Here is a 72,089-nt window from a genome sequence, read left to right as displayed (position 1 = left end):
CCTCAACCGAATATTTACCATATTTAGCATGACAAATTGACAATTGAGTTTAACCCTTTGTAATAGTGATTAATATATTTTTTTATGGTAAATTGACAGGTTGATAATTTGCAAGAAGAAGACGAAGAAGGAATATTAGGTAGAGGAGGGGGACGGTTCCTGAACAATTTTGGAGCTACTCATCACTTTCAGTACTGTGGTTATTGATATTGCTGCTGAAGCACAGAAAATTTTAAGCTAGCTAGCAAAAATCCATTTTTTTTTTATACATAAAAAAGGTTTTGTTTTTTTTTTTTTTTATAAATTAAAACAAAAAAGACCCAAAAAATTTGGGTAGTTTTAGGTTGGGACAACTGATGAATTGACCAAATATTAAAGTCCCCAAAATGAAAGGTGTAACAAAAACAGAGAAAGGGGCTTTAAATAATGTTACAGAAAAGTGGGTAGACTAGCTTAATTTTTTCTGAACAAGTTTGTTGGGGATCATATAATAATATAAAAATGTTATTATTGAGAAAAAAAAAAAAAATAGAAGTGGGAAGAAAAACTGAAACAGCAGTAAATTTTATCAGGGATACTTAATTTGTTGTTTGACTGCTGATTTTTTTGTGCTCCTTTTAACTAGGGGAGGGTGCCCCACTTAGCTTAGGTCACTTACAACTACCAGCTGCAGAAGCATTTGATCCTTTTTTACCAAAAATTTGTTACCCTTTTGTTGTAATTCTGACCAATTTGTACATAAATAGTGATTTCATTAATAAATATAATTGCTAGTCTAAAGTATTTACTCTTGCATATGTTTGTGACTGTTGGGAGTTGGGACTCTATATATGTGTTCTCTTGTACGCGTAAGCTGTACTCCATTCGCTCCGTGATAATCGATACTGTTTTTATTTTGTTATCACTACTTGATAATTGACATACTTAAAAAATTTCCACATTTTCTCTATTCTTTCACATTCATACTTAAGTTTATGTGAATAAAAAAAGTATCTCATCCACTTATCATTACAATAAACAATTTAATTGAATCAATTCATTCAACTTTTTGACTTTTTCTTAAACTTTGTGTTAGTTGGAGTATGTCAGTTATTACAAAATGGAGAGAGTACTGTATTAAATGATTCGGTAAAAAGAGAGAAGACATTGCCAAGTGTAGATAGTTCATTTACTCATAGTTGTTACAGAGTAATTGGTTTTGGAATTAAATCGATCTCAATTTGAACTATGGTGTGTGGAGTGTTTAGCAAAAGAGGTGTGCAATATAATTATGACTTTTCCTTTCCTCGTCTTTCCTAGATTTTTGATACCCTTATATATTTTTTTAGAGGATAATAGTATGTAGTTAGCATTTCGGCACCTAATACTTATTAAGTTATTAAATTATCAAAGATATCCTTTACACATACAAATACACACATAAAAATGTGTATATCGGGGGTCATAATTGTATTGTTCGGTTTTACATAGCAAACAACTACTTATCATTGCAACTGAAAAACCATTGCTCTCAAGCATCTTAGCCTAAAATACTTTACTTTTAACTAATAAACGAATAAAGATTAGACAAGAGTTTTGAAAGAGCTCATAAAAGGGGCGGTGATGGATTAATATATGTATATTAGTAGTACTATATTGACAATCATTAGCAAGATGAATGTTTTTATTTTAATTTTCTTTTTAAGAAAGTATTCACACAACGTATGTATATGATTGACTTTGCTATATGCTAAAATAATTCCAAAAGAGGGAAAAAAAAATTGGTCCGACACTAAGGAAAGAATGTTACGTATTCAAAGAGTAAACAATAATCTCCAACACAATGGCTGCGATATTGATGCATTACCTATACCTTCACCTTCCAAGACATCATTACTTTAGGACGTATCTAACTTGCTACTTATGCTAATGATTATATAAGATTTTCCACATTGAATTTTTTGGTAATTTATGGTACTAAATTACTTTAATTTTGCATTAAGCTATACTAATTAAATAAAATGTACCAGCCGCCTTGTTGTCACACGACAGAATGATCGAAGTAATATTGTGATTGTTTGTTTGCTGGACTTTTTTTGGGGCACGTTTGACAATTGTAATGAGTCATAATCTTTGTAATTTTTGTGTAGTACAAATGAAGTATTTTCCTAAAGGATCTTTGAACTATTTATCATACTCCGTAGTAATTATTGTTATAAAACTATAGTCAAAATTACAACATAATTAGTGTAAAAAGTCAATCGAAGAGACTATAATCTGTCAAGTATTATGAAATGAAGGTAGTTTTTTTTTTCTTTTCTTCTTCTTTTTTTTTATACATGATTACTTTGACTTTTTATTGTTTATATTTTAAGTTGACCATTAGTATTAAAATGTAAAAATTAGATAATTTAATTCTCTTAGTATACATTGAGATTAAACCAATAAAAATTAAATAAATAAGAATATTATCATTATATATTAGTAAATAAATATGATCAAAATTAGAATATGAAAAGTGTAATCTAAATATTAGATAATAAATATGATTAAAATTAGAATATAAATAGTGTAATGTAAAATTGATGGAATAAGGAAAGTAATATATATGTACGCCGTATTCAAGAACTACATACATCTTAATTATTTTCAGCTTAAATTAAATATCAATGAAAAATTAGTTACTCCGTACCAAATATTGGAATTCAATTAAAAAGTAAAATCCATTTGCCAAATGACCACTTTTATGTTTTCAGAGCAACTTCCTTAAGATTTCAACTAAGCCATGAAAAGGTCTAATTGACTAGTACTGCTGTCGGATTACCCCAAGGCCAATGATAATTGGGTAGAAAACTTTAGACATCTTCATTAATCAAAAAAGATCAAAAGAATATCAAAAGTAAAGTACTCGCATTTTGTTCCTTCAACAACCTTTTACGGAGTATATATTTTGCATAGCTTCATTGTGATTTTTGATTGAAATAATAAAACTATTAAACAAGTGACGTAATAGGCGGTATATACTTGATAATATGAGTATATTACTGTCAACCATGCGCCACTTTATAGTCATAATATACAGGACAATGATATATATTAGAGATTTGATTTCAAAACTTGAGTATCACCTCAAAATTTAATCAAAACCTAAAATTACATAATATATACAAAAAAATTTCAATTTAGTACTTGATTCAAAACAAATGAGTGAAATTACGTACTGTATAATTTTCAGTTTACAATTACACAAAACACTTGGTGTAGTTGGTTACGGCATTTTTATTCTTACTTATGACCTAAAGCTAAGGTCACAAATTCAAATTCTATATTCAACCTCATTCATTCCTTATAGTTTGTACTGTGATCACTCGGGTTTTTACTTTTTGTATGAAGGTTGTTAAAGCTAATGGAGTATAACCAGTACCTCATCCATATAAGGTGAAGCATTAGAATCAGAATATATCCTTTATCTATAGTGCTTAACAAGATTCAAAGCTGAGGGCTCTTTAAACAACCATAGTCCTTTTATGTACAAGCCAAGAGAAAGCATATTAAAATTGCCCTTCTTTCCAAAAAAATAAAGTAAAATAACAATAAATAAAAAATCTTGAGAAGCTACCTCTGTTCCTAAAAATCTTTCTATTTTAAATTTGCTTATAGTTCCTATTTATATAGTGACTATTTAATTTGTTAAATATTGGTCGGATCACATATAGGTAATAATAAAACCGTCATCATATTAAGAGAGAGTCTACTTCATAAGATCAAATGAGGTTTTATCCCAAAATCATTAACGAAGTAATTATTAGCCTTAATTTTGTAAAGATTTTTTCTTAATCACATGGGACACTCACATATGTTCGTTATTTGAAAGTTATGCTTTAACACTATTGATATACTTCGTATGTTATTATAAAAAAAGCTAACCTTAAAGTTTGACCGTACCACATATATAAGAAGATATGGAAAGAATTTGTACAATATGTATCTAGTCTCTAGAGTATATATAACAATTCAAATATATAGTTGAGAAAAAACTTAATTCTATTAGCTTAATTTCCTTAGATTCCACTCACTCGTTTACTAATACTTGTATGGAAAATTTGTCAAGAATAAACCAACATTTGCGTGGTTAGCTCAAAATAAGTCAACCTTTCGATTAACTCAAATTAAGTCGACTTTTAAGGGATTTTTTCTCAAAATGAGTCAAAACCTGTTAGATTAGAGGGTAACCGGTTGTTAAGGTAAAATATAACACGTGTCATTAAGTGGTTGATCCTTTTTAACAAAAATAATTAAGATTTATTTTTTGAGTGATTATTTAAAAAAAAATCAATTCACAATTAAATAATTATATTAAAATAAATAAAATAAAATAAAACTAAAAAAAAAAAAGAAAAATCCCAGCCACCACCCACTGCCAGCCCCATCCCCCTTCCAACGGTCGGCGATCACCTCCTCTTTCGTCGCCGGCGACCCCATCCCATCCCCTCCCTTTCCCCATTCCCGTCCCTAAACCCTAAACCCAATTCCCAAAATCATTCCCGTCCCTTTGTGAAGCGCAACATGGATGTTGTGAATGGCAGGGAGAAGAACGTCGACGAGGTAAAAAGGGACGACGTGGGTGTAAAGCCAGACGACGGCGTATAGCAATGTGCGGTGGTAGACGAGGGTGTTGGGGATGCAGAGGAGGAGGGAAACAAAGGAGTATGAGAAGGCTCGGATGAGGTTTGAATTAGGTCTGGGTCAATGAATCGTACAGCGGCGCTTTTATGGCGGTTGACGGCAGCGGAGATGTGTTAGGGGTGGCGGAAAGTGGATGGTGGTGGATTGTTACACCGAGAGTTGGGGTTGATGTGGGAGAGTGAAAGAAGTGATGGTGGTTAGGTGGAAGAGGAGGAGAGAGAATTCGTAGTTGGGGGAAAAGGAGGTGAGTGTGGTCGCCGGCGTCGGGATAAGGAGGTGGTCTTCGGCGCCGGGATAAGGAGGTGGTCGCCGGTGCCAGGCAGTGGGTGGGGGGAAGGGGTTGGTTGGGTTTTTTTTTTTTTTTTAATTTTTATAATTTGTTTATTTAATATAATTATAGTTAATTAAATTTAATATTATTAAAAAAAAATTAATAAATTATTTTATAAAAAAATTGACCTATTTGGTAAGTTGTAGGTCATGTCACTTATTAAACAATACCTTTTAAAAGTCGACTTATTTTAAATTAATCGAAATGTTGACTTATTTTGAGCTAATCATGCAAAGGTTGACTTATTCTTGACAAATTTTCTTACTTGTATTATTAATTTATTATTATTGAATTACGTACTGTAGACTAGTGAATGTAAACTCATCAGTCACCATGCATGGCAATTTTTAACCATCATATGCACGATCATGCTCAATGGTGGATTCAAATAACTAAATAATTAATTATGTGATGAGGGTTTATTAGAGTTATGGTAAGTACTCAAGTAGTTAAATTAATAAGAAATTTGTTAATATTCTTATAAGTTAATTAAGAGTAAATTTTCCCAAATTTCACAATTAATTGGGTTCAGTTGACCTACTATTGTCAATGTGCCTCCACCAAGGGGGCAAGGGCCATGCTCTAACTATTAAAATAACAATGTTTAGAAATAATCAATTTGGATTAAAAAAAAAATTTAATACAATTTAATGTAATCATATGCGTAATATATTTGTAATCTGACCATATATGTAATTATAGTTGTAATCATATATGTAATGATCAATTGGTCATATATATCTGAGTAATCTGACCACAATCTTATTGTTTCGAGCAAATTTTTATTTAATATTTTGCTAGTTGAATAAAGTTGAGATTATATTTTGACAATTTTTTCTTAATAAGACCTTCGGAAATCGGAACTTATTATCAATTGACAAGCAAGTATTGTGATACCAAAATTGTTTTCAATAACTTCTCGCTTAGTTTAATTTTCTTTTACAACATAATTTATGTTTGTGTACATAGACATAAGAAGTACATATACAGTATATAAAAAATAAAGAGAGAGAGGATGAATATTACGTAGAAGAATATATAGTCAGCAAAAATGATGTTTTATTCCTTTTCTCTATTATTTGTTGTGGGGTGAGAAAATTATACTCATTTTGATTTAGGTTGAAATAGGAGAGGAATTTTAAGCTTTCCAAATTTGGATATTCCACCTCCAAATTGGGTTGCAAATCGCTTAAAATAACGACCAAAAGCACTGTATTGTTTTCTTTTCTAGTAAAAGCTTCTGTCATCTTTTGATAAAAAAAGAAACCCTCTGTCATCTTACTCCTCTTTTGCAGATTGCTTTTTAAGATACCCCTACCCAATTTTATTAACCTGTTTAATACTTTAAGTAATCCAGTATTAATCATTATATTAATCAATCCGAAGTTTTTTCTTATATACGGAGTCCATACAGGTATGTGGTCTGTATATATAACACGAATTTACAATAATTTATTGTTAGACATGGTCATATTAAAAGTTATTCTTTTGTGAAGGTCTAAAGAATCACCCTTTAAAATAAAAAAGTCTATCCAATTTTTATTACTTCGACTTAATGCAAGATCAAGTTTTAATCATAGTAATATCTACATATTTCAAACGGTTTGATTGGGTTGGAGTAATTTGGAGTTAGCATTATTGTTCGGTCAAACAATATATCTGTTCTCTTTCTTATATATTGAGCGTAACATATATAAATTATGCCTCAAAAAACTAGTAAAATAAATTAATGTTATTTATAGTCAGCTCAACCATACAAATGAAGTTTAAGTCCAACCCATATCATGTAAAATTAAAAGTCATAACAGTAGTACTTTGTATTATACTCCCTCCGTTTTTAAATACTTGCTTCATTTCTATTTTTTACACTATTTGTCTTACTTTGACTAATGTTTGTGATTTATACATAAGAAAAATATAGTCTTGTGGATACTTGTTGGAATCATCTCAATGAATAGATTATTAATTTTCTATTGTCAGAATTTATACTTATTGATAATTAAAGATATTATTAATCAAAGATTAGCATCGGCATACATGCCCAAGAGAAATGGAACAAGTATTTAAAAATAGAGGGAGTATAATTCAATCGTGATTTTAATATTGCACGTTTTCATGTATGCTTCGTATTCTTTCTATCTCTCGATTTCATCATCATATTCATATGGGTCATTTTTTTTATCTCTCACTCTATTACATGGATTCTTTAAAATATGTATGGGGTACATAAATTTTATATGTTACAGTAATAAAAATAACGGATATAAGGTAATGCCCTGTTCTTTTGAGCTGTTGTGGAGGTATAAATAAGCTGCTCTGCTGACACCTATTCTGCTCTGCTGTGCTCTGCTCTGTTATATCGAAATATGCTATGCTCTGCTCAGAAACTCATAAAAACAAGGCCTAATTGCATCTAGATTGAGTCAAATTTGACCAAAAAAATACCGAATTACTGAGTCGTGTGTTAATTTCATAAATGTGGCATGCCATTGAATATTTGATCTTCCCCGAGCAAATGTAGTAGCCTAGCTAGCTATTACTGCCACTTAAGTAGCAAGTAGACTATACTTGACCAATCCCTTTCTTGCCACTTTTAAACCTTCAAGTGGTACTAGTTCGAAAAAAGTAATGGTGGTTTATTTTAAAACCTTTAATGAATTACGCAATTAAATTTTGCCATTTAAACACATGAAATAGCTAGTGGGAATGTAGGTTACAAATGTGTAAAGTTTAGGCTATATAAGGATTAGGGAGTAATAATGGACGTAAGAACTAGCTAGGTAGTAGGGACGTAGGGTACTTCCTCTGTCAAGTAGTTTAACAGCAAAATGTTCTTTATAATTAAGGTGGGATCCTTAATTATTACTGTTAAAATTAAATGAAAAAATTATGGAGTACGTTTTTACCTCCATTCTTCCTCTCCCTTGAAACTATAGAACTAGTTAGGTACTTTCTTTGCTTCTTATTACTTGCGTTACTTTTTATTTTATGTTTGTCAATAACATATTATTTCAATTGCACAATTTTTTCATAGGTAAAAATTATTATAAAACTTTGACAATATGAAAGTATAAATCGAGAAAAGTCTTACAAGATCTCACATGCTATATTATTTCATAACTTGCAAGTTGCAATTTGAATTATAAAGACAGTTTTCTTCAACACTATGACCTAGCCTAAAGAAAATTTTCTATCGACAAAAAAGGTTTATTTATTAGGGAGTAATTAGTAACTTTTCATCATATGACCTAGAGAAGACATTTAGTGTGCTATTTATATTTGCTTCCTTATAAACATGTTGATCAAGATTGAACCTTATTGAAAAGCTTGAAATAGTTGCTTTACATCACCTGTTAGTAGTTGTTGAAGCTTAAGAGTTTTGATGATGATGAATAAAAGCAAACTTCAACTAATGCGATTTTTCTAAGTGTTGTGATTAGAACAGGTTAAGTTGACTTTGGAAGTGGAAGTGGAAGCGTAACCTGCCTATAAACATTTAAGGAGATCTTAAGGAAAGTTAAAGAAAGTAGAAGAAGAGTTCTTTAATGGAACTAACTGAGTTCCCTAACAAGAACACTAAGAGAAGTTCCCTAACAGGAGCTTGACAACAAGTTCTATAAGAACTTGGCCTGCGAAGTTCCAGCAAGGAGCTGGAGAAAGAAGGACAACAGAACTTAGTCCTAGACTGTGTGAAGCCCAAGTATCCTAACAATACAGCGTATGATGAAATAACCCAGCTAGAGAATATAAGTCTTTTTGTTAAGTTTATTTATCTAAGGATTATTGTAAATATGTTAGGAAAGTTTATGCATGGAATTTATTAGAAGCATGACAAAGCTTGGCAAGCTTTATAAATGGAAAGTTTATACAAGATAAGTATTAATTTTATGAAAATATTTTATTTTATAAATTTCGATTTTACAAAATATTATTCTTTTCATAAATTATATCAATGATAAGTTTTCTAAAAAGATTTTCTTCCAAAAAGATTTACATGAATGTGTGATTATGAAAACGGCAGTTTTGTAATTTCTATCTTTTGAAAACCCTACTTTACATACGAGTATAACTTGTATATAAGGGAGAATTCAAAATTAGCACAAGGTGTGAGTTTATGCGTGAAGAATCTGAAGAGTGCTTGAAAGTGTAAGTTTGCCAAGTCTAAACTTTGTCATATTAATTTTGAAGTTCATGTGTAGCTTTCCAATCATATTAGAGTCAAAAGTTTGTATTGTTTTGGTATTGGGGGGAAGAGTTAAGCGTATTGCATACAAATTGTAGGCTTCAAGATTGAAGCTGAGTGGGAGAGCATAAAAAAGGGAGTGATGAGTGAATCTAAGTCACAGACTTAGGTTGTGTAGAATAGGGTTCTACTATGTACAAAGTTTAGACTGGAACTTGTGAGTAAAGGTCTTATTATAATAGGTTGTAACTAGGAGAGTTTGCCCTATTATATTGGATTGATTTGGTGTTTGAAATCCCTTGGAGGGTCGAGGTTTTACTTCCATTTGGGCCCTGGAAGGTTTCCTCGTAAAATCATGTGTGCTTTGCTAAGTTCCTTTTATATTCTATTTTAATTCCGCAAAAGTAGTCAATAGGAACTCACATACAATTCACCTCCCTCTTGTAGTGTTTGTCTCAACTAACAATTGGTATCAGAGCACTAGTTCTCGTGTATAAGCAAATAATATTGCTGATGAAGTTCATGAGGAGAGATGAACTATCGAGAGAAGCTTGAAGAAGGGTACTCTACCCAACGTCCACCTATGTTCAATGGTAAGTTCTATACCTACTGGAAGAACAGAATGGAGATTTTCATCAAAGCTGAAAATTACCAAGTTTGGCGCGTTATTGAGTCTGGTGATTTCGAGGTAACCAAAACTATTGAGAAAAACAAGATAGTTCCTAAACCTTTATCTGATTTTGAAAAAGAGGATTTTCAAAAATATGAATTGAATGCTTTAGCTATTAAATTGTTGCATTATGGACTTGGACCCCATGAGCATAACAAAATCATGGGATGCAAGTCTGCTAAACAAATATAGGATCTACTTGAAGTTACACATGAAGGTACAAATGAGGTAAAATGTTACAAAATTGATTTATTGATGTCTTAATATGAAAGATTTGAAATGTTACCTAAGGAAACCATAGAAGAAATGTTTACTAGATACAATGATATAATTCATGAACTGGGTTCCCTTAGCAGACATATTCCTATAGATGAACAGGCTAGAAAGGTGTTAAGGAGTCTTCCTCAAGATGAACGCGGGAGATCCAAGGTGACTACATTACAAGAAACCAATGACTTTACGAAGTTCAACATGGAGCAGCTGGCTGGATCATTGATGACTCATGAACTTCACTAAGGTTCCAATGCTGAAAGTTCCAAGAATAAGAGTCTTGCTCTAAAAGCTCAAAATTTGAAGTTGATGAGGATGAGATGGCCATGAAAGATTCAAGAAGATGATTGGTAATAGGAAGTTTGATAAGAACAAAAAATTTTCAAGTTCCAAAGAGACTACTTGTTTCAAGTGTGGCTCAAAAGATCACTTTATTAGAGACTGTCCTCTAAAGGAAAATGATAGGTCAAAGTTCAAAGGCAAGGATCAAGCTAAGGAGTCCAAAGCATACAAGCCATCCTTTTCAAAGGAGAATGTAAGGAAGGATATGATAGTTGCCTGGGGAGACTCGGAGTCAGAAGAAGAAGAAGAAGAAGAACCCTCAAAAGAATCAGCACACTTGTGTTTGACGGCCAAAACAGAAGAAAAAGCCAAATTAAAGGAGCTAGAGGCTGAGGTATGGTATACTTTTAATGAATTAAGACATACATTTCTCGAAAGAAAAATTGATTGATGCTGTTTTGGAAGTTCAAGGTGATTTAATGGACTTTATATGTAGAGAAGGCACAAAGTGATAAGGCACTTAAAACTTACAAAGAACCCAGTGAATGGATAGATAATATGAGACTTGATTTTCAACAGAGATTCTTTGATTTGTTTGATGATGATGTTAAGTTAAAAGAAACTGTTGAACGTTTAAAACAGGATAACATACTTACAAATGTGGAAATTTCCTAGTTGAAACTTAGTGATGCTACTCCTAACTCTGAAGTTCCTCTTCTTGATTAATATCAAATTGAAATCTGATTTAGAAAAATTGAAAGTGGATAAAGCAAGACTTGAGAGGGAACTTGAAAGAGTCAGGAAGGGCAAGCAACCTATAGAGTACATCGTACCAGAATGGATTGCCAATGCTCAAGCCAAAAGAACTGAAGGTCTAGGATACAAGAAGAAGTTCCAGAAAGAAAAGAAGTATGTTGATTTGCCTAGTAGTATTATTTGTTATTTATGTGGTAAGACAGGACATAAACAAAACAAATGTCCTAAGAAAGAAAAGAGCACTCTTAAGAATGAAAATCATGTTAGACAGATATGGGTTAGGAAATCTGATTTTACATCTGTTACACAGGATCCCAAGGAGACCTGGGTTCCTAACACTAACGTTTGATTTTTCATGCAGGTTCCAGTGAGGGGAATAACACGTGGTACCTCGAAAACGGTTGTTCTAAGCACATGACTGGAGATAAATCAAGATTTCTCTCACTAGACGCTTAATATGGTGGGGCTATGGCCTTTGGAGATAACATGAAAGGTGAAATAATTGCCATTGGAAAAGTAGGAAGGTCAAGTTCCCATGCTATTGATAATGTATTTTTGGTCGAGGATGTGAAACACAACTTGTTAAGTATTTCTCAATTCTGCGACAAATTTAACTCTGTTAGCTTCACTTCCAATTCGTGCAAAATCATCAATAATAACATTGGGAACACTATACTAGAAGGAACTCGCAAAGGGAACACTTATATAGTGGATCTCAACTAGGCTCCAAATAGCAGTTTGCATGTCTTAGTGTCATTTAGGATGATCCTTTATTATGGCATAAGAGATTTGGTCATGCCAGTTTCTCTTTACTTGATAAAGCTAAGATCTAAGGAACTTGTGGAAGGTCTTCCTTTTATAAAGTTCCTAAATGATAAAGTTTGTCATGCTCGTGTTAGAGGAAAACAAACTCGTGTTTCGTTTAAATTTAAAAATATGGTCAGCACCAAAAGGCCTTTGGAACTCATTCATATGGATCTCTGTGGTCCAATGAGAATCCAAAGCAGAAGTGGTAAGAGGTATGTTATGGTTATAGTTGATGATTTTTCAAGGTTTACATGGGTTTTCTTTTTTGTGAGCAAAGATGAAACTTTTGATGTGTTTGTTGCATTTGTAACGAAAGAACATAGAAGAACCGGTAATCAATTAGTGCATCTTAGATCAGATCATGGAACATAAGTTGAAAACTACAAGTTTGATGAATTCTGCAAGGAACATGGAATGGATCACAACTTCTCTAGCCTTGAGGATATGTCTAGAACAATGCTAATTTCCAGTGGTTTGCCTAGGAACTTCTGGGCAAGATCAGTGAATACAACATGCTACATACTAAATAGAGTTACTGTTAGATCCATCACCAACAAGACACCATATGAACTTATCAAATGAAGAAAGCCTAATATATCTTACTTTAGATCCTTTGGTTGTAGATTTTTTATTCATAATAATGGTAAAATAAACTTGGGAAAGTTTGATGAGCGAAGTGATGAGGCTGTATTCTTAGGATATGCCTCAAACAGTAAAGCTTATAGAGTCTATAATAAAAGAACAATGTGTTTTGAAGAGTATGTACATGTGATATTTGATGAAACTGAACAATTGATTGATGTACAGGAAGGTGATGATGATTTTGAAATTGGACTTGTACGAAAGTATGATCTAGATGAAGAATCTACATCATTGCGGAAGCAACATTTTGAAAAGGAAGGTGAAACGAATCATGAAGCAAATGAGGGACAAGTAACAGAGGAAGCACAAGGAACTCCTCTCCAGATTTAAGAGCAAGTGGAAGTTCCTGAAGAAGTTCAGAATGAAGCTCAAAGAGTAGTTCCAACAGAAGTGCCAGTCAACAATGCTACATAAGAGAGGTTGTATCCTATCAGGGACTTTCAACCCAAGTCTTAGAAACATCAAAAGTCTCACCTAGTGGATGCAATCATAAGCGACATTTCCAAAGGAAGTCAGACTAGAGCACAACTTAGGAACTTCTGTAATACCCCGTATTTTTGAAAGGTATTTTCTAATAAAGAGTATTTTAGTCTCGTATTTTTGACGTTTTTTCTAAATTAATCATTTTCCTAAAAAGTATTTTAGTTTTGGAGCCAAAAAGATATTTGAATTTTGGCGCCTAAATCATTTGTCTTATTATTTTACAAAACTAATTAAATAAAACCGAATTAACTTAATTAATTAAGATAAAATATTAAAGGAATTAAAATGGATAATCTAATAAATAAAACCATTTTATAGCAATGTTATAAATAGTATTTTTGATTTCTCGAAAATTAAATAAATAAACCGAAATTATATTAATTCGGTTAAAATAAATTAATTAAACTAATTTCCTAAACTAATTAAATAATATTTTCGGATTTTATGTAATAAAAACCTGATTTGTTTTAATATTTTTTTAAATTAATTACTTTCATGAAATATATATTTAATTATAAAATATTTTACCTAATCTATGAAATTAGAATAGTGATCCGAAAATATTAAGTTAATTAATTGCTCAATATTTTCGGCCACCCCTAAATTTATTTAATAAATTAGACTAATTTCCTAAACTAATAAAACTAAAATTCCTCATAATATTTTCGGATATAAATAAAGAAAAATCTGATTTTTATCTTTCCAATTATTAATTTTCACAAAATAAATTTAATTAAATTATTAATTTTAGGCATAAAAATATTTTACAAAAGTCTATGAATTAACATAGAGGGACCTAAATTATCGAGCTATATTGAGCTCAATATTTTCGGCCACTCATAGTTTTTTAAAAAAAGTAATTTTAATTTATTAAAAATAAAATCCTATAATATTCCTTATTTCTACTCCTAAATCTAAAATTTATTTGATCTTATTCTATATTTGCACTCCAAGCTCAAAACTTACTAAACAAAATTTCATGACCAAACTAAAATTTAATATTCTTCCATACATTTAATTATTTCCTAAACCCTTAAAATCCTACATTCCATTATTTGAAATTGCCATAAATTATACCCACCCTAAACTTCTATAAACTCATCACCTAAACACCTATAAATACCCCTCTTCCAAACATCCCAAGACACACAATAAAACCTCAAAAAAATCTCTCTCTCCCTCACGGTTTTCCTCTTCTTTTTCCTCCCTCAAATTCCGGCGACCACCTGCTGCCACCGGCAACCGCCAGTCACCACCACCAGCAGCCGCCACCTCTCACTGCCGACCACCCTTGCTTCCTCCTTTGCCTTTGGTTTCCATCTCCATCATTCAATTTCTCCTTTCTCCTAACCTTGTTTTACATTACTAAAAATTTATAATTGAATTTTATATATATATTATTTCTTGAATAAATTATAGTATAAAAAACATAAAATTATTATAAAAACAGAAAATTATTTTATTAAAATATAATTCATACACATATAGGATAGATTGGTTAAGTTGTTGTGCTTATTTGATAGCCTTATATTAACTAAGGTTATAATAATGTGTAGGGTGTTCGTGATTAAGTGAAGTAATTGTGTGAATCGCTCGTGTTACGATCAAGTACGTTATGTGGTTTGATACCTTCGAAAGTTGTCTATGAAATTATGTTTTATTATGATTATTATGAAATTATGTTTTATGATGGTTTAAATTAATGATTTTGGTTAACCAAAAGAGATTTTGAATTGTGATTAAAATTATTAGAAAGGATTGGATTAAAAATGATTTACAGGTTTCTTGACATTCAAGAATAATGGATTTTAAAAGGTGCTTCTAAGCAAATCAATCGATATAGTTATGAATTCCACTTAGGGAATGGATTAGAGAAGACTATGGACTATGCATGACCTAGTCTTTCCTCAAGATTGACCTTTTTTTATAAAGTAAACCACTTGGGGGGTGTGCACACTTAGTGAGGAAATGGTTTTGAAACGTAATCGATTGAGTTTTAAACTTATCTTAAAAGAATCTAATTGGAAAAGCTCTTACATGAGTATGATTTTGAGAAGATTGTTTTGGAATTATTAGAATTAAACTTAAATGGTTTAACTTATGTTTTACTTATCTTACACATAATCCACTTAGCATAATTTGCTAATGCGTGCTTTTGTTTTGGCTTTGCCCTGTTTACCATTTATGGTAAGCAGGTGAACTTTTCAGGTGGAAGTTGATTGATGCATATGGGAGTCCACGGGAATTTCACCTAGTTTAAGAAAAAAGTTTGACTTTGTTTTGTGTCAAAAATAATGAACAGTTTTATTTGAAATATTATTAATAAAGAATAAAGAATTTCCGCTGCAAAAGTATTTTGAAGTATAAGCCTTGCGTTATCACGTGGCGGTAATACGCCCAAGTCTATCTCTACGGTATCTACACGTATTTTTCTACAACTTCCGTAGAGGGAGATTTAGGGGTGTTACAACTTCTGTGCATTTTGTGCATTCCTATCCTCCATGGAACCTAAGAACCATGTTGAAGCTTTGACTGATGCAGACTGGATTAATGTTATGTAGGCAGAATTGAATGAGTTTGAAAGAAACAAAGTTTGGCATCTGGAACCTAGACCCAATCATTAAAAGACTATAGGTCTCAAATGGGTATGAACAAACTAGATGAGCATGGTATTATTGTCAAAAACAAAGCAAGACTGGTAGTTTAAGGGTTCAATCAATAGGAAAGAATTGACTATGATGAGACATTTGCTCCAGTGGCAAGGTTAGAAGCCATTCATTTACTTATAGCTTTTTTTGCTTATATGGGATTTAGGTTGTACCAGATGGTCGTTAAATGTGCATTTTTAAATGGGTTCCTTGAGGAAGACGTCTATGTGGAACAACCTCCTGAATTTGAAAATCCAGAGTTCCCAAACCATGTTTACAGGTTTGACAAAGCCCTTTATGGACTGAAACAAGCTCCTAGAGCATGGTACGAAAGGTTGTCCAAGTTCCTTTTGTATAACGATTTTAAACGTGGTAAAATTGATAAAACTTTGTTTTTAAAATCAAATGGAATTGACATCTTAGTTGTACAGATTTATGTTGATGATATATTATTTGGTGCAACTAACGAATCTTTGTGTAAGTACTTTGCTGACCTCATGGGTGGAGAATTTGAAATGAGCATGATGGGTGAGTTAAACTCCTTTCTTGGTTTGCAAATCAAGCAAACTAAAGAAGGGATTATGATTCGTCAACAGAAGTATATCAAAGAACTGATCAAGAAATATAAGCTTGAAAATGCTAAGACCAATAGAACTCCTATGGGTGTTGCAACTAAACTTGAAGAAGACATATCTGGAACTTGCATAGATCAGACTTTGTACCAAGGTATGATTGGCTTTCTACTTTACTTAAAAGCTAGTAGACCTGACATATCTTTTAGTGTAGGATTGTGTGCCAGGTTCTAAGCAAACCCAAAGGAGTCTCACCTGATAGCAGTGAAAAGAATCCTTCGTTACTTGAACGGAACTGATGATTTAGGTCTCTTCTATCCTAGAAGTGACTCATTTAAGTTAAATGGTTTTATTGACGCTGACTATGCAGGTGACTTAGTTAATAGAAAGAGCACTTTAGGTATAGTATAGTTTTTAGGACCGTGTTTAGTATCTTGGGGTTCCAAGAAACAACACACAGTTGCATTATCTACAGTTGAAACTGAATATGTAGCTGCAGCAGCATGTTGTTCTCAAATGTTATGGATAAAGCAACAGGTCAGAGATATTGGTATTTTATTTTATTGTGTTCCTATTTACTGTGATAATACTAGTGCAATATGTATTTATGAATATCCAGTTCAACACTCAAAGGTCAAGCACATCCACATTAGGCATCACTTCCTAAAGGATAATGTGGAACAAGGGAATATTAAGTTAGAATTTTGTCAGACTGAAAATTAAATTGCAGATATTCTAACCAAGCCCTTGAATAGAGAAAGATTTGAGAAATTGAGATTGGATCTTGGGATGATCAAGCTGACTTGATTGCTTCTGAAGTTCGAAGATATGGCAAAGTTAGAAATAATGTGAAAAGAGCAAAAAGGACATCTAGCCCAACATTGGTGTGCTAAACATAGCTGAAGTGTCATTGTTGGTGAATTCTTGGAGGTTAGTTCACTAACACTTGAAAACGTGTGTAATTAGAATCAAAATTTTTTGCATGCCCCCGGTTTACAATAAAATATTGTAAATCCGGCGGCGCGGCAAGTGCGAGCATTTTTTTGTTTTTTTTTTAATTTCGAAAACAAAACACGCGAAATCATACCTCAAATTTAGAAAACGCAGAATAAAATGGAGGAGAGAGAAGGTGAGAACATATAGAGATAAAGCGCGAAAATTCATACCTTAGGACTTTGATCAACAATGGAAAATTCATCAACGAACTTCAATACCTCAAATTGCAGTAATCTGATCCACGAATTTCTACAAAAACAGAGGCAAATTAAAACTCCATTGTTAGGTGATTTTAAGAACTCAAATTCTTTTGTTGAAATCGATTTAAATCGATCGGTTATAGAAGAAGAAACAAAGAGTTTTGGAGATGAATTTGTTCCAATTTTTTACGATAATAATGACACTGAATTTGGAGGTAATCAAATTTTTGGAGATAATATCAATCCTAACACTGAGTTTGGAGGTAATCAAATTTTTGGCAAAAATAAAAATCCAGAAGAAGCAGACAATGCAAAAGAGATAGAAAATCAGGTTGTACCTCATAAATCAATTGACTCAAATCAGCACAAACATCCAAATCAAATGCAACTGAAGGTAATTTCTATTCAATCAACCATCTAATTAATCAAAATTCATATTGTTTTATTTTAATTTTTGATTAACCAAATTAATTGAATAAGTGATCCATAATTGTTATTTTTGATATGTGTTACCTATATGAATGTAACATTAATAAAAGTTACCCTTTGTATGCACAAATGTTACCCTTTTTATGCATAAAAGTGACCCTTTGTATGCACAAATATTACCCTTTTATATGCAAAAACGTTACCCTTTGTATGCACAAATGTCCCTTTTTATGCATAAAAGTGACCCATATAAAACATAGTATTACTCCACTTCACTTTGATTTCTAAACAGAATGACATGCTGCCTCTTGGTTGTTTGATATGTCTGTGTTAAATCACAGATGCAAATCCAATTGATGCTTCTGGTTTAGATCTTAAAGGATCATTTGTTGGTTTGGTAAGAGAAACTTTTGCAGAAATTTTGAAATTGTATGAAAAACATGCTGCTATACTGGGGTTTTCAATAAGAAAGCATACAATAAGATGCTTCACACACACAAAGATAGTCCAAGAGAAAAATTATGTGTGTTCTGCAGAAGGAAAGAGAAATTCAGGTAACAAGAAACAAAATTAGTTGAAATGGTTGATGAAGAGAATGTAAATGTGAAAACAAGAAATACAAGACAAGTAGCCATTACACGATCTGATTGCAAGGCATGCATAAGAGCGAAAGTAAATAAAGGACAGTTTGAGGTGGTGGCACATGTATTACAACATAACCACGAGCTAACAAGGTCACAGTGACATTATTTGCATCGTTCTAAAAGAAAAATGATAGAAGAAAAAGTTGAAGCAATCAAAACAATGAAATCTTCAAGTCTAATTACAATGGACACTTATAATTACATGGCTACAAAAGCTAGAGGAGAACATAACGTAGGGCATATTGTTGTAGGTCACCTGAATTTCTGCTCAAGGTTAAGAATGGAGCAAATTAAGGCTGGAGATGCTCAAACTTTAGTGAACATTTTAGATCAGGAACCACCAGAGGATCCAAACTTCTATTTTAGAGTGAAATTTGACAATGAAGGAAGAATTTCCAATATCTTTTGGAGAGATTCAATGATGCTAGAAGATTATAGGATATATGGAGATATTCTTGTCTTTGATACAACATACAAAACCAACCGATATAATCTTATATGTGCTACTTTTGTTGGAATAAACAATCACTAGCATAATTGTATGTTTGCATGTGCTTTTATTTGGGATGAAAAACAGAATCGTTTGTGTGGTTACTAGAAACCTTCAAGAAAGTTGTAGAGGATAAAACACCAACATCAATATTCACTGACGAGGAACAAGCAATGGCAAGTGCAATTGAGCAGGTAAAAAGTTTATATTTAGATATTATCCTTACTAATAAGTTCTGACAACACACAATATTTTACCATCAAAGCACAAGTTACCCTTTTTAGTGCATAAAGTAACTTTTTTAACTGTATAAAGTGACCCTTTTTAGTGCATGAAGTGACCCTTTTATTTTGAATGTAGGTTCTTCCTAATACAAGGCATAGACTTTGTATCTAGCATTTAGAACAAAATGCAATAACCAGATTTGGGGCTCTTAAAAAGATAAAGAGTTCAAGCACGCATTCAACCAGTGTTTAAAGTGGTGTGTGACAAAACAAGAATTTGAAGAAAAGTGGCAGGCAATGATGCAGAATTATGACTTGACAGCACACTCTTGGTAAAAAAGAGTTTATGAATTGAAAGAGAAATAGTACCTTGCCCTTAGTAGAGATTTTTTTCAGCAGGATTTTTGTCATCACAAAGGAGTGAAAGCACTAATCATGCTATAGGGTTCAAAGCAAGTAAAGCAACTACCTTGACAAAATTTTATACCATATTTAAGAAGACATCTAAATGTTAGAGAAGCACAAATAAATATGATGAGTTCACCTGTAGCAATTCCATATCATTCACTTCATTGCCATTGTCGGGAATGCTAAAGCATGCTACACAGGTAAAAAGTTATACTCAAAAGTACATAAATTACACAAAATATATAGCAACTTAACTGTAGCTACATGATTTTGGTGCACAGGTTTTCACGTTGTCACTCTTCAGAGATTTTGAAGAAGAGTTTGGATACTCTATGGAAACAATTGTTGAAATGATAGGGAGAATTGAACAATGTGTACTTTATCAAGTATCCCTAGAAGACAAGCCATGGTCTGCACATTAAGTAAACTATATACATGAGAGCCAAAGTGTATAGTGTACTTGCAAAAATTTTGAAGCATCTGGATGGCTATGTTATCATTGCATCATAATTTTACATCTACATTCAGTACCAAGAACACTAGACAAGTATGTTACAAAAAGATGGACAAAGTTTGCAAAAACAGAGGCATGGAATAGGTTGAAGAATCAAGATCCTACATAGCCTTATATACCGTGGAGGCAAACAATAATGAGGAAATACTACAATTTAATCTTAAAAAGTCAAGAAAATAAAGAGACAAGAGCATTTATGGAAGAAAGCTTCAAAAACAGGCTAAAAATGGTGGAAGACTTACTTGCTACTGCTGCTCAGAGAGAAGAAGCTGAAGCTGCTTTTGACATTCCTGATGTGGCAGACAACACTCAGAGCAATAATGATGTTTCTTCAGCATCCAGTACAAGCACAAGTGTACCAACTATACTTGATCCTAAAAGAGCTGTAACAAAAGGAAGAAGCAAGAGAGCAAAAGGAGGGATTGAAAAAAGGAAGAGAAAAAAAAAAGAAACAAGCACTTCCACCTCCAAATTCAGAATTTGGATCAAAGACACCTAACATACGATTGTTTTAAGAATTTTTTACTACCAAAGTTAGAACATTTTTTTTATCATTATTATTGTACTTTATATTGTTATACTATTTTTTCTTTTTTTAACTCTATGAATAGTTTGGTTAAAATTTAAGTACTCATTTCAAGCTTTAAATGAATATAGATTGCATTGTTGTTATAGTGGAAACATGAACAGAGTAAACGCATACCCTTTTGTGCACAAAGGTTACACTTTTGTGAACATAGTCACCCTTTTTATCCAGAAAAGTTACCCTTTCTATGCACAAAAGTTACCCTTCATGTTCACATAAAGTTACCCTTTATGCGCACAAAAGTTACCCTAATGCACAAAAGTGACCCCATGAAAAAACTGAAGTTACCCTATTTATTGCATAAAATGACCCTTTTATATGCATGAAGTGACCCTTTTAAATGCATCAAGTGACCCTTTTAACCGCATGAAGTAACCCTTTTTAGTGCATGAAGTAACCCTATTTTGTGCACAATTAAATTAAAAAGATATATACCTATAACATTTTGAAATTACTTAATGTATGCACATACATTCAAAAACCCCACCAAAAACTACATTCAGTTTTTTTTTTTAAAAAACCACCAAAAACTATACTATAGAAAATTTAATTACATCATTATACTTGGATGTATGCACATACATACAAAATAAACTACTCCACCAAATCACTGACAAGTCAGTTCACTCTTTAGAAGGAGTGTACTTCTGTGTTCGCTTTTTGTCCTTTTTTCTTTGGGATTTTCTTCTGCCTTTTCATGTGCTTCTTTCCTTTCCTCAGCTTCTTGCTTTTTCTTCTCAGTTATTTCAGCCTTTCTTCTTTCTTCAATTCCCTTGACATAATCAGCATTTTTCTTCCTCTCATTGAACTTGGGTACTTCTGCCAATACGTCTGCCCTTGATTCATTCATATCACACAAAAAAAGTGTGGTACAGATCTGTCCACGCAGATATTTTCTTCCAGCAACCTCACAACAGAGAAAAAAAAACTTATCAATATGAAAGAACTTAAACATCAAAAGGGGGAAAAAAATAAGACAAATAGATGAATACTTACTGTTTTGGGTTCATTTAATATGAACGATTCACCAACAAAATGGAGCATGTGATACATAACAAACACTCCACAGTCAGTGTTGTCAATCTTAGTCTTTCTTCATTCCAAATCAACAATTGTAAACTTGTAGAAAGTTAGTTGAGTACTCGTTGGATGATCTCTTTTGCCAAGAAAATCACCCAATTGATCCAACTGGTAAAAAATATAAAAGTTAAGAATCCATTGAATACAAAAAAAAATAAAAATAAAATAAAATAAAATAAATAAAAATGAAATTGAAACAATAAACTTGTATGTACAAAAAGCATATCACTTTTCAATAACAGGAACATACCATATAAAAAGACAACTTTCTAAAGTAGTCGACAGTAGAATCACACCAAATACTATTTTCAAGATAGTAAATCAACTCTTTTGCATGATCGACAATAAACAGAACGTAGTGGTCCTCAACAAGAATAGGAACATAGATCTGAAATAGTAAAATTAAAATTGCATTAATGAGCATTTCATAGACATAACTCTTTTAAGGGTATGATATTAGTTTAGCATGAAATATACCAGTTCAGAATCCATTATATCACATTCAGGATTCTCCTAGCAGACCCACCCTTCCCATATACCGTGCAAATCGTTAACAACATTAGAATTGTCACCTATGTCATTCTCACAAACATACAACAATGCAAACTATTAAAGTATAAGGTCAATGTGTTTAAATATAAAAATATAAGTTACTTACACTTTGCCTCACACCAAAAAAGAATCTTCGAGGACCAGAAGACTCAAAACATGCTACCTCATTCAAATACATAGCATAGCAATCAACAATGCACCATCGAATCTCAAATGGAGTGGCAATGGACACCATATCTTCTCTTGGAACTAGAAAATTCAACCCAAAAGTCACAAGGTTCTCACTGCAACGATAAAAAATAAGATAAGCATTAAAAAAATCAAGGAAAAAAACGGATAAAAGAATATTTAATGACTGAAAATAACACTTAACTTCCTATGCATTGATTCATCCTTCAGCAAACAATAATCAAGAACTTCCAAATGTAACTGAGGCAAACACTCGAAAATCCGAGTGTTACCCCTCATAAAAAGAGTCACAAAAGGCACCTTCTGACCTACTAGCCCACAGTCCAGGGAACATAAAGATTTATTGGATCTGATAGGAGGTCCAGGAACATCTTCATTAGGTCCAGGAACATCTTCATTATAACCAGAGTAAGGAACATCTTCATTATTACGACGTTCAGGACCATCTTCTTCACGAAAGTGAAAAAACTCATGTGAAAACTTCATCTTCATACACTCCTCAATTATACCATCTAAAATTTTATGATAATAAGGATCAGAGAGTAATTGTTGAGTTTGAGAAACTGCTATAGGATCCTCAGAAGACAATGAAGTAGTTCTTTCAAAAAGAACATTGGTAACCAAATCACTCAAAGTTGTAAAACCCTTTGAGTGAACGCTTGAAAAAACATCCATATTTCTTCTAAGAAAAAGAAATTATTCATGAACAACCTACAAACAGAGAAACAAAGACAAAACTAACCAAATGTAACAAAGAAAAATAATGAAAAAGGTACTTAAACTGAAAATTTAGGGTAACTTTAGTGCACATAAAGAGTAACTTTTGTGCACATAAAGGGAAACTTTTATTAGAATAAAGGGTAACTACTAAACACAAAATAAAAAAAAAATAAAAAAATAAAACTTATATCAGTTGAAATTTGTTTGATTTCATCATCAGTCATGACACCATCTGGAGGCTCAAATTGAACAAAGTGGCCAATTGTACCATTTGAACAAGCACCACCAACATTTAAACTACCCTGATCAGATCCCAAAGTAGGAGGTTTCTTAACAATAGTTTGGCTAATTGCGGAATGTGACAAAGGATATGTAGATGTATTAAATGGTCCCTGCCCAAAACCACTAGCTTTAACCTCTAAATTAATCCGACTCTTAACCTTAGCATCTGTCCAATGTTGAATCAAAGGAAGGCTACAACTTTCCTTTTCTCCTTGAAAGCTTAAATGGTGAAAATACAGAATTTGCAAAACCAGCAAACATCCCTTCGCACTTTGAACAGTTAGATCCTTTTTATACTTATCAACAGACTTTTTTAACTTCCTCAAAACATAAGAACACCAATCAAAACTTTTCATTTCATCAACTTATTCAACAACCTTTAGCAACTTCAACGAAACTGTCCTATTAGGAGTAGGAGCTAAAAAGCTAGACATAGCATGAACCACAAAAAACCTCTTAAATGCTTCCCCTCCATCAACCAACTCTTGCATCCGAGACTCTAATTTTGACAAAGGAATAGATTGCTTATCAGAAACATCAAAATCAGATCTCCATGCCTGAAGAATACAATTGTCTACACTTGCAACTTCAGGATTTTTCTTGAGTTAAGGAACAGGAATATCACCCATAGGCAAGCAAAACACATCACATACATCATTCCTAGTAACTATAAATTCTTTACCACTAGCAACGGTAAACATGCAGCTACCAGCATTAAAGTTTTCAACAAGCCAAGGTAGCATTTTACGACAGAGAGTTTTTAATTTTAAATGTAACAAACCGCCAAAACCAACTTCAACAACAGCTTGTTTTTTGTTTATCACTAAAGTTCTTCACCAAATTTCCCAAGGTATGTGGTCTACACCTTGTCATCAAAGATCTATGGTCCCTAAATAATTAAAAAAAAAATAAAAATAAAGTAACTAAGACAATATAGACTACAAACAAAATATAATAAAAAAAAATGCAAATCAAGAATAATTGAAAACATGTTCTCTTACGCTGAAGTATCAGAATCAGAATTAGAAACCAATTCCAATTGAGAACTCCTCTTTCTCTTCTTTACATCAAGTACTGGTTTGACATTCTTAGGTACTGGTTTGACCTTAGCAGACTCTTCAGGCACTATTTTGGCCTTCTTAGGTACATTTTACCTTTAGCAGACTCTTCAAGCACTGTTTTGGCCTTTTTAGGTACTACATTAACCTTAGCAGACTCTTTAGGCATTGCTTTTCCCTTTGAAGGCACTTTATAACGATATCCACCTATAGAACCACCTATATCAGTTATGCATAATGATTAATACAGAAAGAAAAAATTACCACAAATTACCAATTCACAAATTACTCTTGGGAAAATTTAGGTTGTATGCAAAAAAGTTACCCTTTGTATGCACAAATGTTACCCTTTTATGCATATAAGTGACCCATATACCTCATAGTATTACTCCCCTTTACTTTGATTTCTACACAATGACAGGCTGCCTATAAATTCTCATACTCTACATAAAAAACACATTAACTTCAAAATTGAAATCCAATTATCATAATCTCCCTAAAAAAAAGCAAAAAATCAAAGAGCAAATTCTGAAAATAACATGCAAAAGTTGTTTGACATACAACAACACATGTATAAGCAATTAAATACAATAAACAAAAAATTAAAGCAAAATTAAACACATTAACTTCAAAATTCAATTCCAATTATCATAATATGCATAAACAATAAGCAAAATATTCAAGTGCAAACTCTAAAAATAACATGCACTAGTATTTCGACATATAACAACACATTTATAAGTGAAAATTGAGTTGAAAATTCTAAAAAAAATCATGAAAAAATTAAGAAAACGAACCTTCATCATCTAACGACTTCTTTTTACTCTTCTTCTTCACCATTGCAGAATCAAACACTACGAAAAAACGAAACAAAAGAAAAAATCAAAAAACCTAAAAATCGAAGAATCAAAACAACTAAAACTAACAAAAATGCTTAAAAAATTAAGTAAACAAACCTAAAGAGAGAGAAAATAGCCGGTTGAAGAGAGAAAATTGCCGGTCGAGGAGAGAGAAAATCGCCGGTTGAAGAGAAAGAAACCGCAAGAGAAAATGAGGAAGAGAGAGAAAGTGGTTGTCTGAATAAATGTGGAAGAGAGAGAAAATTGTTTCTTTTGGCAATTAAGAAATGGCACATGTGAGGGAAGTAAATGTTTTCCCAAAAATTCCGCAAACACAAAGTTATTGTAAATCCGCCTTTATTAAACATTTGTGAATTAGTATCGTACATTGCATATGTGTATAAAGCTTGTTCCAAATACATCTGAAATTTGGAAAATCTTATTTTTGGAAATTACTTGAATTTAGAAAGAATTTTTTTTTTTAAAAAAAATTCATCCTGGTTAATTTTGGTAAAATAAATTGAAGTTGTTCAATTAACGAATGAATGGTAACCCGTTCATATCCCTTGAACCGCCTCATTAAATATAAAAGCATCTTTCACCTACCTTATCACCTCATTGTCAAATAACTAAAACTACTCTCAGTAAAAACCATCAAACTCGCCAAAACCCAAAACCTTCATCTATGGCAATTGAAACTAGCAAAAATTCCACTGAGAAAATTCCCACACCACAACATTCAAAAGAAGAAATCTCACCTTTTTCTATGGTGGTTTACGAATCACCTAAAAAGGAAGAAGAAAACCCAGACGATGTTCCTATAGTAAACACCCTCACAACCTCTACCACAAAGAAAAACCTAATGGAAAAGGAGAAGGCGTCAGTAGTTGGAGAAGTTTTGTCTTCTGATGTACTCAACAAATTGAAGGAGTTGAAAGAAAAGAAAGCAAAGGAAAAATCGCTTGAAGAGCACATCAAAGAAGTGGAGGACTTTCCTTAGAGGGAATTGGAATCGGGTGAGGAAAAGGATCCAATTGAAGAGGATGATGAACAATCCGAACTGGAATCTAGTGCTGGAAGGTATGTTATTGGTCATAGACTAGATTTAACTTGGTGTAGAAAAGCTAGGTTTTTGGAATTTCTTGATTTGTTGCGTTTTCAAGGATGGGAGCATATGTTGTCTAAGTCTTCTAATAATTGCATGTATCCTCTTGCTATGAATGAATTCTGCATAAAATTTAAGGTGAAACAGGGGGTAATTTCTAGTGAAATTAATAAAATTGATATTGAGTTTGATGTTAAACGGTTGGGAACGATTCTGAAGGTTCCAACTGAGGTTTATGAAATGTATGTGAAGAGAAAATCTGGTGTGAAAGTGGGTAGTTTCTTAGGTGGTGATATTGTTGAATATTAGGGAAAAAAAAGGGGAGTTAATATTTTGAATCATAATAATTTGAGCCATATGAACAAGCTGCTGTTTAATTTGGTGAAGAAAACAATCCTACCCCTACTCAAAAGAAAAATGAGGCATGTTTGTTGGATATGGCTATAATTTTCTGTCTGGCTAAAATGATCAAAATTAATTTCCCTTCATTGATCAATCAACATCTAGCCCACTGTGTTCCTAATAAGAACAAAGTAGGCTATATGGGGCTATGCTGTCAACTGTCTTTGAGATTCTAGGTGTGAAACTCAAAGGAGTCTGTGGTGGATTGAAGGAAAAGGCAGAAAATTAAATGTGATCAATGAGGAGACTCTGCTGGGGATAAGTTTGGTTGTTGTAGATGGGAAGATTAAGAAGGTGGAAGAAAAAGAAAAGAAATCTGCAGCCAGTGGGAAGAAGAGAGAATGAGCAACATCTGGTGAGCCTGTGAGGAAGAGCAGAAGGCTTACTGCTAGTTCCTTTCCTCAGACCAGCATGGAGAAGCCTCTGGAGTTGGATACTGATGACAAGATTTTAGAAGGGCAGGTGGCTGAACTTACTGAACGTGCTGAGCTTGCAGAGAGGCAGCTAAAGGAATCAACGGGGAGAGTTTAGAAGCTAGAAAAGAGTGTGCAGGGCCTTGAAAAGAGTCTTAAGGGACAGAAGTTGGAGTTCCAGAAGGCTATCAAGAGCCTGGAAGATAAGCTGGAGGCTAGTGTTGAAGCCTAGAAGGAAGACAACAAGAAGATTCTTGAACTTCATGAAGCCAAAACCAGCTTACCTTATGCAGCCTACCCCAACCTAGCCTAATTCTAGCCTTTTTATCTGTTTCTGTTTATGTCATAAACAATTTTAATTTCATTTTGGTATTTTGCAAACTTTGGTCTGTAACTATTAAAATAGGGTGATATTTTGTTTTTAAATATCTATTTGGAACTTTGCATATACATGTGTGTTTTGGATGATATGAAAGCATGTGCAGGATTGTGTGAAGGGATTAGCTAAAGAGAGCTAGTCAGCGTTGCATTTAGTTTCCCACACTCGATGAATTGCTTGTGGGGTTGTGGCTAGATGTTTAACAACTTAGATTGCAGGACTTTTTGATAATGCCAAAAGGGGGAAAAGAAGAAGCAAACTTGAAAGTGGAAGTTGTTCAGGGTTCAAGTTGATAACGTATCAAAGATTTCCTTGATATTGTGTAAATAATAGTTTAATAGTTTTGTTCTGTTTTTGTTTGTTTTTTTCTTTGTTATTCTTTGTTATAGTTTTTCTCAAGTTACTTTTATTTTAGTTTCTGTGTGTTTTTTATTTGTATTTTTATTTTCTTGTTAAAAAAAATCAGAAATACAAAAATACGACCTTCTATTGTACTTAACTTTCCTGCTTGAAGTTTACTAAGTTTGTCATCATCAAAAAGGGGGAAATTTGTTGAAGCTTAAGAGTTTTGATGATGATGAATAAAAACAAACTTCAACTAATGTGATTTCTCTAAGTGTTGTGATTAGAACAGGTGAAGTTGACTTTGGAAGTGGAAGAGTAACTTGCCTATGAAGGCTCAAAGAGATCCTAAGGAAAGTTAAAGAAAGTAGAAGAAAAGTTATTTAACGGAACTAACTGAGTTCCCTAACAAGAACACTAAGAGAAGTTCCCTAACAAGAGTTTGACAGCAAGTTGAGAAGATTGACTTGGTCTTTGCTGAAGACGGCAAGTTTTATAATAAGAACTTGGCCTGCGAAGTTTCAACAAGGAGCCGGAGAAAGGACAGCAGGAACTTAGTCCTGGACTACGTGAAACCCAAGTATCCTAACAATACAGCATATGATGAAATAGTCAAGCTAGAGAATATAAGTCTTTTTGTTAAGTTTGTTTATCTAAGGATTATTGTAAATATGTTAGGAAAGTTTATGCATGAAATTTATTAGAAGCGTGACAAAGTTTGGCAAGCTTTATAAATGGAAAGTTTATAAAAGATAATTATTAATTTTATGAAAAGATTTTTAAAAGATTGTATTTTATAAAATCCGATTTTACAAAATATTATTCTTTTCATAAATTATATCTTTGATAAGTTTTCTAAAAATAGTTTCTTTAAAAAAGATTTACATAAACGTGTAATTATGAAAACGGCAGTTTTTGTAATTTCTATCTTTTGAGAACCCTACTTTACATACGAGTATAACTTTTATATAAGGGAGAATTCATAATTAGCACAAGGTGTGAGTTTATGCGTGAAGAATCTAATGAAGAGTGCTTGAAAGTGTAAGTTTTCCAAGTCTAAACTTTGTTATATTAATTTCGGATTTCATGTGTAGCTTTCCAATCACATATTAGAATCAAAAGTTGTATTGTAGAGTTAAGCGTATTGCATACAGATTGTAGGCTTCAAGATTGAAGTTGAGTGGGAGAGCATTCAGAGAGTGCCGAGTGAATCTAAGTCAGAGACTTAGGTTGGGTAGAATAGGGTTCTACTGTGTAACAAGTTCAGACTGGAACTTGTGAGTAAAGGTCTGATTATAATAGGTTGTAACTAGGAGAGTTTGCTTTATTATAGTGGATTGATTTGGTGTTTGAAATCCCTTGTAGGGTTGAGGTTTTACTTCCAGTTGGGCCCTAAAAGGTTTCCTCGTAAAATCCTGTGTGCTTTGCTAAGTTCCTTTTATATTCTGTTTTAATTCGCAAAAGTAGTCAATAGGAACTCACATACAATTCACCCCCCTCTTGTAGTGTTCGTCTCAACTAACAGCAGTTATATCTTCAATTTATAAGCTTTTTATTTCTCTATTCATACTCTATATAAAGTAATTCCTCCTTAATCAGGCCAAGCCGGATAATAATAATAATAATATTCCACCTATCTATTTCATTTGATTTGATTCTCTTCTTTTATTAAAAAATAGACTAAATTCAAAATAATAGATATCTATAATAATAATCATAGTGTATTGGACAATAATGTAACTTAGATATTCTCTAATTTAAGAAGACTGTTAAATTTATTATTGTTTCATTAGTACATTTCAATTATAAATAAAATAAACCCTAAACGTCTTTAGATACCATTAAAGTAACTAAAAGCAACACAGTACACCAACAACCTTTTTTCCCTCTAATTAGAGATTATTATGGTATATATTCCTCTTGTACATCACAACTAGCATGTCAAAACTCCAAAAAGACGCTTTCAATAACAAAGTAAATCATACATAGATAATTTAATCACAAAGTAAGGCACAGATCATATATACTGATGATTGATGAAACTTTGCATCTTGTATTAAAAATAAATTGATAAAAAGTTGACCGACTTCTTCGTAGAGTTATAAACATTTCTCCGCGTAGGGAACCTCAAAAAAACAGTACTTTTTTGCCTCAATTTTTAAGTACTGGCTTCGATTTAATAAGATCATGTATGTTGGATTTTTTATATTTTATAATAATTCTCCTAAAAGATTGACCCTTCTCTTCTTTTGTTGATATTTTCCCTACTATTCCTCCGTATCTTGTTCATTGTCCTACACTAAATTTATCCATTAACTCAATAAAACTCTTAATAAAGTGAAAATATAAGGGATAGGACGATGAGCCTTCAAAGACAAGAATGGAGCAATCCTCTAATATTTTAGAGTAGATAAGTATAGCACATTAGCAGTAGCACAGATGTCAGAGTGACGCAAAAAGCTAGATTAGCAAAGCATCTTATATAAGAGAGTCATAAAAGCAAAGACTGAAGAATTTGAAGACCGAATCTTCTTCACTTAGTTACCTCTTTCAATTTGCCTTTATGATATTGGTCCCCTTAGTTTCTTAAGTTCTTCCCTATTTTTTATGATTCATGATTACTTGATTCAGTTTAGTTGTCAATTGTATAGGTTGCAATTTTCCGTTAAAGTAATTGAATACGTTGAGGTCTTTGAACTTTTGTGATATAAGTAGTGGCAGAACTAAAAACTTCTAAGGAAGCAATGCTCTTGGTTATTGATTGTTCGCATGGTTATGAGTAGTAGGACTTCTTTTACAAAAGAAAAAAAATAAGATTTTTTTTCATGGATGTTGGTCTATTATCTATGGTTTGTAGTACTTTTATTTTGTTTTATGGTTTGTAGTACTTTTATTTGGTTTCTTTGTATGTTAAACTAAGTATTTTTATTTGTAGTATGCAACGATGTTCAACTGCTCGTAACACTTTGTTTACTAGTTTTCGACAAAATGGTATATTTTCATGTCAATTATTTAGCGTTTATTGAATAGGTTGTCAAATTCTCTCTCTTTTTATATATATATATATATATATATTATATGTTTTATAATTTGTCATACCCGTGTCCGCAATTTTAGGATTGCCGTTTTCCCGTGTCCGTTTCGTACCCGTATCCGTGTCCGTACCCGAATCCGTGCATCCTAGATGTTGGTAACTAAAATGAAAAAAAAAGGGGGATTAGAGTAACTTTGCATTTCTCATCTTTAATTTTGATGGAACAAATTAAGTTAATTAATTAGCTTGATTTATTTAAGTTTGTTTAATTATAAATTTTGACATTAGTTTATAGAAAAACAACTACTAAGAATTAGTAAAAGGTAACAAGATATCCATCGCACAGGCTCTTTGTGTTTTCCGTAGACTTTTATTATATAGAGAGACTGCGAACTGAAAAAATGACATTTGATTCGATGGTATCTGTTTGCTTTCTTTAAAATCCTTTGCTCCTTCTTCTAACTTATGCAGCTGCTATTGAAAAGGGTTAATTTGAAGATTTAATCAAAATTGAAAATCTGAGATGTTCAAGTTCAACTCGTTTAAACACCGAGTTTGAAAATTTGATTGGTTTAATATTTTTTTGGTTGAAACACGACTTAAGACTACTCTCAATATTTCCAAACGAGTTTTAACTACGAAACATCTTATTTAACAAATGTATTGATTTGTTAGAAACCTGCGACCATACAATCACACACTACTCTAACTTTACATGTATAATAGTAAAACCCGAAAAATATTACTTTGTACTTCATATATTGAAAATTGGGAAGTTAAGTGCCTCATGCCCTCTCAAGTCTCAACTAACATCTTTATTAATAAGAAAATAAAAAAGTACCTCAACTAACTAAAATGATTCCAAGCTTTACCTTTGACCAAGACCCCTTAGCTTAATGGAGGAACTATATCATCATGTTCATGTATAATAAATACTTTGGTATTTATTACGTGGCTTCACCATCCAATCAACACATAGCTATAGATCTTAATACGATATCCATAAGCTTTTACTTAAAGGCACTCCATTTTTATATTCCTTTTTTTTTTTTTTTTTTTTTTTTGCATGATAAAATTATAAAAAGAAAAATGAGATATTAGGAAAAACATTATTATTTATTTATTTTTTTGGGTTCTTTTGAATAAAATGTCCCACATTGTACATGAAGATTTCCATTATTTCTTTGATGATTCTTCTTCCAATCATTTCGCGGGAATTAATATTTTATTAATGTGCACGAAGGTATATTAATATGAATCATTTTTATTAGTAGACCATCATTACATATATTTTCTTTCCAAAGTTAATTATTATCAAAGAACCCTTATGGGTTGATTGATCAAAAATTAATAAATTAAAGAATCCCTAGCTTATAGGTTGATGATGGGAACTTTTTACAAGTCGAACACCTAGGCAGTAATGGCTAGAGGGAATATTGCAAAGGAAATTAAAATTATTTAATTTTGCAAGTATTTAACAATTGCAAAGGAAAAAAAAAGGTGATTTGTTTATTATATACTTTTGTTAGAAAAAATATGTTAATTTCATATCGTTAGCAATTAAAGCCACAAAAGATAGATGATGTAAATAAAAATTAATTTTAAGCTTTGAATAACTCCCAAAACTTTAACAATAATTTTAAGCTTTGAAACTCCCAAAACTTTAACAATAGACTAATTAAATGTTATCGATCTGCTGAAAAATTCTAAATTGAGATATAAGATTAAGCGGTGACAGAAATAGTAGTTGCATAGAGATGGTAGAATTGTCTGAGGTGGTCAATGACTCAAAGGATGGTGGATGAGACCTAAAATGTATGGAGAGGGACTAGGGAACTTGAGTTTTAGTTTTCCTTAAAAGACTTAATAACTCTATGATCTCTAAACCATGCAAAAGTACTCTATATTCTTATTATTAGTCTTCTTCTTTTGCTTAGTTTCTTTCTCAATTTTTATTGTGAACAAGATACAAACTAGCTATTTACTCAGGAAAAAAAAATTACAAACTAGCTAGAACCCTATCAGTCCATTGGCCTAGTAGGCTGGTAGCCCCTTGTATATTGGTAGTGGAGCATTTATGTACTTTTTTATTGCAAGGGAACTTTTCATACTAATAAGATTTCATCTTCGTTCCTAATTTTGTACGGAGTATATTTTAATTACTACTCAATACGGAGTACAAAACTTCATTTAACAAACAGAATATCTCACTCGACTCGCTGGGGAAGATTATCTCTAGTTTTAACCCAGTTGTTTGATATATCTAGTTTTTTGGAATCAAAACTAATATTTTTGTAAATTTTATTTTATTATTATTAGAATTATGTAGTCAAATAAATGAATTGCCATGATTTAACAATGCATACCAATGGTTCATATTTAAATATTATAATGGCTACAAAATTATTGTAGCCATTGCAAAATTGTCCCTCCTTTTTTATTGCAAGGGAAATTTTCATACTAATAAGATTTCATCTTCCTAATTTGGTACCGAGTATATTTAATTACTACTTAATACAACTATTAAAATGTTAAAAGAAAATTGGAAAAAATATATGTACACCTAGAATCCTATATGCACGGTGCATTTATCTAGGGATGTCAATGGTGCAGGGCGGGGCAGATGTTGGACTTCCCACCCCCACCTAAAATTTTCATACCCATCCCCATCCCCATCCCCGCGACGGGTCTAAAATCCATCCCCATCCCCATCCATGCTCCGACGGGTACAACTCCAAAACTATCCCCGCCCCACCCCACACTTGGATATCCACCCCCACCTAATCCCTATATAAGACCCACCTAATCCTCGCCTCCCAAATACACAATCCTTCATAATTAATAAAGATTATAAAAAGAAAAAAATTATTGTTAATATTACACATTTTTTTATTTATAATATAAGTGTATTAAAAAGTATTATATTTACTATTTTATTTTACATAATTTTTTTAATAAAATAGTTTAAAAGTATATAATTTTGTTTTTAAAATATATGGATGCGGGGATGGGGCGGGTACGAAGTGGGGCGGGACGGGGATGGGGCGGGTACAACCTAAAATCCACCCCCGCCCCATCACCTATGGCGGGTATGGTTTTTATCCCCATCCCCGCCCTCATCACCCGTCAAACCAAGACCCATCCCCGTCCCATTTGGTTCGGGGATGATGGGGCGGGTCTCCTATTTGACCCGCCCCACTGACATCCCTACATTTATCCAATAGTACTTTTTACTCATTTAAAGATTAAATGATAATCATCAAAATGAGGAAATAACACTCTTCGGTACAACGTGCACCTGAGTGGCTGATTGTATATAAGAATTTCTATGAAAAAAGGTACTTGTATATATAAAGTTCCGGAGTAAACAAACATTGACATAATTTGTTACTGGCTATCAAATACGGTTCAAGTTGAGAGTGAGGGATATCTCAAGTGGTTAGAGTTTTCCTCTCGATTTAGGTGATTTTGGAATCGATTCTCATCCCCACCCTTGTGGCTCTCTAAAAAAAAAAAAAAAAAAAAAAAAAAAAAAAAAAAAATAGGGCTCAAGTGAATTAGTGATAACTAATTAATTTCATGTGGCTTCATTGTGATTTTCACTCAGTGGCGTCAGTGCATTCGTTGACACTAAAAACCGCCATTTGGTGCTAATCATCAGCAAAATCTTGATTAAAATTTACAGTCAAAGTTTTCAATACTAAATTATACAAATATTCTCAGTTGAAATAATAAAACATAAAATACTTGTTCGTATCATTGCAGTGAATCTGGCGTGCCCTTTTCACTTAATTCATGCCATATTTGTTTTTAAGAGAGAAATTAGGTTGGTGGGCCTTCCAACTAATTCCACTCCCAAACTTTTTGGGCTATTTAACATGCTCATGATGGGCTTTTTGTTGACTGAAGCATAAAAAAGTCAACATCTAAAATGTAGTGCGTCACCCTATTTGTGTCTGTTGTTATGATTTACCTGCATTAAGTCTTGCTTTACTGCTAAAACGACTTATATACTTGTTTTCTTTTGGTAATTAATGTTCAATGGATGTAGAATTTTGGAATTTAGAATTGTCAAGTAGAACCGTTAGTCGCCCATCCTTAACCTACCTTTGTATTAAGAGGTTAAGAGTTTAATTCTTATACGAGTGTATAGAATGTGGAGTAGTGCAGGAGCTACTACAATTATATTCTACCTTCTTCAATTTGTTATTGAATATGGTCATTTTAGAGTGCTTTTATTCGTGGTTTATAATGTAAGAAATTGAATATTTTTTCTATGTATATGTGCCATTTTACTCCAAGATCGACAAGATGCAATATCTATAATCTATTGAAAAACCAAATTTAAAGTAAATACTTAAAGCAAATAGATGACAAATCATATTGGCAACAATATCCTTATGACTTTTTCAGTTATTTTACAAAACTCCACCATCATGCTAAATTCAAGGCCTACAGTACGTATTTTGCATAGTTCTTGTTACGCACATATAAGATTTTGGTCCTAATTGAGGTAGTTTTGGGACAAGGAGAATCGAAATTTATATCAAACAAATTTAAGAATAAGAAGACATGTCAAATTTATATCGAGTTATTTTCTTAGCTATCAATCACATGTACAATTAAGAGATCGATCCCTAGACGATAGCCTTTGTCTTTAGAATTTCTCTGTCTGCTAGTAACTAGATCAATCAATGCCTTTCTAACTTTCAACGGAGCATTTGCTAATATAATCAAATCACAACTTATTAAAAAAAACCAAAGAACACAAAGAAATGTACTAAGGAGGAAAATAAAAGCAGTCAAATGCTAGTAACCCTAGGAGTCACTCTATTAGTCTTTGCATTTTCTTCCACTCGTGTGAAGAATCCATTAAAGCTTCCCATCAAAATATTTCACTTAATTCCCATGCCTAAGAAAAAGATGTTGTCTTTGCGAAGGAGTTTGTGTGCTTCATGTGGGTCTATAGCCATTAGTTAGCTAGGACATTATTTGATGTGACAATGTCAAGTTTTTATAAGGAGGTGTCATGATTTGGGGACCATGAGAATTCTATAAAACTAAAGATTTTTGCCTCTTTTAATCTTTTTATTATCCCACTTGTAATTTTAATTGCATGCATAAAATACATTATTAACTTTTTGTGTATTGCTTTCAATTCCAAGTTTCTAACTTTAACAAAGCCAATTGCTACACATATGTTTTAAAATAAGCTTTGACTAGCAGTTAGCGGTTAAAATTAGCAGTTTGAATTAGCTGATTTGATTAATTGCTTGCATTAACTATTTATGTAAAAAAAGTGTTGTAAATAACTAATTGTTGTTTGTTGTGTTTATAGGTTAAAATAACCAATAAGAATATTGACATAAATATGTAAATTGGGAATTTTCTAGAATTCTTGTAGTGTAGTTAAACTTGAAAGTAATCATTTCATCACTAAGTTCACAAGGTTCTCTTCAAAAAAGTTTCTCAATCAACTTTTACAAAAACCCTCAGACTTAAACCTCTATTTCATTTTTCTCCCAACCAAATACTTCCATTAGAAGTTTGAGTTGAGAACATTGAAATCTTAACCCCGTTCTTAAATAGTGCATTGTACTACACTTCAAAAATTGCAAAACTGCTATTTTCTTGCATTTTTAACAGAAAAAAGAGCTCATAAATTTATTATACATACTCGTACTATATTGTAGCCAATTTTAGAGATTTTGTGTGCAAATTATAAAAAATGTTTCATTTGTTCCTTATTTAAAAGTTAAAGTAAAGATGTCTATAAATCTATAATTTTTTTTTTGATGCAACTATAAGTCTATAATTTCCTCTAATGTTTCAAAGTATGAACTTAAATGAAGATGATGACAATGATAATAAATTAATAATACTAGTTTTAGTAGTAAAAACAAGCAAAAATTTTTTTTGAAGAGAACAAACAATTAATATTATTCAAAACAATGGAGTTCTATATTTTATATCTATACTAATATATTAAAAGGCTTTTCCCTTTTTTATTGCCCCACGTCACCTTCCCAACATTTCCTAATCACATATCATCACTCAAACAATCTTAATCATTACGTTACGTCACCCTAGAAACCAATATTATTTCGTATAATACGCCACATCACCCAACAACCAACATTACTTCATATAAAAAATAAGGATTAAGAGATTCGAACCCTCAACCTTTTATAACAAAGATGACTAATTTAACCATTTAAGCCAATTATTAATTATGTTATTAATATGTAAAAAAAATTATATAAATGCAAACCACAAGGTTTAATTATTTCAAAAAAAAGATGCTCAAAGAATAACTCAATTTTGGTTTGACAATGACAATTTCAATTTTAAAAATCCTTTGATAAAATTTATCAATTACACGTTTACAACAGTATTAACCTGGGACAACGCCCAGGCTACTCATTAGTTTCTAAGTTTAAAAAAAGACTAAGAGAAGTGTGAAAGTTTGTTTAGCACAAACTTGTTCAAAGTATGTCAACGTCCTAATTACCAAAGGCAACATTTAGCAATCCTCTTATTTTTGTCCACCTACCCAATGAAATTAGCCATATGGGCTGGGCCAGATCTTTAAGGCCCTACACTGGAAATGACCGGCCCATATTCGAGAGAGCGCTAAGAACACTGAACACTTAACAGTTCACACTACACTATCAATGGCGGCAACAATTTTCCCGCGATAATCTCTTCAGATTAATCGTCTTCTTCATCTTTAACGCCGCTTGTTCTTACGATTTCTCTGTTAGTTTTCTTCTGCTCTTTAAATCTGTATTTTAATTTTATGTATTGCTAAACCCTAATTTTTGTAATAGAAGTAGTGTTTTTTTAGGGTTTCGTAATGTAATTGTTTAAAATTCGTGGTTGTACTTTTAAATTTTTCGGTATATTTGAAGTAGAGTTTAAATTTTTGTTAGGTTAACTTACAAAATCTATTGTATGTGTACTTTGATGAGATTGATTGGGATTAATAGGTGTGGAGAGAAGGAAATCAAATTTGATGGATTTTGGAATTGTTAGTGGAATTTAAAGTTAATTTTTAAGCTTTGGGATAAGAATTATTGTACAAGTAATTGAATTGGGGAAATAAAATAGTGAAAGGTGATCCTAGTTTCGCGTTGGTCGTTGATTAAAAACTGCATTTGTGTTATTTGGAATAATGTTATTTGTTGCTCCACTTTAGAAAGTTGTATTAAGGGATTTAGGCAAGATAAAGACTTGGAATTTGATGTGGTTGTTAAAGGAATGGGATAGGATAGTTTGGATCGAGTTTGTGTATGAGGGCTACTTGAGGTGATTTGATTTAGGACTTGGGAGTTTTACAAAAGAGTTTCTTATTCAGTTAATAGATCATTGAGAAGAATGAGAACTAGGCTACTACTTTATGGATTAGTGAGAGGTAGAAAATGATGCTATATTTTATGACTAGAAGGTAAAAACGTGGCTTTTGAGTTGCCGTATTTGTCTTTCTCCCTTAGTGTAGTATTAAAGAAGTGTTTGGGATTTGTTGGTATAATTGAGCAAAAACTCATTTACGTTGTAGTTTAGTTGGTTGCTACTTGTCTTGTTGATGACGTTGTAATAAAGGGAAGATTTAGATAATGAAGTGGAAGCAATTTTATAGGGACACCCAACTGAAAGAAGATCAGTTCGGGTTAGGTGGTTGAGGACTTGTGTAACATTCTTTATGTGAGCATTCTTGTCACTTTATTATTTAACTATGTCAGTTTTTTTAGTTTGATTTAGGTTGGCAGGACATGAGGATGAGTTTGATTCATTATTGTGGATGTTATCATGTTATAGAAAGATGGATTGTATAATTTTTTCTTTTTGGTTTTGTAAAATGCACAAAAGGGTGATGAAAAAGGGAAATCGTGTGATGATTAATTGAGCTCAGCTTCTCATTTTTCATCTTTTGAGATATTTTTCAGAATCAGGTGGTTTCTCTCTTCACTAGAATAGCTAAGAATAGAAGATCTTATGTTTGACTTCCTGGATTGTTGAGGGGTTAAGTAATTTTAAGGTCTAGGTAAGTAAGTTAATTGTTCAGGTTTATGAGAGGAAAGGACTTGAAATATTATTTTGAATATTAGTTTATGCAAGAGTTCTTTTGCTTTGTTACATTATCTTCAAAAGAAGGGAAAGGAGTTGAGTAAGGCGTAATCTACACTTGATGGATCTCTTGGGATATGACAATTATGCGGGGAAAAGAGTAAAAGTGTCACAATCTTGCATTCATAGATTATAGTTATTGTTAGGAGTTAATTTATCAGAAGTATAATTTAAAGAAGTTGGGTTTCATATGAAAGTAATGGAATGGTTATCTTTCTCTTGATTATTATTTTTTTAATTTTTAATTTTTAATTTACTTTCTGCCAATTATTTTCCATTCTAGTTACCACCAACAATATTTTCAACACTGGTAATTGTCGAAAGTCTAATCTATACATCCATTGTTGGACCTCCTCCGTGAGTAATGCCTCATGTGAGGTTCTATAGCTGCCACAGTCAAATGCTCAGAGTTGAAAATAGCAGCTCTTTTCCATTCTCTTTTCTACAATTATGGATTGACACTTTCGTCGTCTCCTTTTACTCTAATTCGTTGGCAGTGATGTGCCAAACAAATACCACCTTTACCAGATTGGCGATATTGACAATTTAACATATCTTTGGATGGTCTGTGTTTTATGGCATTGTTTTGAGACTGATTTAGAAGTAGGTGATGATGTCAGTTAGCGAATAGGCAATGATAGTTGATGGTGAACTAGTAGTTCTCTCTGTCCTCTCCTTTTTTGTTGTCAGCGGTAGGATGTTAGTGAAGATTGATGACAATGGGAGTAAATTGTTTAGCTATGGCAAAGACGTGATGGTTGTTTGTGGACAATAGATCATAAACTTGGTTTTCATTTCCCCTTTTGCTTTTCCATGGGGAATTAGGTGAATCTAGCATCCTTTGGTAGGGGTTAGTAAAACTATCAGTAAATCTAACAAAATGTAAGGGAAATTTTTATCTAATTGCTTCTAAGTCACTAAAAATGGCTCCTAAAAGGATCAAGGGTCTTCATTTTAGTGTTAATTTGACAAATTGCTAATTTACTTCGATTTTGGTATCTCAAGATTAATTTTTTTTTTTTTCTTTTGTACAAATTTTGGAAATTTTTTGCAATTGTATCATTGTATGTTGGTTGTAGTTGGGACCACTGCCAGGAATAGGATTCTCAAGTTAGGAGAAAATATATGTTTGTCTTCATGAGAAACTTAGAATGTAAATCAAGTGGCAAGATTGTAATTAAAATGCGTAATGCAGAACTATTTTATGGTAAAACCGCTATTGATGTTAGCGGTTATTAGGTAAACCGCTAATTGGTGTAGTGGTTTTATCCAAAATTTTACAAATTTGCTCCTTGATTTGCACATTTCGTTGATCAAGGAGGTATACTAGGGCTAGGTTAACAAGTTTTCCTCTAAAGATTATGGATTGTTTGTTTCAAAAGTTCAAGTATGGATATCTGAGAATCAGTTGTTACTTCCTTAGGCCCTTCGTATGCTGTTTTGGTTTTTTGGATCTTTGATTTTTGGCAGTTATGGGAATTAAAGAAGACTTTGGTCAGGTGAGCGAAATCTGGTATTTAATATTTATGACAAATTTTAGTGTGAATTTCTTGTTGGAATGCATAGATTATGTTAGGTTAGGGTTCCTTACTTTGAAGCTTATCTATGAGTTTCAAGTGTCAAGAAGAGAATGGGAAATTTTGCTTTAAACTTGGTAAATGGACATATCATCGTGAACTAAGGACAGAGTACGACTAAGAAAAGTGTAAATATATTTCCATGAGAGACAGTGCAGGATCTGGTTCCTGCTTAGAGCCCTAGATTTGAGATATTGTGGTTTTCTTTGAAGTGAGATTTGTTTGTGTGGGTGACATCTTCGGGAAAAGTTGTGGAAGTATGTTGTTGGCTTATTGTTGGATGTAGGAAAGGAGTTTTGAGATGTAATCATGTATAATCTAATTTGAAAAGGAATAGTGATTGAAATAAACAGAATTGGAATGGGTGATTAGTTTTTGATTCTCTTGCGAGAGATAATTAAGCTGAACTGACTCCTATTCCTCTTGCCCCTCTCGTTTATTTAAAACAATGACAGTACTATTATGGGTCATTGCTAGAGATGTTTTGGGGAAATATTGGTGAAGTTGGAAATAGATATTTTAAGGTTGTGGCTTGGCATCTCATGGTTTTTTTAAAGGTTGTTGGAACAGAATCAAAGAATCCGCACCTTCGCTAATGTATGTATTGGTACACTGAGAAGAGGGATGTGTACCTCTAGCGACAACAAGAATGGAACCATAGGCTCCTATGCTGAGAGCAATTCAGGGTATAGGTCTAACCACCTCATACATGTGAATACTTTTATTACTAAATGTAAGACTTACACTTGTTCGAGAGGAAGTGGGTAAGGTAGTAAGATATATGCTTGATTGTTATGCGTTTTAGGCATTTTTCCTGGCAGCAAGTTATAGATTACTAGTCACTGCTATAGGAAGATGAATTAAGTGTCTATGCCATTCTAAATTCCAAACATTTTATCAACTTAACTCTTTGATGTGGATCATATATATTCATTCTTATAAAAACTGGAAGTTTCTGGATAGTCGAGTGGAGAATGTTGCTTTGCTATTGCTTTTAATGGATGGTGCAAATGGAATTTTTCTTTGTAGTAACTGAACTTATGAATGGATCTGTTAAAGCGGTAATAAGACTCACTAGATGGTGATGCTACCTATGTACATCAATAGTAGTAGTTTTGTCACTATAGAATTGTATCTTTTCTTTTTCCATATACGAATACCTTTTCGCCAGTTTTATTAGATTCATTTCCTAGCTAAATATGAGAGTGGATGTGAGTCATGTATGTGACCATTGTATCTCTATGTCGTCCTTTCGGGAGTCTTAGTGACTTAGTGTTTGAATTTACCGTCCTTTTTTTGCTCGTGATTTCCTAATATAATGCTTTGTATGACTTTCCTTTAACTGAAATAGGCTTGAGATAAAATTATTATGTTATTGTTCACTAGAAAGCTCTTTAGGGAGAAATGATTAATGAGAATCAAAATTTCTTACCCATTTTTGCCTTGCTTTAATACTTGTGTGTGTCAGACCAATATATATATCGCGTTGCCACTTGATTTAAAGCATCCCAAATTCATTAAAGACCCTCAAACATGATTTCCTCATCATCGACCCTGCTTGTGCCTGGCCGTGCACATATGCAACCCAATCAAGCTTGTCCCTCGCTCTTGTTGCCAGCCTGTGAGAGTGTTCCTTTCTCCAATCAAATGCTTACTTGTACTACTGCGTGCACAGAATTCTATTTCTGCACAAGGCTTGCACTGTTGCAGGCACATAGGCAGGAGTGCGTTGCACAATCTAGTGTCAAAACACCATACTGTGACTCTTAGTCATTTTATTCTTTGACTTGTCGAACAAATAGTTGTTTTATAAAGTGAATTTTGTTTTATTTATATTTGTTTTTATGGATTTATTACTTTGTTTACAAAAAGCAAACTCTTCACAGTTAATGTATTCAAATTAAGAGGGGATATGTAATAATGGAAATATAGGGGTGATAAATGAAGCAACTTCAAGTTTCATCATGTCAGATCTCTTATAGAATTATAGGTACAAGTACACTACTACAAAATATGTTCTTTCTCAATGGTGTAACCTTGACGCTTAGAAAAAGCTACAGCCTCAAATTAGAGTCCGTGTTTTTATATATTGTCTACACACTGGCGATACTGCATCAAGATATTGGTACGTAGCAATATGCTCTGCATATGGCCTTACTTAGCAGCTCATGTTTTCAAACTTAGAGTAAACAAACCGCCCCACTGCAAGTACACAGAAATCAGCGCCGCCCAAATGTTGTTTCTAAGAATAAAATTTCCTCCCAGTTAGCTTTCTAATGCTACAATGCTTGAAGGGTTTTCTCTAAGTATCCAATAGTTCCTGATCTCCAATAATAGTACATTTATTATGTGGTTAGGCCATGTACTTATGATAATGCACTGTGTTAATCTTTCTGGTTATTTCAAAAAGGCACCTTTTGCTGAAGTGATTTTTGCTCATTTACAAGTGTTGATCATATTCACCAAACAAGCTGCTCCCATCTCATGAACTGATGGCTTCCTTGGTCTTTTGCACTAGTAAAAACTTAACCTCAAGTCTTCTTCTTGCTTAATGGCTTTCCTTGCTCCTGAGGCTCAATCTGTTTCGAAATTTAAAAATTCATTTAAAGCTAAATGCTAACATGTGCTGACCAAAATTAATTATCTGATTGTCTTGTAATACATGTAAATCCTTTTCCTTAAGTGGGTTTTCTTTGGCATAATTGCTTCTGTCACTTGATTATAGTCCCTAGTTATGTTCAATCTTGGTGAACTCCTCTTATTGTTACTTAATTATTTGATATGTTTTTGAATCAATCAGTTTTAATAGAGTGACTTTCAATCTGGCCAGGAGGTACCTTCAAAATGTCTATTATGCCCCCTTTGTTTCCAACTAATTTACACGTTTGCTTTTGTCACTAAGTTGATTTGAGAGAGCCAAGGGTGACTGAAATGAAAGTTGTGGATATACTTGAACCTGTAAATTGTTGGTGATACGAGTCCATTTGCCTTTGTATATAGATTTCTAATCAGGCCTAGTAGTAGCAGAAATGGGATAAATCTGTTCTTATATTGCACAATATTTGATGTGTATTCCTCTTTCATGTAATAGGGAATCTTGCCATGGTGATTGATGATCCTATGTATGATAGTTCAGGCAATGTTCTTTTCCCATGATGTGGTGGAATGAAGCCATCAGTTCAAGCCTGATTATCTCTGATCCCAATGTGAGCTTTTCTAAGCCCTTGTGAACTTTAAGTGGGAAAAACTAAGAAGATTGGTATTGGCTTAACTTGTATATCCTTGTCCTCTTTTTTTTGGAATTTCTCTTTGTTGTTCTACATACTTTATGTTGAATGTTGTTCTCACTTCTACCTTTACTGTGATATTATTCTTGCTCAACGCACATTGTTCACGAAGATTATTGTTGTTTTCAATGATTGATTGTGCTCGTGCTTTTGCTTTTTAAAGATGATTTATTGTGTTCTTGGTTTTTTCTTTTTTTTTTTTTTTTTCTCTTGGAGTTGAATGAAATTGATGCGGAATAATATATTTTTGTAGTTGCTTGTCAATAAGGTTTTTTGAAGGTATCGTATATCTCGTTCCTTGGCTAACATTTTACCAATATTGATATCACTTTTCCCTAGTTGTTAATCTCTCTTGGTCATACTCAGCTAGCTCTATTTGTACTGTTTCCTTCAAACAATTAGACCTTTTGCAAAGGAATTGAGATATTTTTCTGAGACTTTGTGATTTAGATACGAGTTTCAGGGTGGATTTTCTTAACAAAACAGTTTCCATTCTTTGAATCTTCTATGGAGGAGATACCCTGAATCCTTATTCACTTGATCATCATGAAATACTGAAGTGCCTATCTTATGACATTATACTTTGTATTTGTTTGTAAACTAGTAGTCTGCTAATTCTCTTGTAACAAACAGAAGGCAAGTTTGTTGAGTTCATCCTTTTAATGGTATGGACACCCTATGGAGTTGGTTGTTCTCTTTTTATGTCCACTTATATCTTCAGTGAAAAGAAAGTAAATTTGTTGATACAAGGCTTTATAATTTTGCAGAGATACCCCGGTAAAAGCATAGAGTGCTAGAGGATCTTCGAGAGTTCAAGGTGATGGATGCCTTGGTGGAGGCATCTGATATGATCAGATCTGTCCTATCTTTTCTTATCAATGGAGAAGGCGTACAAATTTTGCAGAGATGCTGGTGGTTTACAACTTCATGCCCCTGAGGCTTCTTTCTCCCTTTAAATTCAATTATAAGATTTTGGTATTTGTTTAAATTTTAGGTATAGTGATATATGTATAGGTTCCGTCATGAGTTCATTCATACAATGGAGCCTAGGCACTAGTTATTGAGGGCATGGCTGCAATTTGAGCATTGCTTTGTCAGTATTATATGGAAGATGGATTATTAACGAACACTTTTTTTTTAAAAAAAAAATCTTTTAAGCGAGCAATATATTAACTAACAATTTTATTTTATTATTTTTTTTTATTTGGAAAATGTTTTAGGTGCTTAGGGTACCAAAGGTTTTATAAAAGAGGCTTTTGTAATGAATCTCCCTTCTCTCAAGTTTTGTTAAGGATCCATGGTGCAACAAGGATTTACCCTTATTCTAGGCCTCTAGGGCATGTAAGCCAAATATGTAACAAATGTTCTCCCTCCTTTTCCAATTAAAGTTCTTGGTTCTTTTGGTCTTAAGTATTTATCGGAGAAAATGTGATGGGATTTGGTTTATAATGTGATGAGAAACTATGGTTTTATTGAGTAAAACTCAATTAAAAGGAAATTAGTGGGTTAGTTTAATTTTGGCTAGTTGAAGCCAAGTGGGGACATAACGAACAATGAGATCTTCAATTCCTCATGGGCTACACGACCATGAACAAAATGATAATCAATGTGTTTGCTATCATGTTGAATTAGATTACTTGTAAGATAAAGTAGAAGAGAAGGTTTATGCCTTACAATAATACCAAGCCTTATTAATAAGGATAAGATTATCTCTTTAAAAATGATATAGTTAGGAAGTAGAATGACAAAATATCACCCCAAAATCAGCAATTTGAATACACAAATTTTTATATGTGGCTGACCACATAATGTGGCCGGATACTCGAGGGGTTATTCGGTCAGGGGTTTTTTTTGAGGGATTACTCGGTCAGGAATAACTCAAGTAACCCTTGACCGAGTAACTCGAGTAACCCCGACCACAAGGTGTGGCCAGCGCCAGCCACACAGGAAAAATCTCCCATTTGAATATGCAAAATACCATTATCGGCCATTCGAATCCTTCTCCTCTAATTATAATGCTTTTATAAGATATATATGACCACAAATTAGATTTATATGGAGTATTGTCAAATTAACAACTTTTTTCTCTATTTAATAAAACAAAAAACGATATGTTTAAAAATCCAATGTATGGAAATATTAAGTAAAATTGGCTTTGTTCAGTTCAACTCATTCGAGTTGATAATTACTTATTTCACAAATGATTAATTAGAAGTGCAAGTGTAATGACATCTTATTTGATAACTTTTTATTTTACAGCAAATAGAGTCAAAGTTTGGTCAAAACATATCAAATCAAATCTAGCAGATCAGAAAAATACAAATTAGGTAAACAGATCATAGCATTTTTTATCCATTTCTTAATTAATACTTGTGTTTATTTTGAAAATGTATTCAGTTACGGAATAAATCCTTATATAATAAGGATTGCATATAGCATTATCCGAGAGATTATTATATACACCCGAGTACAAGGTGCACCCATGAATAGTTTGTTGTTTTGATATTTGTTTTTCATTTGATCATTAATTATTATATAAAGAGCAAACATTAATAGTTGGGTGCACGATCACCCGACTATATAAAAGTTTCAACATTATCTTATAACGAATTTAACATTACTCAAAAATTTTGTAAGATATTAAAAAAAAAATTAAGAAAATTGAAGAATATTGAATTAGACATACAGAGTAAAGCCAAAAGTTAGTTCCGATCTTAATTAAGAACGACAATTTCTATTATACAATCGAATATACACCCGAATATGAACAAACATTTCCAATTTGCCAGTCAGCAACCTCCTCAAAACATCCAAGCCCAACCATCGAAAAAGCCAGTTAACTCATTAGTCTTCTTCTCTTACATCCGCCATTGTTGATTCTCTCTCCTCCATTGACGCCATTTTCAAATCACCTCCAAAAGCTTGGAGAACGAAACGCAGCGAGAACGATGAGCGGTCACGATTCCAAGTACTTCTCCACTACGAAGAAGGGTGAAATCCCTGAACTCAAAGAAGAGCTCAATTCTCAGTATAAGGTTTTCTTTTTGCCACATCTATTCATTCTATTCGTTTTCTTACTAGTCATTTTCTTCGCTTAATTTCTCGAATTTCGAAGTTTTCGTCGCTAATCGGCGGAAATGTGTGCAGATCTGCTCGATTTTTGTTCGAAATCTGTGCTTGTTTAATCGATTTTTGTGTGATTGTTGAAGAGGTCGTGTAATTTTGGATTTGTTGTTGATGATTTAATACGGATCAGACATAGGGTTAGCTGTAGATTAGTGACAATGTAACTGCAGCTTCAATTTTTGATTTATCGAATTACATTGGTTCATTCTTTCTTTAGTTATAAAATTTGGTGGAATTCGATTATAATTGGATGTCTGATGAGTTGCAGTTATGAAATTGAGAAGTTTGGATGAAATTCGTGCTGGTGTTATATCTTTGTTCATCTAGGATTTGCAGAGTTACGCTGTGTATTGAAAATTAGGAAATGTATGAGTCCATTAGATGGAGCTATGTCATATGGAGGATTTTCAACTTTTCGTTGTTCAATTGGAATGTTTGCGATAATACGATAGGTTGCTGGGTTGGTTTAGAGATCACCGAGAAAGTGGTTTTTGCTGATCTCAGCCCTTTGGACTTTAGACTTGAGAAAAACATTTCGACATAGTTTTATAATACAAGCATAGTGCCTTACAAATTTTACAGATGGATTGATAGTGGGCTGAATTTAGAGTAGTTCTTACTGTTGTGGAGAATTTCAACCATATGTTGAGATGTAGTCTTCTATTTTTAGTTTTTACTATAATTTTAATGCAAATATGCAATCTTCATAAAGTTCGTGCCAGGCTTATTATTTGCACAGACATGCATCTTAGTTAGTAATGGAGACCTTAGCTGTTGAATTGATGATAGATCTCTTTTACAGTGAACTCTATTGAGTTTTGATTGACTGAAAAATTGGGAATGATTTATCCACAAAATAGAATAGGACAGGTTAGGCATAGAAGCTATGAAGGATATGAGTTTGGAATTGCATAAATCTCAAGATTTTATTCTAGGTTACTTCATTTTTTATGATGCTATTGATTTTAAACAATTGGTTTGTGAACTCGGAGTTTCAATCTTTGCACTTTTGCAGTATATAATGTTTCCTTCATCCATACCAATTCCAACTTTGTTCCATACCTTTAAATTAGGAAATTGGCATGATGTCACCTAAACAGAGAAGTGTGAGGAAGCGCAAGGCTGCTTCTTCATGTTCCTTAGCGTATGTCTCAATTTGATTTTTATGCCCTTAAAAACCTTCATCCAACAAAAAGAATTTCCCCAAGCAGTTATACAGTTTTTGTATAGTTGTGTATCCAATCCTCCTTCCACCATCCAATTCTTGAAGGGGTATCTAGAGAAATGCAATCATATTATAGTATTTTCAACTAGAGAGGGATATGTTAATATGTTTACTAAGCTTCTGATCAAGGAGCCTATCCCCGCTTAAAAGGGGAAAGAAGGAGATGAGTTGGAGAGATATTTTTGAATAGCAACTTTTCTACCTCATTACCTCAGAGTATCAGCCTATCAGGTGTCGCAGAGTTGCAGCTCAAGGGTCCAATACTCCTATTTGTTGTATTCTTTGTGGTTTTATTTTTCATTGAATTCACAGTTTGTGCCAATTATATATTATTTTCTTACTGCATTTTCATGTGGCTATCTTTTTTGTATATGCTTTTCACCTGCCTGTTATCATCTCTTTTTAGGATAAGAGGAAGGATGCTGTGAAAAAGGTTATTGCTGCAATGACTGTAGGCAAAGATGTGTCATCATTGTTCACTGATGTTGTGAACTGCATGCAAACAGAAAACTTGGAGTTGAAGAAACTAGTATACTTGTATCTTATTAATTATGCTAAAAGCCAACCGGACCTGGCAATTCTTGCAGTCAACACATTTGTTAAGGTATGGCGCAAATTCAAAATTGTATGCCCTCGATACATAATATTTCCTGGCTTCATTGTTAGATCTTGGCTCTTGACTTTTATTGTTGAATTATCCATCATTATGCTTTCAGCTCAACCTGTCTCAAAGTTGTCAGTTGATGAGGAGCTAATGGATATATATGTGGTAACTTATAGACAAATGCTTTTGCAGAAAAATTAAGAGAGTCAAATAAAGTGAACATGCATTTCTATGTGTTGATAGCATCGTATGATACATCTACACTGTCAATGGCTTATTCAACTTACTAGACTGAATAGCCCATATCACTTGAAGAAGCAATATCTTAAGCTTTGACTATTCTCAATCTGTCTAAAAAAAGTCCACTTGGATATTTGTGACTCACACCAAATGGGAATCTTTTGCAGAGGATGTAGTTTAAACGTTGTCACACAGAGCAACACCCTAATACCTATATGGTTTATGATGGAATCTCTACTTTGTAACCACGCCAAGCTTGAAGTTTCTAATGATATAACTGATTTCTGACTGATGAGGGATGTCAATATTTGCATGTCTAGGTTATCAAATAGTTTTGGATGTTTGATTAAACTTTTTGAAGATTTGTAAAGAAGGTTGTGGTTGGAAGGGAGTAAGTTCAAGTCACTGCTCAAGCAATAAAGCACACTTCCAGCCTTTCCAGGCTCACCTTTTGCAATATCTGTGTTATTTTAGATCATCTACCCTTTCCCATGGGGCTTATTTTTGCTTGCTTTCATCTTAACATGTGGCGGAGCCAAGATTTCAGGCTAGAGGGGATTTTTTTTTTTTTTTTTTCTTTTTTCTTTCTTTCTTTCCTTTTTTTTTTTTTTTCATATGGGGGCCAGAAATTAATCAAGTATCAAATTTTTGCACCATATTTGGTATATTTAAATTTTATAGTTTCAGTTTAATGATATCTGAAATTCTATGATGCTAATCAAATACATATGAAACTCCAGTTCAAAAGAAAAATAATTAACAGTCATAAAACCTAGAGTCCTAGACATACTTATGAGTTATGCTTTTGAAATATCAGGTTTGTCAAATTTAGATGTAGATTTTAGAAAACTCAATAGACCACCAGTGGTCTGTGCAGCAATTTATATCCAGTACTAAAGCTTTGAAGCTTTATTTTTATAAATAAGAGGAGTTTTTTTTTTTTATTTCTGATTATAATGAATGTTCTAATAAGGAGTATTCAGGTGTTGTTTGTAGCTATGGGCCTATTGCGCCAACTTTGTTATTAATGCTACAGGTTATTTATACAATTGAAAATATTCATGATTATAGGGGTGGCTCCTTATGTAACACTTTTTTATGAATTGTAATACCAGTTTTCCTCTTTAGCAATGCTGTGTGTTTCATTAACCATAATTATTTGCTGCTCTAGCTGATAATTTGCTGTTGTATCTCTGCAGGATTCACAGGACCCAAATCCTTTGATTCGGGCATTAGCAGTGAGAACAATGGGCTGCATTCGTGTTGATAAAATTACCGAGTATTTGTGTGATCCCCTTCAGAGGTGCCTCAAGGTTGGCATATTGATTATTTTATCTTTCAAAAATCTTGTTGTCCGACATATGTGCATGGACAACATCTATCTTTGAGCTATGCTGGTCTAATTTTTTTTGTATTTTGTTTTGCTTAACAGGATGATGATCCATATGTTCGCAAGACAGCTGCTATCTGTGTGGCTAAGCTTTTTGATATAAATGCTGAGCTTGTTGAGGATAGGGGATTTCTGGATTCACTGAAAGACTTGATATCTGACAATAACCCGATGGTAGTTGCCAATGCTGTGGCAGCTCTTGCTGAGATTCAAGAGAACAGCGCAAGACCCATTTTTGAAATCACAAGTGTCACACTTCAGAAGCTTCTTACTGCCCTTAATGAATGCACAGAGTAAGTTGTGTTCTCCTGAGTTTATTGCTTTTTGTGTAAATGTACTTTTAAGATATCATTCTTGACTCAGTTGTGATGTGGACATTGTCTTATTTTCTTTTGGATGTTTAAGTAGATTCAGGGTTACTTGACTTTGAACGACATCGATCTTTTGCAATTTTCTTATATTTTTCAGTAAGCATACAAGCGATAGATTAGCCATATGAATTATTGCTTTCTGCCCAATAATAACGTTTCTGCACCTTTAGTTTTTTCTTGGTTGTATGGACAATGGAAGTACCCTGGACTTGATAGTAACTAATTTTGTACCATTCCTTTCTAATATAAAGAATTTTACTCACTAGACTAATCTGTTACAATTTTCTGAGATGGAGTGTTTCGATGCTTTTAGAGTGAATACTTAACATGGTTCTATATGGTTCTTTGCGCCTTTTCCTTGCAAGTGCATAAAATTTATACGGGTGTTTTACGAACTATAACTAATTTTTTTTCCCTTGGATATCGTCATCTTGCGTTTGGTTGCACAACTTATTTGCACCTGATGTGTCAGGTCAATAAATAGGGGGAAATGTATAGTTTATCTAGCTCTTTTTTTACTTTTGGGGAAGAGAAAAGGGGGGGGGGGGAGGGGGAGGGGGAGCACAAACATGTTTATCCAGCTGTTAAGACCTTGTCATTCACTGCTGATGATGAATTTATCTATCAATAATTTCCACTGTTGTCAGGTGGGGTCAAGTTTTTATATTGGATGCTCTGTCAAGATATAAAGCAGCTGATGCTCGAGAAGCGGAAAACATTGTAGAGAGAGTCACTCCGCGTCTACAACATGCGAATTGCGCTGTTGTGCTTTCAGCTGTGAAGGTAAGCTTTTCTTTCCCCTTTTTCTGTTTGTTAAATGATCATTGTTAGATATCTGTGCTGCAGCCTGCATCCTTTGATTTTGTTTGGTGGATTTATGCAGATGATTCTTCAGCAGATGGAACTCATTACTAGTACTGATATTGTTCGAAATCTTTGTAAGAAAATGGCCCCTCCACTTGTAACCCTTCTTTCTGCAGAACCTGAGATACAGTATGTTGCCCTTAGAAACATCAATCTGATAGTGCAAAAGAGGCCAACTATTCTGGCTCATGAAATTAAGGTATTGGAGGTTTTTTTAGAATCTGCACTTTTAACCAAGCTGTGATTGCTTCTTTCTGTAAAATTAAGTACACAATCCATTTTAAATTCAATAGCTGTCGATAACCAGACATGTCTTTTTTGTTGTAAGGTGTTTTTCTGCAAGTATAATGACCCTATATATGTCAAAATGGAGAAGTTGGAAATTATGATCAAGCTTGCTTCAGACAGAAATATTGATCAGGTGAATGATCAATTATTTGCTGCTTCTTAAAGATTCTGGAATTCATTGGCTCTGCACTTATCTGATGATCGTGTTTCTAGGTCTTACTGGAGTTCAAAGAGTATGCCACAGAAGTAGATGTAGATTTTGTTAGAAAGGCTGTTCGTGCAATTGGTCGTTGTGCCATCAAGTTAGAGAGAGCTGCTGAGCGCTGCATCAGTGTCTTGCTGGAGCTTATCAAGATTAAAGTAAACTATGTAGTTCAGGAGGCAATTATAGTCATTAAAGATATATTTAGAAGATACCCTAACACGTAAGTTGGTAAAATGAGTTCTTTATGTGATGATATGGCCTTTATCTTTTTTTTTTTGTTGTTGTTGATTTGTCTTCCTAAATTTTCCCATGATTTTTCCAGCTATGAATCTATCATTGCAACTCTTTGTGAGAGCTTAGACACTTTAGATGAACCAGAAGCCAAGGTAAAGATCTTTGACAGTCAGCTGTTTCTTTTCTTCTTCTTTTTGTGTTATTCTTTTCTTCCCTTTTTTTTTTTTTTTTTTTTTTTTTTTTTTTTTTTCCGGCTTATTTATCTACATATATCATCTCAGGCTTCTATGATTTGGATCATTGGTGAATATGCGGAAAGAATTGACAATGCAGATGAGTTACTTGAGAGCTTCTTGGAAAGTTTTCCTGAGGAGCCACCACAAGTGCAGTTGCAATTGCTGACAGCAACTGTCAAGCTTTTTCTAAAGAAGCCAACAGAAGGGCCACAACAAATGATTCAGGTATCTGCCAATTTAAGGCCATATCTAGTCATTGCTGATCTGATATTGCATCTTTGGTGCTGTATTAGAAAATAACTGATTAATCCTTCTATTCAATAAGTAATAAGAGGCAAAGGGCAACTTTTAGTTTGGTTTATTGTAACCCAGTGCTAAATATTGCCGTGCTATTTGAGCGGTGATGTAACTGTTACTGAAGCTGGAAAGTGACGTGCTTGTGTATTAAACTACAAATGGTGATCAATATTCGGAAAAGAAATAAGAGTGAGGATTAGACATATTGAGGGATTGGGCTTTGGAAATTGATAGCCAATGAAATATAGTACTTAACATATGCAAGGATTTAATGGGATTTGATAAGAATTTAATTAGGGCTGTATAAATCCAATAATTGTCCACTCTCCTGTGTATTAACTGTGTTCTAATGGGTAAATATGTGATGAAGATTTCTGTAGTTAGAAAATAAAATCATGGTCTTCCCACAAAAGAAATTAGTATAGTTGAGTTGGACATTATATATTCCATTTTGTTGTAACCTTTTTACTGATGCTGCCCCTGGATGTTATATCTCAGGCTGTTTTGAACAATGCCACCGTTGAGACTGACAATCCTGATTTGCGTGATCGTGCTTACATATATTGGCGTCTTCTTTCAACTGATCCTGAGGTTAGTATGGTGTAATTAATCTACAGTGTTGATTTGTTGAGTATTAATTTTTGCTTTGTTATCAAAGAGACTGGGAATAATCAGTACCACCCATTAGCATTTTTAATGATGCTTGGGCAATCGCTTTGGTTTGCTTGCAATATAAAATAAATAAATTAAAAAAAAAAAAAAAAAAAAAAAACAATTATGAGCATCTTTTATGGTTGCTTCTAGGCACCTGCTTGCAGATAAATAAAAAAATCAAGTAGGTAGCTCTCCAGTGAAGGATTAAAATCAAATACCTTTTTTATCCTCCAACTGTGAGCTACCTGATTGATATTTTCACTTATTTGCAACCAGATACCTAATGGAAACTATTGGAGATGCTTTAATGTCTTTCATATCACTTACACAGTTGCATTGATCTATTTTCTTGTTGCAGGCAGCTAAAGATGTTGTGTTAGCAGAAAAGCCTGTGATCACTGATGATTCAAACCAGCTTGATTCTTCTCTTCTTGATGAACTTCTTGCAAATATTGCAACTCTATCATCTGTGTATCACAAGCCACCGGAATCATTTGTAACTCGTCTCAAAACAGTAGCCCAGAGAGTTGAGGAAGAGGATTACCCTGAGGGAAGTGAAACTGGATATCCTGAATCTCCTGCACATCCTGCTGATGGAGCTACATCACCTACATCAAGCTCAGGATCTAGGCAGCCATCAGCTTCTCCACCAGTTGCAGCTCCTGTTCCTGATTTACTTGGTGATCTTATAGGCCTGGACAATTCGAATTCTCTTGTCCCAGTTAATCAGCCTGTACCAGCTGGGTGAGTGAGATGTGCCTTCAGCTTGAAAAACTTCTCAGCATGAAAGTCTGTATCCATAACGTTTTTGGCGAACTTTTTACTTCTAAAGAAATCCAAAAGGGGAGGGCTATTCACTCACAACTTGCTAGTAAGAGTCCATCAAATGATACCATAGAACTAGGAAAACTATCAAACCAACTACAACTACCCACATTTTGAGATAAGTCCCTTTCTCTGTCTGTACTTGGAGTTCTAGCTTTCTTTGATACCAGGCTCTTCAGCATGGTAGCCTTTTGCCAGTCAACGCATGGATAACTTTATTTAGATTACCCACCCTCTGGTCAAAAGCCAAGAAACGCACTCATAATATTATCTAGAATTGAATGTAAAATACTAAGGCCTTCCTCTTAAAATAAAATAGTATTATTTATGCATGACCATGACCTTGGCTCGGTTCATGCTTCTTGAAATTGCCAGACATCAAAGCACTGAAGCACCTGTCTTGCTATATTGTTGGAGTCTTAAAGATTGCTCTAATCTTGATCTGCTTTTTGTGAACACCTTTTCTTTTCTTCCTGTGCAGACCTCCTTTGCCAGTGTTATTGCCTGCTGCCAAAGGTCAAGGTTTACAAATTAGTGCAGAACTTACGCGAAGAGATGGACAAGTGTTTTACAGCATGCTATTTGAGAACAATACGCAGTCAGTCCTTGATGGGTTCATGATCCAGTTCAATAAAAATACATTTGGCCTTGCAGCTGGTGGACCTTTACAGGTACATGTTGCTACCTGGAAAGTCTTTCCTGGAAAATTTATCTTGTATGTTTTTTACAACTCACTATTTTTTTGTTTGCCAGGTTCCAGCGTTGCAACCTGGGACATCAGAGAGGACTCTTCTTCCCATGGTTCTATTTCAAAATGTTGCTCCCGGGGCTCCAAACACTCTACTCCAGGTGGCAGTAAAGAACAACCAGCAACCAGTTTGGTACTTCAGTGATAAGATTTCATTGCATGTTCTCTTCACTGAGGATGGCAGAATGGAACGTGGAACCTTTTTAGAGGTAATTTTTTTTCAGTCTTTTTTAATCAAGTAAGCTGCCGACCTTATTCTCATGCTGCTTGATATCAATGTCTGTTTTTCACTGCTTATATAGTTATTTTATGAATTAATTACAGAGCAGTATACAAAGCTAGTTTCCCATTCATTTTCTGTGAATAGTAGTTAAATATCCCTTATAAGCTGCTCTGTAATTTGTTAGTGATTGGGTTTTTACTTGGATTTCGCTCAACCACTTTTATTTGTAAAGAAGTGAGGCTATCCCTCAAAAAAAAAAAAAAAAAAAAAAAAAAAAAAAATTGAGGCTATCTAGCAGTTGATGACTTGAACTGTAATTCATTGACATTTTCTTACATGACAGACGTGGAAATCTCTTCCTGATTCAAATGAGGTTTTGAGAGAATTCCCAGGCCTTGTAATAAACAGCATGGAATCAACTCTTGACAAATTGGCTGCCTCAAACATGTTCTTCATAGCAAAGAGGAAAAATGCAAACCAGGAGGTGTTGTATCTCTCAGCCAAGATTCCTAGAGGAATTCCATTTTTGATCGAATTGACTGCAGCAGCCGGAATCCCTGGAGTCAAATGTGCAGTCAAGACACCAAGCCCTGAAATGGCACCCCTGTTCTTTGAAGCGCTTGAGCATTTTCTCCAAAGTTGAAAGATACTTTCATCCTCGTTACCCCATTGAAGAATCTGTATACTTGTAAGCACTATTGCTAGGTTTTGGGGGGTTTGTCATCTATTTTCCTCCTGTTTGTCATTTGTGTTCATGCTGGTTTCTGGTTAGTTAAAATCTTGTTTTCCGGCCAATTTTTGAGGTTTGTAAGGCGAGCTATAATTTCACTTTCTCATTTTTTTTTTTTCATTTTATCAAAGGGTGTAATTTAATTGGTCAAGAATTTTAGTTTCTGATTAAATTTTCTTTACCTCAATTGATTATCTTTGAGCTGTATTGATTATTCGGTCTAAAGCATCCCTTGTTTTGAAATTACGTATCTATTTGCAATGACGTTAGAATAGAAGTGCGGTATTACTTGCAAAGATGCAATGGCATAATGGCAGTATTATGTTTTGGTCATTGTAGAATACTCCGTATAAAATTTGTAAGCCGTATTTTTTTTTTTGGTTGGTAAGGAGAAGGGCCCTATCGAACCGGAACCTCTCACAGGTCCTCCCGGCCTGGATTAGCGGGATAGACATTTTGGAAGTGGGAGAGAGAAGGGTAAATGTAAGCGAATTCCCAACCCAAAGTGCCTCTAGTGGGGTTTGTATCTCACAACTTTTAAGTCGTGAGATACAAACCTTAACATTAGACCAAGCTATTTATAAGCCATATATGTATTCAATTTTTGAAAAAGGAGTATTTGGGGCGTATTTTCAAAACTAGCTGAAATTTGACTAAGAAGTCGTGGAAAGTTAGAAACAATGGTAGCTAAATTCTCGTACCAGATTTCCAACAATTGACTTTGTTTTTGAATTTTGTGACTGTTCGTGACCTTTACATTTTTTGGTGAATTTGCTTATTTACTTGGGTAGTAGAACCAACCTACATAGCCAACATAGGTCAACAATTTTTATAATTTGTACAATTAGTATATTACTAGTACATAAGAATTACATTAGGTTTAAAGAAGTCTTGCAATTAATTAGAAATAGATGGAAAAAAAAAAAGTAAGTGTTGCAATTAAAGCGAAACAGGTGGAGTAGGTTTAAGTCAAATTTCAAAATCAATTAAATTTTTAACGAATCTAGTTAATATAAATAAATATTAAATACAATAAACTTAGTACAGTACTCTGTAATTATGTATGTAACTATTTTTAACTATTTTTTGGGGATTTTTTTTTTTTTTGGTTTGTTGGTTTTTTCTACGCCACTTGCTATTTAATCCCAACCTTGTTTGCCAAAAATTGGCCTTGCTTGTTCCCTAGTAGTCTAGTACAGTTGCAACTATCCTGTTTGTAATCCCCAAACAAGAATAAACTTGGAGTATTAATTAGATACGGGAAAGGATCTTAATAATTTAATTTTTATAATTCACCCATAAAAACCAAAAATAATTTGATAATCATACTGAAAACGAAATTAAGTTTTACTTGCGATCTAGAATGAACTTTTATGTAAACACACCTCCATATGGGAATGAGTGTTAAAAACCAATTTGTAAATGAAACTATTAGCGGAATATGGGATTGATAATATGTCAAAAAAAAATCGCTTAATTTATACGTTCTAAACTACTTACGCCTTTAATTTTAAATTAGAACATGTGCGCGAAGTGAACTGCTATTGGTCAATAGCCAATTAAGGAAGTAAATCATGGTTAGCCATGCCATAAAGTTACATTGAAGGTGACAAAGGCCCCAAAAGTGTGTCTTCCCATTAAAGGTAATAATTCATGCACAAAATAAAATCCTTAGTTGTCCTAATTTCTCAAGTACTATATATATTTCCCCTTAAAATTCCTCCAATTTCTCTGAAATTCTATTCAACAATTCATTTCTACATAGTACAAAAACTTCAACTTTCCCTCTTCCTCCTTGCCGAAGCATATGATTAGCAACCAAGTAACGATCATGGCGGTCTTTTACGTGTTGTGTGTATCTTTGTTAGCAGTGAGTTGTTATGTTACTGGTGAAAATAACACTAGCGATCTTTACAATGTTTGGAGTAAGAATTACACTCCAATTATCCTCAAACCATTTGAATGGTCTTACCTAAGAGGTCAGTTTTTACTTTGTTATTACTCGTATCTAATGCACGGAATATAATTCTTTTTTTTTTGTCAGGGATCTTATTTTATATAATATAATCATTATGGAAGAAAATTTAGAAAATATACCATGTAAATAAATTTTCTTATGAGATAGGTAAAGTTGATTATAGTTTTATGTAAATTATTATAAAATGATCAGTTTAATTTTTTTTTTTTTTTTTTTAAGAAAGGAATTATGAAAATTAATAGCTGTATACTGGTGCAAGGTTATAATATGTTCATTTAATGATTAGATGAGTAATAATAAGTAAAATGAGCAACAACAATATCATTGGGCGGCTGGGCGCTCCTTGCACCTTTGTTTATACAAGAGTTTCTAAGGAAATTAAATGGTTCACATGTAAGATTTTTCTTGTACGTAAGATTGTTAGAACGAGTATTTTTTCAAAAATATGTTATGTAACAATTTAAAAAGTATATAAAGTCGTACATCCATTTAATTCTCTCAAAGCTCTATTTTCGACATTCAAGTCAATTCAATATATATCTTCATTCATCAACACAATTATATCCTATGTTAATGACTTCAAGGAGAATGAGTCAATTTATTAAACAGAATTCACCAATTAAGCTCTTAGTGGAGTCCAATTATGCATAATGCAGTAGTTGAGGTTTTTTCCAACATTAGTAATGTAAACTAAAAATAGTGTCTGATTTTTTAGTGTGAATGTACTGATTATGCTGTATTAGTAGCAAGTCCTTTGATCCCTGTGATTTGCAAACCGCTTATAAAAATAATGAGGGATTGAGGTGGAAAATTTCCATACTCATAGTAATGATATGCAAATTTTGCATATTGTGGCCCAATTAACCCGAAAATACCCTTTACGATATCCATTTTTAGGGTATTGCGGATTTGCGGTTATATATTTGGCATGACGCCAAAAAAAAAAAAAAAAAAGAACATGTTACGAATTTGGCCACCCTAGAATGGGTGCCATTCTTGTTAGTAGGCTATGGCTCTCTCTTTAACATTATACCATCAATTTTTTGTTTTAAATAAAAAATAAATAAATAAATAAAATTCAATTTTTTGAAGATTGTTTGATGTCAATATCAGAAATCACCTTCTCACTTTGTCCTAATGTAATGTGAATTATGACAAATTAGAAATAGGACGAAAATGACATTCTCAATTTAGGCTTAAGGACAAGTTTTTGCCACTTTTTACTTTGTTTTTTTTTTGGACACGGTACAAATTTGCTAAGGATCAACGTGAAATTGACCTGCAATTTGCTTTTCTAGACAAGTCATGGATAAAAAAAATTGAAAAATTGTAGTACTTTTAGAAGTTTTACTTTGCATGCTAGTGAAACTGATGATTTGATATAATAAGTTAAAAAAAAAAAAAAAAACAACAACAACAATTTCACACCCAAATTGTTTATAAAGCAATTGAGACCATGCTCGTATTAATTGCACTTGATCAAGGTACGAAACTATTTTGTTCGGCTTATTTACACATAAAAAAAAAAAAATAAAATGGTTAAGTTGATAAATTGATATGTTCAACTGGGTGAATAGAACGCACCATAATAAGTACTTTGTATTAATCTAATACGTCCAAAAATAAAATTCATTTATCTTGCCACATTCAAGACTACATAGCTTGTAAATTCCTTGTATGTAAATGTTTCTTACTTCTTAGTTTTATTATTTCATAGTTGAGCTGCCACCGAGGTTCTCTGCCCTGACCATTGCCTTGAACACAAATATAGAACTAGTAAGCTTACTTCATACTAGTACATGTTAAATAGTGTTTATTCTAAGATTTCTAACACACTTATAATTTCAAATGTGACAGTTGCCTCAATTATGTTACATAATGCATTCTGTTTATTAATAACAGGATTCAAAATTCATAAGCAAAAGGGGTGCGCATCGACTGCCTATGATGTGCTTTCGACAAGGAGGTCTTCCTCTTCCTGATTTCTCAAAGGCTGCTCTAAAAAACTTCGGTACATATACCATGTTTTGGATTCAAGTTTAAATAATGACTCAATCAGTTTCTATGCTAGGATATGCATACCCTTTTTCTTCTTTTAAATTAGCTGAAACTTTTGATATGTATATTTTGTTTCTTGTTGCAGTGCTAGATGATGTTTATGATCAATCAAGTAAGAAGCTTCTCGCTTTAAGTATTGATAAATGCTATGTTATGCAAGATACTATGTGGCCTACAATGTCAAATGAGCAGGTTTATAATATAATTTCATAATATAACATTGTACAAAAGTTTTAACTTTTTCTTAAGTGAACTTATGTTAAAGGTTTGTTCTTAACTGATGCAGATTAAAGAAGGTGTTCTGTTCATAGGTCTTTTCAATGGTATCGGACCAGCTCGAACTCAGTCTAAAATGGTACGTCTTTCCACTATAATGTTCTCCGAGTTACAGTTTTGATTTTTAGTAGATGACTTTGAGAATCAACAGATCAACAGAGGTAGATCTTACACATTCAGCGCCTTTTTAAGTGTTGAAGCATGTAATAGAACTATTTTCTGGGGACAATTCTGTGACAAGAAACTTCACCGACTTCAATGTGTTCCAGTGAATAGCCATGATGATAATACACAAAGTAAACAAGTCATTGGAGGGAGTGAAGTTGCCTGCAGAAACCACCTTCGTTCTTGTCACATGCCTGATATGAGTCCAAAGCTCTTCTTTCTGAATGTCGAAAACATGTCAGTGGAGTTGAGATTCTCAGCTTATGATATCAGATTGGGAAATCAATCTATTAGAATTAATGACACAGGACATGGTGCGATATCTTTGATCGTTTATGCAAGAAATGGTGCAGTCCCAAGTACTAGTTTGTATGACTATTTCACTGATATAAGCAGAAAGCAACTCGTGATCAAAACACCAAAGCTCGGTACTTGGTACTTCTACATTGTGCCTGATGTTACACATACTGTAAATGTTAGAGACAAAAGTCTTCATAAAACACAAGTGAAACAGCTCTGCTATTCCTTGAGGTGGAAAATCCTGAATTATCCTTTACAGGTCAGTGAGTCAGTCTTTACTCCCTAACAACATGCTTGTTTCTCAGTTACATTTCAACTTAATTGACCTTAGCTTAACAAAATAGCCAAGATCGACTGTTCTTTTTTACTTGAAAAAAATACAATAAGAATCAATTTTAGCAGAAACAATGTTAATTAGTGGCCGTATATAAATGTGAAAAGCACTAGAGAATTGATGAACACAGTTTTATTCGGTAATATATCAGGTTGAAACAAAAAAAAAAAACCCTCGTTTTGATAGTATAATATATAAAAACCAAGTGAAGAGAAAAGGGCCTTTGTATAGAACTAATACTTGTTGTCTTTGACATGTGAATTTTCAGGAAAGCCCCATTATGGATGTGGATGGCACTAAGCTCTCGTCGATTAATTTTCCTCAAAGGATATCATTACAAGAAGATAACTTAGACTATCCATGGACGTATTATTTTATAGAAGTTCCATCAAATGCTTCAAGCAAAAACATTAGAATCGAGATTGTGTCAAATACAAGCATAGAATATGAACTATATGCTAGATTTGGTGGTCTACCATCTCTTAAGGTGTATGATTATTACTATGCAAACCAATCAAGTAACAGCAATAATGGATTTTCCTTGTTTAAGGTATATGTATCAAGCAATCAAAGGGTGAAATTCGATATAGTTAATGCTCAAGAAGGAAAATGGAGTTTTGGATTAATAAGGAGACCGAATTCCAGGAAGAATTTGGAGTCTCAGACCGACCTCTTCCTTTCTGTCGAGTCTTGTGCTGATAACTGTTCCGGTTATGGGACATGCATAGATGTTGATGCTTTGAGATCTTGCAGGTCTGCTTTGTTCATTCATGTTTATGTTCTTTATACATATATATTATTCAGAACTATTCTGCATTACTTTTCCATTTTCTGTTCAGATTTTCACAATTTCCTTCACTGATTTTTCAGCTTCTGTAAATGTGATACTTTCCATGGTGGGTTTGATTGCAGCATAGAAGTAGTACCGAGATCTGGTTGGAACCAAGCAGACATATAATTTCCCTTTTAATTTGTTTTGTATTGCCTTTTATCATCTTTTCCTGTTAAAAAACCAACTTGAATATAATGCAGAGCAGAAGCTTCAGATTTTATTTCTGGTAGTATCAAATGCAGCAGCTTTACTTCCTGCAATTTGTGCCCTTTGGAAGAGAGTAAGGCCTTAAATATGTCACTGTGAAAATTGAAGACTTCCTACGTTCATAGTTTACTTATATTATGCGCTTTAGAGCCCTTCATAATCTAATCACATCATGGGACTATACTTGAATGCAGTCTTACGCCGAGTGGGTGGTTTTTCTCTCTAGTGGAGTCGCGAGTGCTATCTATCATGCTTGTGATGTAAAGTGGAGATGTGTTCTGGAGTATGGTACACTACAGGTAAATATTCTAACTTGTTACAATTATTATACTACATATTCAAATTCATTTGCTTATTAGGTTGTCATAGTAATTGTTTGTCTTACATTCTACTTTCGAGTGCTTTCAGTTCATGGATTTCTGGCTCTCTTTTGTGGCTGTGATAAGCACATTCATATATATGGTTTCTGTAAGTGAAGCTTTGAAGAGAGGCATTCTTTCAGTTGTGTGGATTCTCATAGCACTCATGGCGCTGAGTGATGCCACCAGGTTAGTTTTTACGATTTATTTACCATTCAGCCAATTTTATGAGATCTCAACTTCATTAGCAAACTTGAATTTCAGTTGTGATGCATCAAAGTTTAAATATTTTTGCAGTTCCAGAAATATAAAATTTGTGATAATCATTGGTGTGGCGTGCCTTCTCATTACATGGCTGGTAGAATCATCAACCAAATTGATAGCATTCTCTACCCATTCTCAAAGGTTATTACAGGAGTGAATTCTTCTGATGATCTGTTCTTTTATTTCTCACTTCTATCAATTATCAAGAAAAAACTGGCTAAAACTTATACAGAATACTGCACAATTTCAGCAATATCTGCAAAATATAATCGGATATAATTCTAAAGGCATCACACTGGCACGTTGCAATGCACACATATACATAAATTTCCTTCTTATAGACATTGTAAAATGTTTGTACAGGCCAACGATATCTAGTTCATGGTTCCTTGAAAATATGAAGAAAATGCTCAGAAGCTTTCGTTGGAGGTTTCTGGTAGCAGGTTTTGTTGCATTAGCCTTGGCAGCAATAAGCTGGAATCTAGAAGACATTGAAACTTACTGGATTTTTCACAGGTACAGAACTTTCCTCTCCTGCAACAAAATTACAGGCCTAATGTAACAAAAATTGTTGTGTACTTCGTTTGTTAGAACTAATATTATGCCTTGGTCTATAACAGTACATGGCACGTTGCAATGTACACAGCAGCATTCTTCTTCCTTTGCTCCAAGGTTAACTTGCAAAGTGAGGGTTCGAAGCCTGATGAATAAAGCGATATGGCAGTCGCAACAACTAGATCAACTGACAGCAGTATCCCCTGATGTTTGTGATGTTGCTGTCAAATTTTCATAATACAGAAAGTCAGAATAGATACAAAACAAAACCAAAGATTGGTTGATTATAGTGATATACTATGCTATTAAGATGATAGGCCGCCTCCAGAAGATTGTCAGGCGCTAAGTTTTGCTGACTGATTTTTGTCACTGAATTTGTGATAAACTGTAAGGCAAAGAAAATGTATAGCAAAAACAAAGAACCAAACAAATTTTCATGAAAGCCATTATAAGTTCAAAATGCTCTTTGTGTTTTCCAGCCTGCTTTCTGCCTGACCTCATCCTTGATAGAAAATACTAATCAATCTCATTCAATACAAGAAGAAACACTATTGACTAGTCTCATTTCTCAAATTTTCACGAAATCATTGGTGATACCGGAGATAAATAAGGAGAAATTCCAAGTTTCTCAACATGAGAAATAAACTATGTTTCTCAAATGGCAAAGACGTAAATAAAATCACTTTTTTTTTTACTGTTCATTGGCAAAACCGCTATGTTTCTCAAGCAGCGGTTTATCTGGAATTTTACAAATTTAATCTCTTGAGAAACAAATTTTATTTCTCATGTTGAGTAAATGGGGCGGCCTAATAAGAAAGTTAGTATTTAATACCGTGTGATGCACAATAATGTACATGATGGTAGACGCGTAGAGGAAAGGAATTAAAACTCGTATAGAGAAAATTGGATTATGATTACAATGCAAATTGTTCTTCCATCTCTTGAATACGACGATGTCTATTTTTTGCTGGAGGGGTATTATACTCAGTAAGTGGCCAAGGGAATCAAACAATTTTTGTATGAGGAGATTTTAAAAAGTGAATGATAACATTTTTACTGTGTATTTGTCGTTTAGAGTGCTTTCTTTTTTATTTGTCATACCACTTTAAACGACAACTGCCACCAAAGTATATGTCACATTACTTTGTGTATTGGTAGGTTAGACCGTTAAAGGTTCTACGGCTATTTCACCAAATGCCACTGACAAATTACGAAATTCATCAAATGCCATCGAACTTTTCAGAATTCACCAAATGCCATTGACAACTAGTATATTAACACAACGTGCCATTAATGATGTCAGGACGTTAGTTGGCCGTTATTGCGAAAATACTATTTTACCCTTTCTTTGTGTTTAATGCCGCCATTAAGAAGTTGATTGTCTGACTTCTCTTTTTTCAATTATTCAATTGTTGTTGGACCTTGTTCTTCCATAACTTCTCCCCTGTTCTTCGAAAGTTCACCAAAACTGAAACCTTGAAATCTCTGGCAACGAAGAAGCAAAGTTGGAGCATTGAACGACGGAACTCTGCAACAAGTTCGAACCCTTTGGTGTTCTTCATTCTGGGCGAACCCAGAAGTGCGAGGAAGTAGTGCCAGAACTTGAAGGAAGTTTGAAGTGCAAAATTCAGTTTGAGGGGTTGGAGATAGCACGCAAGGTAATAATCTATCCATCGATACTCTATTTCGCTTTTCGATTCTGATATTTTTTACGAAAATTGTGTTAGGGTTAGGGTTTTGCAAGATGATCAGTGCAATCTGTGTATTTGAATTGGCCTTTGTGAAATATTGAAAAAATGCATGTTAAAAACTGGAATTGTGGGTATGAATCTGTCAATGTGTGTTTTGGGGTAACCCGGTTTGTGTTTATCGTAGTAATTGTGTGCTTGAGAGTTAAATTTGCGAGTTGATCAGTATATTTGAGTGCATATGTGTTTGTTGATATGAATGATGTGTGTTGAAGTGCATTGTAGTAATAAGTAATTTGTTGTTCTTAGGATGAGTTCAGTGTGGCTTGATATTCATTACAAAGACCAGGGGTTTGATGTGAGGATTGAGGATACTGACAGAACAAGTCTAATGGACTTGTTTGAGTACATGTTTGAGGATTCAGAAAGGCAAAATGTGATCCTTCCCAAATACTTTAGTTTGTATGTAATGCCTCCTAGGACTAATAGGAAGTTAGAGTTAACTGGGGATACTCAAATGCTGCAAATGTAGGATTGGTATGAAGGTAGGGAAACAATACAAGTGTTCTTAGAGGAGAAGAGTGGACCTAGTGTGGTGTTTAAGGATGCTGTAGCTAGTTGGGAAAAAAGGCTTAAGGCAAAGGCTGAGAAGGAGAGAATAGAACTGGAAAAGGCCAAGAGGGTGGTTGAAGAGCAGGAAGCTGAGAGGGAGCTTATGGAACAGCAACAGTATCAAGTTGCAGTTGAGGTTCCTGTTGTAAATGCAGAGGAGATAAATGATGTTGAATATGTTAGGGTTTTTGCCACCCCAGAAGCTGATGTGGTATTTCCTGGGGAATCACAGCCTCAACCTGAACAAAGTACACAACCACCAACTCCACCAAAAAACTCTCAACCAGCCTCTCCTTTTAACCAGCCCAAGAAGCCATCAGCTAGGAAAAAAAGCACTCCTAGGAAAAAGAAAACCACTCCCAAAAAAAGATCCCAACCCCCTCCTCAACCACAACCCTCTCCACCAGTCCCTGAACCACAACCCTCCCCACCAGTCCCACCTGTCCCTGAACCACAACCCTCCCCACCAGTCCCTGAATCACAACCCTCCCCACCAGTCCCTGAATCACAACCCTCCCCACCAGTCCCTGAACCACAACCCTCCCCTGATCCTTCCCATGTACCTGTCAGTGAAGAAACAGAAGTCCCACCTCCACCTCCACCTCCACCATCTGCTCCAGCAAAAAAGGGGAGATCAAGACCTGAGGAATTTAGGTCAAAAAAGACTGCTTCTAGCAAGGGTAAGGGGGTTGGTGTCAGTCTGAGGAGATCAGCAAGGAACATGGCTACAAATGTTCCCGTCAGTGAAGAAAACTCTGAAGAAAACTCTGATGAGTTTGGAAGTGACAGTGAGGATGATGATTATATACTTTCTAGCAGTGAGGAAGATGATGATGAGGCAGATCTCTGTGATTTCATAGAGGATGAAAGAGACACAGATGACCTTCATGATGATGTTCCAGAGAAGCAGTTTCAGGATTTTTTGGATGGCAGTTCAACAATGGATAAAACATATAAAAATGGCAAAATTTGGACCAATCAGGAGTTTGGATCCATCACTTTAGAGCCATGGCTCATATTTGCAGACAGGCAGTCATTTCTGGATGTGTTTAAGGACTACTGTGTCCAAGAAGGGTTTGGGGTTTATGTAGAAAAGAGTGACCCAACAAGATTGATAGCAAGGTGTGCTATTGACACATGCAACTGGAGGATTCATGCCTCCACTATGAAAGACAAGATCAGCTGGGCAATCAAGTCTCTAACAGGAGAGCATAGTAGTTGTGGGAGATTGGAAATAAATCCAATTGTGAGTTCTCAGTGGCTGTGTAGGCATCTTCAGTCAGACATTCATGCCAATCCTGACATACCAGTTGATGCATTACAGAAACTTTGTATGGAAAGGTTTAGGCTACAAGTGAAGAAAAGGCTGTTGTACAAGGTGAGGGCAATGTCCAAGGAGATTATCCATGGTGGTTATGGGGAGGCCTACTCAGTGTTGCCTAGGTATGCTGAAATGGTGAAGGAGACCAACCCAGGTAGTTATGCCCTGGTCACATGGGGTGAGGCCACTGCAACTGAGCCCCCAAGGTTCAAGGGCTGTTTCTTTTCTTTTGCTGCCCAATTAAGGGGATTCTTGAGAGGATGCAGGCCATTCATTGGCATTGATGGAGCCCACCTGAGTAGACGTTTCAAGGGCATTCTTCTAACTGCTGTTGGGATTGATGGGAATAATGAGATTTTTCTCATTGCATATGGAGTGGTGGGTTCTGAGAGTATTGACAGTTGGGGCTATTTTCTTAGGAATTTGAGGTGCTTGTTTGAGAAAGAAGGTTGTAGGAGAGATGATTGGACCTTCATCTCTGACAGAATGAAGGTAATCCACCCTCATATTCTTGTTCTTACATGTCACTCTTAGTTTAGTTTCTCATGTTTAACAATTACTCATTACACTGTTTTGTATGCAGGGGGTTGACACAGCAATTAATGAGACATTCCCTAGAGCAACAAGAAGAGTGTGTTGCCAGCACCTATACATGAACTGCAAGGCTAAAGGATTTAGTGGTTCAGCATTTCACAAGCTGTTCTGGATAGCAGCTGATGCATACAACGAGTATGTGTTCAACAAGGCAATGCAAAAGATAAAAGAATACAACCCTAAGGCTGTTGAGTACTTAGAGAGTTGCACTGAGGTCTGGTCAAGGCATAAGTTTGATCCTGCCCTCTGTTGTGACCATAACACAACAAATTTTGTGGAGTCTTTCAACTCATGCACCAAGCCATACAGAGATTTACCAGTTCTGAAAATACTTGAAGGTACGACTATTTTTGCATACTGTTTTGAACCATAACACTACTATGTTTGCATACTGTTTTGAAGCTGAACACACAAAAATATACTGTAATCCATGTTGTTAACACCTTTTTTTTTTGCATACTGTTTTGAAGCTATAAGGCAATGGGTGATGAAGAGGATTGGCTCAAGGTTTGACAAATCACTAACCATGGGGATATGGACCTGACTGAGTATGAAGACAAGATTCTACAAACAAGATCAGATGAGTCAAGGTTATGCTATGCTATTCCCTGTGGTGGGGATGAATTTGAGGTCAGAGACCAACATGTCCATTTTCCCATCAAGCTGAGCACTGGCATATGTGGTTGTGGGAAATGGCAGCATTCTGGACTTCCATGCAAACATGTGCTGAGGGTCATATACCACCAGAGGTTGCAACCAGCAGACTTTGTAGCCCCCTGTTTCAAAGGGAAGGCATACAAGCTCACTTATGCAGAGCATTTGCACCCTATGCCTGACCCATCACAATGGCCATCAGGGAACCTACCTGACATATTGCCCCCTTTGGTGAAAAGAGCTGCAGGGAGACCAAAGAAGCAAAGACAAAGAGGGCCAAATGAATCTAGGAGAGGGAAGAGGCATGCAACAGTAAAGTGCAGCTTATGCAGTGAGTTGGGACACAACAAGGTCACTTGTTCATCAAGGAAGAAAAGGGTTGCAACTGAAGCAAGCACATCAGCCACCACCTCTCAAGCCAACAACAGAAAAAAGAAAGCAGCATGAATGCAAAGTTTCTCCTGTTTTTAGTGCACACCCAGTTTCTCCATGTAATTTTTGAAGATTGACAGTGTTGTGTGTGCTATTTTGTGTAGTATATTTTGACTATAAACTTGTAATTAAACAGGAAGCATCTTTTGGGTACATGATTTGAACAAGAACCAATTTTTTGGGCACAAAATATAACTTCAGTTTTTATTAAATTTCAATCCAATTACACAATAGTTTACTTCAATATTACAAACATCACTACTACACAAATCAGTACCCCTAATTTAATTATACAATCCACGACTTTCTGCTGTTGCTTGATTTTCTTCTTCAACAGTTTCAATTCTTCATGTACATTGCTTTGGCCTGACCCATCCCTTGCATAACAGCTTCCCCTGCTCTGACTTCCCATGCTTTGACCTTCTTCATGCATCACAACCTTGCACCATTTGAAGCTATCACATGCATCACACTTATAATAAAGCCTTTGGGGATTTGATGTTGATTCTGAGCTTCTAATTGCATATTTTCTACCACAATTGCACAATTTATTTGGAACCCTCACATACGCATACTCATGTTTTGAAGAGGATGTGTTTGACATGAAGCTCATGATTTTGCAAAAATCATTTCCTACAACAGTTGTAGTCTACTGTATATATAACAAATGCGGTGCAACGGCTATTATGTCCAAAAAAAATTTAAAAAAACTCAAACTAACTAGTCGTTACACTTCATATGAACAGAGGTTTTTCTGGGAAACAAAACATAAAAGTAATGGCATTTGGTGAAATATATAAACTTCTCAATGGCATTTCATGAATTAAGAATTTCATTAACGGCCAACTAACGTCCTGGCATCATTAATGGCACGTTGTGTTAATATACTAGCTGTCAATGGCATTTGGTGAATTCTGAAAAGTTCGATGACATTTGATGAATTTCGTAATTTGTCAGTTGCATTTGGTGAAATAGCCGAAGGTTCTATGATGGTTGTGTAAAGTCTTTGCTTTGAGAGAAAACATGATTAACCAAATGCAATACCATGTTTTCTATGTGATATCAATTATATCATCATATGCAAGGATGATATGGCACACCATATATTTTAAAGGAGGATGTCACGTGGTAGAGTCTTGTGAAATATTATGTCTTTAAAATGTACTACTCCCTTTATCCCTAAATATTCTTCCCATTTTGATTGTACACATTTATCAATGCAAAACTTTGATCATAAATAACGTTAGTTGCTCATTAGTGAAAAATATAACAATTGCATATTAATAAACTTTTCATTAAAACAAATAAATTTAGACCCGACATGACTATGTCATGTCTCATACATTAAGAGTAATTTAGAAAATTGTCAAACCTTATGAATAGTGTCAAAATAACAAATGGGAAGAAAATTTGGGGACGGAAGGAGTACGTATTATAGAAGTATATCCTATATATATATAATAAAAAAAAAAAAAAAAGTCTTAGAAAGCTTTAGCCCTGGCCCCTTTTTATTTTGGAAAAATGGAAATTAAAAATCCAACCTTTACACTTTCTTCTCTAAAAAAATCCAACCTTAAATTTATTCCACAAAAATCCAACCTTTATACATGTTTCGGGGTTTTTTGGAATTCCTCGAGATACTGGTCTTGAATATAGTCGAACGTTCGCGGACACCTGCAAAATAACGAATATTCCGGTTGACGGAATATTCGCCTCTGACGATCAAGTTAGTGACCGGAAAACGAAATAAATGTAGAGAGCGAGAGAAAGTAGAGAGAAGTTAGAACTTTTAGTGCTCTTGAATGATATGTCTTAATCCACCCCCCCCCCCATCATAAATGATTGGGGTATTTATAGGGGTGGGAAAGTGTGCCCATTTAGGGTTAGTTCCCTAAAAGGCTAGCTAGACATTGATTGGCGGTGTAATCAGGTTAGGACATGTGTCCTATAGTGGCGCCGTTTTGCGGCTTTCTAGGGATTTGGGCCTCCTGATGTAAGGAGGCCTTTTCTCTCTTTAGGGTTCTCCTATGTTTGACACGTGTCGTCTTCCTATAGGGACACATGTCGCCTTTTTATTGGGCCACGTGTCGCTATGGGGTTGGACCATCTATGGGGGTATTTTTACCCTAAACATTTGCCCCTTAGAGGGGGTGACTCGTACCATACGGGCCTCCTCCTTTGATCTTTATCCGTCCATTATTGGCCGAATGTTTGGGCTGATGGAGCATCATCACTAATAGGAGACGGACAATACCGTCCGTCTACCCATAAGATTTTTCCTTTGGGCTAGCTGCCTTGATTGGTCCGCCTGATTTTATTAGTGGACCTGAGTCTTAAAATCAAACGGATAGGGTGTGCCGACCAACTTTGGGTGAAACACCTGTCTTCCGTGATTTCCGGAATGACCGTTCAGATCCTGCTGACCTGGCCGTCTATTTTGACGCGTCGTTAAGGTGACCATACATCTTCTCGTCTTAAATGACGGAGCGGTTTTTAAACCGTTTAAGCCTCTAAGTTAAACTTTTCAAAAGTTACTGTTTGAGCTTCTGGGCGGGAAAGGTGGTTTTACCATTTTGCCCTCATAAATTTGGCCTATAAATAAAATTTGTTTGACTTTATTTTGTTACTTTGGAAATTTGCTTATTCTAGAGAGAAGTTAGAGCTTTTTAGAGAGAGAAAGTAACTTTCTTCCCAAATCTTTGAGAGCTCCGCCGTGTTCCTTGAGTTTGCCGGTCAAGTTTTTGAGTTTTCCGGTCAACCCTCAAGATTTTCAAAGACTTTTAAGGTTTTCTACACGTACAGAGGTAACCGTCTACTCTTCTTCACTTCTTCCTTTTTTCTTTACTTGTTTTATTTTTATAAAAACAAACTGGTACAACACTCGGCTTTGTCCATTTCTCCTCATGAGGTCGGCCGTTCGCGTGGGACTAAGTAGTCTAGAGTGGACGGGGACGAGTCCTCCTCTCTATGGAGTGGGTCCGTTTCTAGTGCGTACCAACTCAACCCCACCTATT

General features: G+C 33.9%; 3 protein-coding genes and 1 long non-coding RNA gene across 5 annotated transcripts in view; all 4 read left to right on the top strand.

Annotated features, from left to right (window-relative positions):
- The window catches only part of LOC110719553 (two-component response regulator-like APRR1), a 3,349-nt gene extending 2,552 nt beyond the window's left edge, over window positions 1-797 (top strand). Inside the window, exon 4 of the mRNA XM_021898509.1 lies at window positions 100-797. Coding sequence (XP_021754201.1) covers window positions 100-207 — 108 coding nt within the window. The 3' untranslated portion in view covers window positions 208-797. The remainder of the gene's footprint in view (window positions 1-99) is intronic.
- Window positions 798-37,833: 37,036 nt separating this feature from the next.
- LOC110719552 lies at window positions 37,834-45,687 on the top strand. Its single transcript, XR_002511131.1, has 3 exons — window positions 37,834-37,954; window positions 43,991-44,105; window positions 44,954-45,687. It is a non-coding gene; the product is annotated as an uncharacterized LOC110719552 (long non-coding RNA).
- A 1,061-nt stretch (window positions 45,688-46,748) lies between these two features.
- Window positions 46,749-56,671, top strand: LOC110719551 (beta-adaptin-like protein C). The gene is made up of 15 exons (XM_021898508.1): window positions 46,749-47,221; window positions 48,944-49,141; window positions 50,581-50,694; window positions 50,814-51,064; window positions 51,790-51,925; window positions 52,026-52,205; window positions 52,335-52,427; window positions 52,508-52,719; window positions 52,822-52,885; window positions 53,015-53,194; window positions 53,765-53,857; window positions 54,279-54,664; window positions 55,227-55,416; window positions 55,499-55,702; window positions 56,060-56,671. The coding sequence occupies exons 1-15, from the start codon at window positions 47,135-47,137 to the stop codon at window positions 56,357-56,359; spliced, it is 2,688 nt and encodes an 895-aa protein (XP_021754200.1). The 5' UTR covers window positions 46,749-47,134; the 3' UTR covers window positions 56,360-56,671.
- Window positions 56,672-57,987: 1,316 nt separating this feature from the next.
- On the top strand, window positions 57,988-64,223 carry LOC110719550. 2 transcript variants are annotated; one of them, XM_021898507.1, is made up of 14 exons: window positions 57,988-58,425; window positions 60,142-60,200; window positions 60,327-60,435; window positions 60,568-60,674; window positions 60,769-60,837; window positions 60,910-61,482; window positions 62,108-62,310; window positions 62,428-62,492; window positions 62,590-62,669; window positions 62,791-62,895; window positions 63,005-63,144; window positions 63,253-63,360; window positions 63,583-63,735; window positions 63,840-64,223. In XM_021898507.1, the coding sequence occupies exons 1-14, from the start codon at window positions 58,254-58,256 to the stop codon at window positions 63,928-63,930; spliced, it is 2,034 nt and encodes a 677-aa protein (XP_021754199.1). In that variant the 5' UTR covers window positions 57,988-58,253; the 3' UTR covers window positions 63,931-64,223. The 2 variants fall into 2 exon arrangements, with proteins under 2 accessions (XP_021754199.1, XP_021754198.1); XM_021898506.1 differs by having other exon boundaries at window positions 57,990-58,425; window positions 61,826-62,310.
- Window positions 64,224-72,089: the final 7,866 nt, after the last annotated feature.

The sequence above is a fragment of the Chenopodium quinoa genome, unplaced genomic scaffold (genome assembly GCF_001683475.1).
Source record: "Chenopodium quinoa cultivar QQ74 unplaced genomic scaffold, ASM168347v1, whole genome shotgun sequence".
Lineage (NCBI taxonomy): Eukaryota > Viridiplantae > Streptophyta > Magnoliopsida > Caryophyllales > Amaranthaceae > Chenopodium > Chenopodium quinoa.
This window is presented reverse-complemented; position numbering and strand designations above follow the sequence as displayed.

Bases quoted from the DNA above. Each gene is read 5' to 3' on its own strand.
- LOC110719550 (XM_021898506.1), top strand. From the start codon at position 58,254: ATGATTAGCAACCAAGTAACGATCATGGCGGTCTTTTACGTGTTGTGT. The intron at 58,426-60,141 runs GTCAGTTTTTAC...ATTATTTCATAG, and splicing joins TGAATGGTCTTACCTAAGAG to TTGAGCTGCCACCGAGGTTC. The intron at 63,736-63,839 runs GTACAGAACTTT...GGTCTATAACAG, and splicing joins ACTTACTGGATTTTTCACAG to TACATGGCACGTTGCAATGT.
- LOC110719551 (XM_021898508.1), top strand. From the start codon at position 47,135: ATGAGCGGTCACGATTCCAAGTACTTCTCCACTACGAAGAAGGGTGAA. The intron at 47,222-48,943 runs GTTTTCTTTTTG...ATCTCTTTTTAG, and splicing joins AGCTCAATTCTCAGTATAAG to GATAAGAGGAAGGATGCTGT. The intron at 55,703-56,059 runs GTAATTTTTTTT...CTTACATGACAG, and splicing joins AACGTGGAACCTTTTTAGAG to ACGTGGAAATCTCTTCCTGA.